Raw genomic sequence first — 72,089 nt, 5'->3', positions numbered from 1 at the left:
TGCTGGAGAGGACAGGAACAGGGAGATAAAGGATCTGAATGTGTGGCTGACGAACTGGAGCAGGAAGCAAGGATTTACATTCTTGGACCACTGGGATCAGTTTTGGAGTAGGGATGAATTGTACAAAAGGGACGGGTTGCACCTTAATAGGCGGGGGACCAGCATTCTGGCAGGCAGGTTTGCCTCTGCAGCACGAATGTGTTTGAACTAAGTAGTGGGGGGAAAAGGGATGAACTGGAAATATAAGGATGGAGTTAAAGAGAAAGTGAAAATAAGAAAAGTTAAAAAGGACAACAGAATCAATAGAGTAGAAGGCTCAAGAAGGGATCATACAGTATGGCCAAGTGAAATAGGAATTGATATGAAAGGAGAGGGGAGTACCGAATTAAAAGTATTATATATGAATGCACGAAGTATAAGGAATAAAGTAGATGAGTTTGAGGCTCAGTTGGAAATTGGCAAGTACGATGTTGTGGGAATAACTGAGACATGGCTTCAAGTGGACAGGGCCTGGCAAATGAATAATCAAGGATATACATCTTATCGAAAGGACAGACTGACTGGAAGAGGGTGTGGGGAGGCTATGTTGGTGAGGAATGATATTCGGTCCCTTGCGAGAGGAGACATAGAATCTGGGGATGTAGTCAGTATGGATAGAGCTGAGAAATTCTAAGGGTAGAAAGACCCTAATGGGAGTTATCTACAGGCCCCCAAACAGCAGTCTGGATGTAGGGTGTAAATTGAATGAAGAGTTAAAATTGGCATGTCGCAAATGTAATGCTACAGTTGTGATGGGGGATTTTAACATGCAGGTAGACTAGGAGAATCAGAATGGTACTGAACCCCAAGAAAGGGAGTTTGTGGAGTGCCTCCGAGATGGATTCTTAGAACTGCTTGTACTGGAGCCTACCAGGGAGAAGGCAATTCTAGATTTAGTGTTGTGCAATGAACCGGATTTGATCAGGGACCTCGAGGTAAAGGAACCATTAGGAGGTAGTGACCATAATATGATATATGTTAACGTACAATTTGAGAGGGAAAATCGGATGTGTCAGTATTACAGTTGAACAAAGGGAACTATGGAGCTTTGAGGCAGGAGCTGGCCAAAGTTCAATGGAACGATACCCTAGCAGGGAAGACAGTGGAACAACAATGGCAGGTATTTCTGTGAATAATGCAGAAGGTGCAGGATCGGTTCATTCCAAAGAGGAAGAAAGATCTTAAGGGTAGTACGGGGCGGCCGTGGCTGACGAGGGAAGTAAAGGGCGGTATAAAACTAAAAGAGAAGAAGTATAACATAGCAAAGATGAGCGAGAAACCGGAGGACTTGGAAGGTTTTAAAGAGGAACAGAAGATAACAAAAAAGGCAATACGTCAAGAAAAAATGACTTACGAAAGTAAACTAGCCAAGAATATAAAGGAGGATAGTAAAAGCTTCTTTAGGTATTTGAATAGCGAAAAAACAGTTAAGACCAAAATTGGACCATTGAAGACAGAAACGGGTGAAATTATTATGGGGAACAAGGAAATGGCAGACGAGTTGAGCAGGTACTTTAGATCTGTCTTCACTAGAGAAGACACAAACAACCTCCCAGATATAATAGTGGCCAAAGGAACCAGGGTAAAGCTTGAACTGAAGGAAGTTTATATTAGGCAAGAAACGATGTTGGATAGACTGTTGAGTCTGAAGGCTGATAAGTCCCCAGGACCTGATGGTCTGCATCCCAGTGTACTTAAAGAGGTGGCTCGAGAAATCGTGGGCGCATTGGTAATCATTTTCCAATGCTCTATAGATTTAGGAACAGTTCCTTCCGATTGGAGGGTGGCTAATGTTCTCCCACTTTTCAAGAAGGGGGGGGGGGAGAGAGAGAAAAGAGGGAGTTATAGACCAGTTAGCCTGACGTCAGTGGTGGGAAAGATGCTGGATTCAATTATAAAAGAGGGAATTACGACACATTTGGATAGCCGTAGAAGGATCAGTGCGAGTCAGCATGGATTTATGAAGGGAAGGTCATACTTGACTAATCTTCTGGAGTTTTTTGAGGATGTAACTATGAAAATGGACAAGAGAGAGCCAGTCGATGTAGTGTACCTGGACTTACAGAAAGCTATTGATAAAGTCCCACATCGGAGATTAGTGGGCAAAGTTAGGGGACATGGTATTGGGGGCAGAGTACTGACATGGATTGAAAATTGGCTGGCTGACAGGAAACGAAGAGTAGTGATTAACAGGTCACTTTCAGAATGGCAGGCTGTGACTAATGGGGTACCACAAGGTTCTGTGCTGGGACCGCAGCTGTTTACAATATACATTAATGATTTAGATGAAGGGATTAAAAGTAACATTAACAAATTTGCTGATGATGCAAAGCTGGGTGGCAGTGTGAAATGTCAGGAGGATGTTATGAGAATGCAGGGTAACAAGGACAGGTTGGGTGAGTGGGCAAATGTATGGCAGATGCAGTTTAATGTGGATAATTGTGAAGTTATCCACTTTGGTGGCAAGAACAGGAAGGCAGATTACTATCTAAATGGAGTCAAGTTAGGAAAAGGGGAAGTACAACGAGATCTAGGTGTTCTTGTGCATCAGTCAATGAAAGCAAGCATGCAGGTACTGCAGGCAGTGAAGAAAGCTAATGGCATGCTGGCTTTTATAACAAGAGGAATTGAGCATAGGAGTAAAGAGGTCCTTCTGCAGCTGTACAGGGCCCTGGTGAGACCCCACCTGGAGTGTTGTGTGCAGTTTTGGTCTCCAAATTTGAGGAAGGACATTCTTGCTATTGAGGGAGTGCAGCGTAGGTTCACAAGGTTAATTCCCGGAATGGCGGGACAGTAATATGTTGAAAGATTGGAGCGACTGGGCTTGTATACACTGGAATTTAGAAGGATGAGAGGGGAGCTGATTGAGACATATAAGATTATTAAGGGATTGGACACACTGGAGTAAAGAACCATGCTCCCGCTGATGGGTGAGTCCAGAACTAGAGGCCACAGTTTCAGAATAAGGGGTAGGCCATTTAGAACAGAGATGCGGAAAATCTTTTTCTCCCAGAGTGTGGTGGATTGGTGGAATGCTCTGCCCCAGAAGGCAGTGGAGGCCAAGTCTCTGGATACATTCAAGAGAGAGTTAGATAGAGCTCTTATAGACAGCGGGGTTAAGGGATATGGGGAGAGGGGAGGAACGGGGTACTGATTGTGTATGATCAACCATGATCACAGTGAATGGCGGTGATGGCTAGAAGGGCCGAATGGCCTACTCCTGCATCTACTGTCTATGTCTATTGTCTATTGTCTCTCAACCTCCGTCGCTTCAAGGAGGAAAGGCCGAGATCACTCAACCTGTTTTCATAAGGCAATGGTCACTATCAGTAGGTGCAGAACAGCGGATGTGTTCAAGCTCACCCGTCAGTCACACTTCCTTCTGCTCCTGCTGGTACTGGTACCGATGCGTGGCCATCGGCTTATTGGAGAAAGTATCACCACTCTGTTTCCATTGTGGAACTCGTACTAATGTGCGGCCCTCGGTTTACTCTAGAAAGTATCATCTCTGCCTTCAAATCGATTCTCCAAAAGAGAATCATTCCGTACCTTTCTGGGTTGAACTCCATCTGTGACTTCTCAGCGCTGCTCTGCGTCCTGACACTGTCCTGTTGTAATCTGCGACAACCTTCTATACTGTCCATAATTCCACCAAACTCCACATCACTGCAAAAACAATAATCGACCCTTCCACCTCCTCATCCAAATCATTCATAAAACACGAAAGCAGTGGGTCTCAAACTGATCAGTGCAAGACACCACTGGTCACCAACATCCAGGGAGAAAACGTTCCACCCACAACTACAGTCTGCCTTCTGTGGGCGTCAGCCCTGAATCCACCAGCCAACTCTCCCTGACTTCTGACGTTATGAACAGTCCTACCATGGTTAACCGTATCAAATGTCTTGCAAAATGGAGTCAAGGAGATACAATGCACGATTTCTCATTTATTAACTTATAGCAGAACAGACCTACGTGTCCAAAATAGACTGCACCGTCATTTAAATAAGCTGCCACATTGTTATAAGGTCGAAGTGTCTGCACTGATAGAGACTCGGACCGAGAAAAGCGGAAACCAGCATCACCTCAGAAACTCTAGCGAGGTGAAATTATGAAAAGTTGTCAAAATAATGTCGATCGAATTACGGAAAATGAGAATAAAGCAATCAGATGCCTGAACCCTCCACTGCGGAAACATGTTTTTATTTCGTTTGTTCCAGTCAATCTGGGCGCTTTCAGTCATGGAAATCAGTGACAGCTGACATGTGTTACAGTAAAATATAGTGTACATATTCCTGCAAACACATTAAAAGATCCACAGCCATATTCCAGAGACCTTTGGTCAAAATGGGAACGTGTCCTCGTCAGATTAGCAAGGGCTGCAGACCGTTTGAAGAACAATGTTTTCCAGCGCACACAATGGCCGACTGGCATAATCTTGGCCTCTGTCAGTGAATGACCTGACCACCTCATACCCATAACGTGGAATACAGTTTGTTTAACGTTAAAGATATTCTCAAAACTACCACAATTCTACCCCTATTTTTCCATCCATTCGGTCTTTGAACAGAAGTAGCAAGTGAAATCTGTGAACAATCCGTAGGTTCCCGGGCTGTTCTGTTATTTGCCACGAAGTTGTCTTTTTTCCTCCTGATTTCCTGTCAGGTATATTGCCTTTTGAGCTTCACTGTGAGTATGTGCAGAACAGCGGAAGTTGTTCAAGCTCACCTGTCAATCACACTTCTTCCTGCTCCTGCAGTGCACCGCTCCGTGCCGATTGTGGTTCTCGTACCGATGAACGGCCCTCGGCTTATTGGAGAATGTCTCACCACTCTGTTTCCATTCTGAAACACGTACTAATGTGCGGCCCTCGGTTGACTGGAGAAAGTATCACCTCTGCCTTCAATTTCATCCTTCCAACGTGAATCAGTCCGTATGTTCCGGGTTGAACTCCATCTGTAACTTCTCAGCGCTGCTCTGCGTCCTGTCACTGTCCTGTTGTAATCTGTGACAACCTTCTATACCGTCCATAATTCCACCAACCTCCACATCATTGCAAATACAATAAACCGCTCTTCCACTTCCTTATTCACATCATTTTTAAAGCACAAAAATCCGGAGGACTCAGAACAGATCTCTGCAGGACACCTGTCGCCAACATCCAGGGAGAAAACGCTCCATCCACAACTATCTTCTGCCTTCTTGGGCGTCAGTCCTGAATCCACAAGCCAACTTTTCCAGGATACCAAGTCTTCTAACGTTCTGAAAGGTCTTACCTGGTTAACCGAAGGATGACCGTCACATCCTCACAGAATTGAAGCAGGCTCGTGAAACATGATCTGCCCCTCACAAAGCCAAACTGATTCTCCCAAATCAGGCAATGCTTCTCCAAATTCTCCTAAATCCTGTTTCTAAGAACGTTCTCCAATAATTTGCCCCTCACTGAAGCAGAGCTTACCGCTTCCGGCAGTCACCCAGAGATTCTCCCGACCACACAAGAAGACTTATCTGTCCTATGTATTTGTTTTCTTAAGTTTCAGTACATCCTCTCTCTTAACCTCGGTATGTTGTCGCACATCGACACGTTTAACGCTCTCCTCACAAATGTCCCTGTGACTGGTGAATACTGAACGGAAGTCTTCATTCAGGACCTACCCTTCTTCCCCTAACCTCAGGGACTTGTTTCATATTCTACCCCCGACCGGTCCTACACTGATTCCAGTCATCTTTTTTTCCGCATACATCTAGGATGGCTTGGTGTTTTCCTAAAGTTACTGCGGACCTTCTGTAGACGTTTCTAGTGATCCTAATTCCATTCTTTAGTTTGCCCCCGGCTACTTTGTAAATCTACAGTTATGTCTGTTCCGTTCCCGATTTATGCTTCGATGTTCCAGCTTAATATCATCATAATTCCACTTACACAGTTAATTACATCGGGAACTGACACAGCGCTGGGGGACGGGAGCGGGTACAGTGATTAATTTGGACCCTGACACGGTGCAGTGGGCAGAGAGTTGGGCAATGGGATGGGTATGGGGAATGACACGAGGTTGTGGGGTCACAGAGGGGCATTGAGATTACTTGGTGACTGACACGGGCCTGTCTCATTAGTGTATGTAACCCTTTCACGAAAGGAGGGTGCTGAACCCCTTATAATTTGCCTACTGACGCAACCGATCCACAGACGGCGCAATAGCCACTGCTCCACACACCGTCCTTACACATCTAGAGAAAGGGAATGCTTATGTAGGAATGCTGGTTTTGGACTACGGTTCAGTATTCAACACCATAATTCCCTCCACGCTCGACAGGAAGCTCAGAGATCTCGTCCTTGACCCTGCCTCTCAGATCGCCAGCAGGTTGTAAGAGTGGGCTCCCTCACCTCCACCCCTCTGACTTTCAACACAGGTTCCACTCAGGGCCATGTACTGAGTTGCTTCCTTTACTCCCTGTGCACCCATGACTGTATCGCCACCCACAGCTCCAATCTGTTAATTAAATTTGCCGACGACACTACATTTATTGGCCTAGTCTCAAAAAATAACGAAGTGGCCTACGGGGAAGAAGTTATCTCTCCGGTGTCAAGTAAACAACCTCTCCTTCAATGTCGCATAAGCGAAGGAGATGGTTGTGGATTTCAGGAGGAATGGAGATGGGCTAACCCCTATTGAGATCAATGGTTCTGCGGTTGAGAGGGTAAACAGCTTTAAATTCCTGGCATTCTCATTCTCGAGGACCTCACGTGGCCTGTACAGGCCAGCTCTGAAGTCAAAAAGGCACAACAGCGCCTCTTTCACCTCAGACGGTTGAGGAAGATTGGTATGGCCCAGAAATCCTAAGAGATTTCTGCAGGGGCACAATTGAGAGCATCATGACTGGCGGCATCACTGCCTGTTATGGGAACTGTACCGTCGTTAATCGCAGTACTCTGCAGAGAGTGGTGCGGAAAGCCCAGCGCACCTGTAGATGTGAACTTCCCATGATTCAGGACGTTTACAAGGACAGGTGTGTAAAAAAAAGCCATAAGGTTCAATGGGGACCCTAGTCACCCCTGCCACAATCTATTCCAGCTGCTACCATCCGGTAAGTGGTACCACAGCATAAAACCCAGGACCAACAGGCTCCGGGACAGCTTCTTCCACCAGGACATCACACTGATTAACTCACGAAGATTTGTTTGTACTCTATACTACTTCGACTGTTCTATTTAGTAAAACATCGAAGAGCTCCCCCTAAAGGCCTAACCCAGTATTTTCGCGTTCTCTCTCCACCCTTCCTTTGACCTCAGGACCATGGTATCCCCGAGCCTAGGAGCACGAACAAACCCACCAGTGCCGGGACTAAGGAGCTTCCACCTACCGGGTCTCCGCTCACCCATGGATCAGAGCCACGGAGGCGAGGTAAGTCCCCAACTTTCCCTCTCCTTTCCACAGCCCCTTCGGTCTGATGACCCTATCGACTCGAAACGCCTCGCAAGCGAGCAGCAGCACATCACTCTCCGGGCAGCGATTGCGGCGGACTGGAAGTGGGAAAATGTCCCGCCCCCTCCTGCATTTAGCAGACTCTGGAGTGGTGGTGCCCTGTTCTACTATGCAGCAACAACTGCACAAATATGACCTTAATGGAAGAGTCGTCAGAAGAAAACTGTTCCTGCGTCCTCACCACAAAATCCAGCGTCGGAAGTTTGCAAAGGAACTTCTAAACAAGCCTGAAGCATTTTGGAAACAAGTTCTGTAGACTGATGAAATTAGAATAGATTTTTTGGTCTCAATGAGCAAAGATATGTTTGGAGAAAAAAGGTTGCAGAATTTCATGAGCACGGGGGGTGGGTCGATCATGCTTTAGGCTTTAGGCAGTGGAACGGGAAACATTTCACTGGTGGAGGGAAGAATGAATTTAATTAAATACCAGCAAATTTGTAAGCAAACATCACCCCGTCTGTAACAAAACTGAAGATGAAAAGAGGATGGCTTCTACAACAGGATAATGATCCCATGCCCACCTCAAAAACCACAATGCATTACTTCAAGAGGCGCAAGCTGAAGGTTTTCCCATGGACCTGACAGTCCCCCGACATAAACATCATCGAACATCTGTGGGTAGGCTTCAAAAGAGCAACGCGGCCCAAGAATCTCACAGAACTAGAAGCCTTTTGCAAGGAAGAATCAGCGGAATTCCATCAAGCAAGAATTGAAAGACTATTAGCTGTCTGCAGAATGCGTCTACAAGCTGTGATACTTGACAAAAGGGTTGTTACTAAATACTGACAATGAAGGGTAACCAAACTTTTGCTTAGGGCCCTTTTCCGGTTTTTTTTTTTGTTATTTTGAAACTGTAAAGGATGAAAATAACATGTAATCTTTCTTAAAATATTAAAGAAATGTGTAATCTTTAACTTTATGCCTTTTCGAAATCAGGTCATCTTTTACTCGCTTAGATATTCACAGTAAAATAAATTTTGACTAGGGGAGGCCGGACTTTTGCACGCCACTGTATATAGAAGAAAAGTGAGAGTGAAGGCAAGTGGGGCGAGAGGAGTAAGACAGGGGAAAGGAGAAGGTGAGGATGGAGGAAAGAGGCTTTGGGAGAGGGGTTGGGCTGAACGATTAGAGAGGGGTGAGAGAATGTTGAGGGTGAGGAAGAAAGGAGGGATGAAGTAGTAGATTGCGCTGTGGAGAAGAAGATGGTCGGGGAGCTGCTCACATTCAGAAACGGTGTTGGGGGAGTTCCATTCCTTCTGTGGCAATATAGGACCGAGTGGGTAACACGAAAACATCGAAAAAACACAATAAAAGACGAACAAAGTCAAGACGATGAAGGCAGAAATTAAGATAAACCAGAAATTATTCAACACATTACAGTATCCTGAAACAGTTTAACTCAAGCTGATTACTCACACAGGCACAATCAAGTGGCAGGCATAATCACCAAAATCATGCTTTAAATTGTAAACTCATGAAAGAGACGATCCATTACTCTAAATCGAATCTTGGGGGAGTCCGACAATTTTATTAGGACCAATCCATTCCTAGAGATAGGCCAATACATCAGACACATCCGGATATAATATTACAGGATTAAACAGCAAAAGCAATTTACTTAATAGTCAACCAATAAAAAACAAGAGACAAATCTGCAGGTATGTGTGTGTCATTCCAAACACACATAATATACAGAAATCAGTACTTGAAAAACAACAAAAATATGCTGACTTGAAAAATAAAATTGGAAGACTATTAAAAGGGTATAAAATGTCCCAATTGTAATATCCACTGGTGGTTTCATCCCAGAGTCACTGCACAACAATAATTACACCTACACAGCAATATTTATGTAAATCTCCAGACAGCTACAATAATAAATATCACTAGAATAGTAGGAAAGTTCCCAGCAATTGAAAAATGAGTTTTACCAGTCTTAGCTGTGAGAAAAAAATAATAAAAATTATTAACAGACATGTGTTTGTACTGGAGTAAATGCAGAGGAGATTCAACATGTATTTTTCTCAGATGGAAATTTGGAGAACTGCCAAACTCGACAGTTATAGTTCGGGTCTGTGTCCAGGTGGATGTTGTCTGCTCATCGCGTGTTGACGGATCCGATGTTGGGTGCAAACAGCAAAATCTCATTACGGTGCTGCCCACTCACTGCGATCTCGGACCAGTCCCGATCTGACCGTCGGGGTGCTCACTGTGAATTCCGTCCGCTCTCCTTGTGACGGCCATATTTCCAGCAGCTGCTCCGTTTCCTCTCCGTCTGCGAGAAGCACCGGCTTTGTCCGTCACTTGAGCGGTGAGTATTTACACTGTAGGGCGGGATTTATTATTGAACGTGGTTCGGCGATGACGACAGCGAGATTATGGTCAAAAATCAAAATAAGATGCAGGATCAATTAAATCATTGGTCGGAGGTGAAGGTCGCAGGGTGCGGGCGCCGAGGGGTCTGTTCTCATGATGTGTCTCCGTCGGGCTGCAAACCAGTTTTATTCTCCCCGCTGCCACGTTCTCCAATGACCGCCGGTTTTTCACTGTCAAGGTGGAAAAATACATCCTCCCACCACTGAGAAGAATTTAGACATTTTATTTATTAATTAGTTGACATGACCGGATATCTCGCTGCACTGCGGAGCTGCTCTCTGAATTTAGACTGAGTTACCCCATAAATAAACGTGTTTCTGCAGTAATTTAATACCATCAGCATGTATCCGCAGTATCTAGAGATAGAGCAATACATAATACACATCCAGATATAATATCATAGTATAAAGCAGCAAAATGAATTTACTTAATAGTCAACCAATCACAAACAAGAGATAAATCTGCAGGTATGTGCGTGTCATTCCAAATGCACATGATATACAGAAATCTGTACCTGAAAAACAACAGAAATATGCTGACTTGAAAAATAAAATTAAAAGACAATGGTACATGAACAGGGTATAGGGTATTGCCCCAAATGTAATATCAACGGATGGTTTCAGCCCAAAGTCACTGCACAACAACAATTTTACCTACACAGGTATATTTCTGTGAATCTCCAGAAAGCTACCATAATAAACATCACTAGAATAGTAGGAAAGTTCCCAGCAATTGAGAAACGAGTTTTAGCTGACAAAAAAAATATTAATAGACATGCGTTTGTATTGGAGTGAATGCAGAGGAGATTGAACATGTAGTTTGCTCGGATGGAAGTTTATCAGAAATCGGGAGCTGAGATGACATTCCTTTCTTGAGGCAGGGTAGACATTGCGGTTTTCCATTGAAATTTGAACAATTATAAAAAATAATGGGACAGTTCAGTAGTGTTGAACAACAGACCACAATACTAAACACCACTCGAATTGTCGGAACGGCTTTGTTGCCATTGAGAAGTCATTAGAAGTCATTACAGAGTCATTAAAAGTCTTTGTTACCCACCCAAACCCCCAAACAGCTGGGGAATTGGGGAGGAAAGGTGCCTTTCTCACAAAGTAATGCAAGCCACCTTCAGAAATAGACTTTCTGCAGATGATAACTGGACCTTGTGGAGTCATTCCCCTGCGCGAGTGAACGTATCACTGAGCTGATACAAACTCACTGGACACTGCCGAACTCGACAGTTACAATTCGGGTCTGTGTCCAGGTGGATGTTGTCTGCTCATCGCGTGTTGGCGGATCCGATGTTGGGTGCAAACAGCTAAATCTCATTGCGGTGCTGCCCACTCACTGCGAGCTCGGACCAGTCCCGATCTGACCGTCGGGGTGCTCACTGTGAATTCCGTCCGCTCTCCTCGTGACGGCCATATTTCCAGCAGCTGCTCCGTTTCCTCTCCGTCTACGAGAAGCACCGGCTTTGTCCGTCACTTGAACGGTGAGTATTTACGCCGTAGGGCGGGATTTATTATTGAACGTGGTTCAGCGATAAAAACAACGGGGTTATGGTCAAAAATAAAAATAAGAAGCAGGATGAATTTAATCATTGGTCGGTGGCGAAGGTCGCCGAAGGGTCTGTTCTCATGATGCGTCTCCCTCGGGCTGCAAACCAGTTTTATTCTCCCCGCTGTCACGTTCTCCAATGACCGCCAGTTGTTTCACTGTCAGGGTTGGAAAAAGCCTGTTACCACCACTGCGAAGAACTTAGGCATTTTGTTTTTTAGTTAGTTGAATAATTGACTTGAGCGGGTATTTCGCTGCGCTGGCGAACTGCTCTCTGAATTTGGACTGAGTTACCCCGTAAATAAACGTGTTTGTGCAGCTACTTAATACCATCAGCATGTATCCGGTGTGTTCAACTATGTATTCCGTATCACTGTAATTATTTTGATCCAATCCAGCAATGGTATTGTAAAGGAATTCGGCAACAGTTACCGACCACAGGATGATGAAGCTTCCGGAGATGGTGAGAAGTAAGATCACAGACCTCCTCCTGCTCTCCATCTCCGGGTCACTGCGGTTCTCCGCCTTGCTCTGACCCCTCAGTCCCTTACGGAGGCGACTCGTCACTAAAATGTGTCTGACGGTCAGAGCATTGAACAACAGTATTAACACGAACGGGAGTAATGGCACAAAAACGGTAGAACACATTTTATATCCCACCCACCCGGGATCCGTATAGTAACTCGGCTTACGAATACAGTCCCAGGGTGTATTGTCGATCACTTTCGCAGGACCATATCTGAAGAAATAGGGCACATTTTTGAAACAGAACAGAACGCCAGTTGTTGTCAGAACCACGCCCGCTGTTTTCCCGGTGCAATATTTTGCTTTCCACTTCTGACAGCAGATGGCGACAAACCGATCAAAGGTGAATGTGACAGTGAACCAGACAGAACAGTCCATGGCTGCAAATCCTAGTGCAGAGATCACACTGCACACGGGGGTGATGTCCAGAAAAGTCCCGGGGAAGTAGTAATAACTGATCCGCCACAATATGACCTCAACGATGATGGTTAGTAGATCTGCCGTTGCCATAGACACCAGGTAGCGAGTGGTGCAGGTGGAGAGGCCGCACTTTCTCCGGGACAGGATCACAATCGCCACTAAATTCACTGGGGGAACAGCAAAAAGAATGAGTGAATTACTGTCTCACCACTCTGTGGGCGACAGGGCAGAGTTAAGCTGGAAATTGATACCAAACTTTACAGATAACTGGTTTCTGGATGATTAAAAGAGGTAAAGTCAGAATCGCAGATGCCTTAAACCAGTGCATGCTGGGTGAATCTGTACTGTACTCGGTATCTGAAGAGGAACAAAATTTGTGAAGGAGACATTGCGAATTTGTGGCCGGGGGCGCTTTAGCTAAATGAATACATATCTCCAACTGCAAGGTTTTCGACAAATGTTTACAGCCTGGACACCTCGGCAACTTTCTAAGTGATGTAATTGCCACGTGATCATCACCTGTATTTGGCCATTCTCCCCATAGAGCAAAGCCGCGCTCCCTTCGCTTAAGTCCATTAGTAAGTTCAAGGTACCTGATGAGAAAGCTCCAAAACTTCCTTTTAAAGGTGCCTGATCCGCTGAACTTTTCAGATATTTTGCACGTTAGTGCTCAGAGCATCAAAACGGATACATCAAAGCATCTGCCTCTTTTGTGGTTGTTCCAGCCTGCGTCAACATTATTCTGAATGCTCCGACACATTGCTCCAGAGAGGAGTATTGCCTGTACCTCTTCTGACCTTCAATGCACAGCACTGAACTTCCTCTTAACCCCCTCCTCATTTCACAACACAGGGCGCGGAAAGAAACCCTGGTGCATGAGAACGCACACATCCGCTTATTTCAATTTTCGGAACTCGGGATGGTTCGGAGTCTAACTAGCAAGAGATTTCTATCAGGGTTTCACTTCCCACTTTCCATCCAAACTTGCTGCAATTTCGTAAAGCATAGTGCAATACCTTTAAACCTCAATTTAAAGTCGATTGCGTTATTGATGTAGAATAACACCAAGTAGACCGTAAATGTGCCGAGCGCGCTGGATTATCGGAGCTGACTTTGGCAGCGTCTCTGCATTGATAAATCAAAACACTCTGCCATGAATTCACACGATGAATCTATCTCTCTGAGCTTACACTCTCCATCTGTTTCAACTGCCGGTTTACTTTCAGCCGATTAAACTGCAAGGGAACTCTGAACGAACACGGAGATTTATCACAATGTCTACACCACACTCACTGATACACCGGCATCACAACGCTGTAGGGAACTGAACGAGTCCAAAGCCCGTGCACACAGAACTACAAATGTTAGTTCGCCCATGATCTTACCAGGAATGCCAATAACGGCAATGGTCATGAAATATATCTTTCTCACACGGTAAAATGTTTCAAGCATTCTGTGTGAGATTCAGTCTGTCTTCCAGCTGCCAGCGATCTTGCTGAAGAAACTCTGAGCTGGTGAATCTCCACGGTCATTCATTTATACTCGCTCCAGAACACCGAGTATTCAATATCACACAAGGCTGACGTGTCTTCCAACAGCTGGGGTAAAAACAAACATGATGTAATTCAAGTAAAATCCCACTTGTGATGAGGTATGGATTGCTTGACAAAAAATTGCAAAATCTCAAAGATGAAGAAATGACGATTGGAGAAGTCAGTGAATGTTGTTGTGATACAATCTAAGGCTCGCCTTTCGGTTTCAGGTCACCCAAGTTTACGAAGTTGCTGAGCACATGAAAACCGTGAATCAAATTCATTGCATATAAACGCAAAATGCTGGGAGAACTGGTCAGTTCACGCATTATCCATGGAAACGAATAAACAGTCGACCTTATTGGCCAAGGCCCTTCTTTATATTAATTAACGCTTCGTCAGGAACCTCAGCTTCATCGAGAAAAAGCGGAATTTCCCAGTAGCCAACCATTGCCACTAATATCCTCAGTCCTGTTTGGCAAAATCTGTCCAAGGCCTCCCCTTCGGCACCATTAGGTCAGTCTCAATCTGAAGGATTAACATTTTACCTTTCGTCTCGGTAACCTCTAATCTTATGGCAAGGACACGGAGATCTTTATGTTGCGGTATATACCGCTCCCCTTTCCCTTTTCTGCTTGTTCACTGTTACTTCTGACTCTTCTCCTCGTTTGCCTGTCAACACCACTGCCCCCTTTCCCATCGTTCAGTGATCCAATCCGCTCACTCCCCTCTCCTAACAGGTTCCTTCCTTTCCAGCACTTTGTCTTTTTCAGTTATCACCCGCCCCGAATCTACATCTTGCTTTACCCATCACCTTACAGCTTGTCCTGTTACCCCTCCTCGCAACCTCCTTATTCTGATATCTTGCCCCTTTCATTCCACCCCGAACCTGGGTCGCGACCCGAAACGTCGACTCTTTATTCGTTTCGGTAGATTCTGCCCGAGATGCTGATTTCCTACAACATTCTGTATGTTATTGTGTTATTGCATTGAACTGCTGCTGCTAAGCTAATAAATTTCACTTCACATGCCGGTGATAATAAACCTGATTCTGATTCTGATTCTATTGTTTTCAATTGTGGGCGCAGTGTCACTGTATCTGGGGACTGAGGAGAAAGTGGAACCTCCCCATTGTCACTGAGAGGACGGGGTCTCCGACAGAGGGCAGTGTGGGGGGAGGGTCACTGTTCCCGGAGATTGCAGGATGATGTCATTCACCCGACACATTGACCTGGGGAATGAGAATTCCGTCACCGATGGGAGATGGATATACAGCGTCACGTTCCCAGACGTTCGATCGAAGGAGAGTGACAACGTTTACTGTACGGACACCGTAGGTGTACGGTCCGTCGATATTCAGCCAGCGGCGCAACCTTAGGGAAGAGAGGGTAGAAGTCGGGAACAGCGGGTCTGACTGTGAGCAGGTTTGTGCTTCGTTAGGGGGTTGCTCTGTTAATGAACCGGAGTACTGAAATGAACGGATATTTCACCGCGCTTTTCACCTGCTCTCGGAATCTGGACAGAGTGGCGGCGTAAATGAATGTGTTCGTGCAGCAGCTGAAATTCCTTAGCAAATATCCGGCATTGGCGGAAATAATTTCCGAGTCATTCCCCTGTGTTCCTATGCCGGTGATGTGATAGTAGATAAATTCTGCAACATTCGTCAGCCACAAGAGGATGAAGCTGCCGCAGAGGGTGAAGAGCAAATCCACAGACCTCTCCCGGCTCTCCATCTCCGGGTCACTGCTGTTTCCCCCCTTGCTCTGACCCCTCAGCCCCCTACGGACCAGACTGGCCACTAAAATGCGCCTGACTGTCAGAGCGCTGAGCAACAGAGTTACGCCGAATGGGAGGAACGGAGTCAACACGATGTCATACCAGTCATACACCACCGACGCCGGTTCAGTGAAGTAACTTGGCTTCGGATAACAGAACCATGGTACATTGTTAATGATCTCTCTGTAAGTGAAGTAGAGTGGGCCGTTTTTCAGACAGAACAGGCCGCTAGATGGCGCTAGAACCACGGCCGCCGTTCTCCCCGTGCAGTACTTTGTTTTCAGTTTCTGACAGCAAATGGCAACAAACCGATCGAAGGTGAAAGTGACGGTGAACCAGACGGAACAGTTCACGGCAATGCGGGACAGGACACGGAGAACAGTGCACACAGAGGTGACGTTCAGGAAACAAACGGGAAAATAATGATAATTGAGTTGATACAAAACGACCTCAGTGACAATGACCAGTAGATCCGCCGCCGCCATGGCCACCAGGTACCGCGTGGTGCAGAAGGAGAGGCCGCACTTTCCCCGGTACAGGATGATAATCGCCACTAAATTCACTGGAGAATGAGAACGGAATGACATAAACATTGCGATTCGCAATTAGGCACCCCCAACTTAATCGTCCTGCACTACCCATCACGGGTAAGGTTGAGTTACTGTTAACCTCAGATTCACTGCTATCGGATTCCAATGATTCACCAATCACGAGCGATAAAGAATTTCATCTGATATCCGTCGTGAACAGTGTATTCATTCTTCTGAAATTTTGCCTCCTAGGTCTCGACTGCACGGTACAGGATACATATTCCCTGCACCCAGACTGTCAATCATAGAATCATAGAAATCAGCGCATTACAGGCCCTTCGGCCCGCAATGTTGTGCCGACCATGTAAACCCAGATAGAGATTATCTGCAATATTTACAAATCGTTCATCTTGCTGAGTGTGAATGAATGCACAGGTCATTGTTTGAATGAAGCAGCTTCCTGACGGAGCGTCCAGTCCACGTGATCCAATCCCCGTCACAGTACAGCCACGTCAGAAGCCAAGATGGTGTACATTCCTCTATTGCGAGTAGGTATTTCTTAAGGAAGGAACTCAGGTTGCACGCGATACAACAATTTTTGCCTCATAATGTCGAGACGAAGTTGGAGTAGGAAAACATGACTTTGACAGGGGGATAAAAGTTACTTGCTGAGAATATCAACTGCCCATCTCTGAATCGGACTAGTTGCACTATTTACAAGTCAAGAGTGTTCCAGGTGACCTGAGAATCAGCTCACGAAACATTTCCAATATATTATGCAAATCGCTACTTTGGTAGCACTTCGTGTTTAATTGTCCCCATACATTACAATTACCCACGTTATTTTTTTGTAATTGCCATGGATTTCCGCACACATCGAGATTCACTAAATGGCACTAAATCATCCTGGCATCCTCATAATTCTGCAAATAACCCAATTTCATCCCGCCCGGAACGTCAGGGGAAAAAAAAACGTTCATGTCATTCTCCACATCGCCCAATTTCACATCGCCGGGAATGCCAGGAGGAAAAATATATTCTGCCCTCATAATTCCCCACATCGCCTAAGTTCACATCGCCGGGGACGCCAGAAAAGAATAAAACGCCCGGTCCCGACCTAATCAGTATAATCGATACAGTCTATATCATGACAGACGGGTTTCATTCTGAGCGCTACCGCACATGTGATTGCCTGCTACCCGAAAACAGAATAATTTATTGCCAATATCTGTATTTTTCGTCTGATAACGATTATTCAAACTCGCACATCACTGTCTTTTCCAGGGGGGAGTTTATCCGCGATAATACTTATAATTTCATACTTTATAGGGAATTAGAGAATCGTTCCTGTTATTGCTGATGGACTAGACAGTTCAGAGAGATGGGGCAGAAAAGCAATAAAAGGGTGGGGAGAGGGCTGAGGAGAGGTGGATAGGGTGCCGAGAGGGGTAGGGAGAGGAAGTTAAGGTGGGGGTAGTGGTGGGGAGAGGAGGATAGGGTGGGGAGAGGGGTGGAGAGAGGAGGATAGGGTGCCGAGAGGGGTAGGGAGAGGAAGTTAAGGTGGGGGTAGTGGTGGGGAGAGGAGGATAGGGTGGGGAGAGGGGTGGAGAGAGGAGGATAGGGTAGGGAGAGAGGTGGAGAGAGGAGGATAGGGTGGCGAGAGGGGTAAGGAGAGGAGGATAGGGTGGGGAGAGCGGTGACGAGAGGAGGATAGGGTGGGGAAGGTGGAGAGAAGAAGGAAAGGGTGGGTAGACGGGTGGAGAGAGGAGGATAGGGTGGGGAGAGGGGTGGAGAGAGGAGGATAGGGTGGGGAGAGGGGTGGAGTGGAGGATAGGGTGCGGAGAGGGGTGGAGAGAGGAGGATAGGGTGGGGAGAGTTGTGGAGAGAAGGGATAGGTTGCGGAGAGGGGTGGATAGAGGAGGATAGGGTGGGGAGAGTTGTGAAGAGAAGGGATAGGTTGCGGAGAGGGGTGGAGAGAGGAGGATAGGGTAGGGATGGTGGAGGATGGGGGGAGAGGGGTGGAGAGTGGATAGGGTTGGGGAGAGTGATGGGGAGAGGAGGATAGGGTGGGAAGTGTGGTGGAGAGAGGAGGATAGGGTGGGGAGAGAGGTGGGGATAGGAGGATTGGGTGGGGAGGGGGTAGAGAGAGGAGGATAGGTGGGGAGGGGTGGAGAGAGGAGGATAGGATGGGGAGAGGGGTGGAGAGGAGGATAGGGTGGGGAGAGGAGTGGAGAGAGGAGGATAGGGTGGGGAAGGTGGAGAGAGGACGATAGGGTGGGGAGAGGAGTAGAGAGAGGATAGGGTGGGGAGAGTTGTGGAGAGAAGGGATAGGTTGCGGAGAGGGGTGGAGAGAGGAGGATAGGGTAGGGATGGTGGAGGATGGGGGGGAGAGGGGTGGAGAGTGGATAGGGTTGGGGAGAGTGATGGGGAGAGGCGGATAGGGTGGGAAGTGTGGTGGGGATAGGAGGATTGGGTGGGGAGGGGGTAGAGAGAGGAGGATAGGTGGGGAGGGGTGGAGAGAGGAGGATAGGGTGGGGAGAGGAGTGGAGAGAGGATAGGTGGGGAGAGGAGTATAGTGTGGTGAAAGGTGGGGGGAGAGATGGAGAGAGGGGACTGAGGGGGAGAGAGGGGACTGAGGGGGAGAGAGGCTGAGGGAGTAGGTAGTGGGTCTCATCTCCTCTGCTCACCTTCCCTTTCTACCCTCCCCTCCTGAATCTGACCCCTCCCTCTGCCCCACCCTGCAGAAAATGGTGGTGATTCACGCCAACCAGCCCGCACCGCCAGACCTCGCCTCCGCCTTCTCCGGCAAGCCGGCGCCCACTCCTGCCTTTGACGGGCCCCAGTGACGACGTCCCCCTACTCCACCGGACAGCCTGAAGGATTCGGGCCGAGCGATCTGAGGCTCAGCCCGAAAGAAAAGTCAAAGCATGATATTCGAGACTGAGAACGGGAGGGGAGGGTAACGGTGCTAACCTCTTCCCGTAGTCACATTCCTCCCCCGTGGGAACCCCCCAGTTCTTACTCCCTTGTTACGAGCCGCCCTCTCCAACCCTCGGCTCCCGTCAATCCTGAAACACTCCGCTCTCTGTCCCCTGCTCTCCCCTCTATCACCGCCCATCACACACTGGCTGGTGGCCATGTTGTGATGGTTACCATTGACAACCGCTCTCCCACCATTGTAGAATGGGGCACACCCTTTTCCTCAACTTCCACTCACTTCCCTTCCTGTTTATCCAATCTCAACTCCTCATCCCTCCTCTCCTTTCCCTCGGTGCCCACTCTCACATCTCTCCATTTAACCTTCTGCCGACAGCCATATTGTGACAGGGTCTTACCCTCCCTCCCACTTCCTCCACCACGAAGTGTCACTTCCTCACACTCGCCATCTTGTCACCCTACTTCCCATCCCCTCCCCCCCCCCCCGCTCTCCTCTCCCCGCCACCTCGATGCTCTACATCGTTTGTTGGTTGGGGTTGCCATTTTGCGATGTCAATCTTCGCCTCTCCTCATCGCCCTCTTTCTCTCTCTCTGTTACCCAGTGAGTCACTCCCCTACTCACCCCGTCACTCCTGACACCCTCCCCTCTCCTGCCCTTGACCTTTCTCCTGCCATCCACCACATTTTGGTGAACATTTTCTGATGGGAAATTTCGCTCCCCCACCCAATCCCTTCTCCCCCGTCCGTTGAGTAGCTCGCTCCCCTCTCCCCCGTTGAGACAATGAACTCCCCGACCCATCAGCCCTGACCACGTCCCCGACCCCCGCTCCCACTTTCTCCCGCCCACGCCCCACTTTTAAGTAGCTCGTCTTATTTGCGAAGGAAATGTCACCACCCATTCAACCCCCACTATTGAAAAAATCACTCCCCCACACCCCCATCCTGTCCAATCAGACCACTCCCTCCCGTCCCATCACTTTCCCTCCCTCCCCGTCCTATCACTCCCGCTCCCTCCCCGTACCGTCACTCCGTTTCCCTTCCTGTCGTTTCACTCCTTCTCACCCCGTCTTTATCTTCTCTACGTCGGCCACCAGTTTGTGACAGGAACTTCCGCCCCTCCGATTTTCCGTCCTGTATTGAGTCAGTGACTTCGCCACGCTCACCGTCTCATCAGTCCACTCCTCGTCCCATCACTGCTCTTCCTCCCAAACCCCTCACCCCTCTTCCCCAAAACCCACATGTATATGTGTATATCTGAGATATATACATTAGTTTATTCGATGACAAAATTATCAGAATTAAAACATATATACAGTACCCAAGACGATATAAAACACAAATTAAACTACTGTTATTACAATCAATAACACACTCGATCCCGGGATTGTATCCATGGGCACCGCATGTTCCTTCGCCATAGATTCTGAGTGTGACAGTGGCCATTGTAAGTCAGTGTCTCACTCCATCCCTGGCGGCCATATTAACCAAGGATTCGCCCATTTTAAATCAGCGCGTCCCTCCCTCTCTTGTGCTCATTTCTAGCAAAGCCGCCACTCCCTCCCCAGCGGCCATTTCCAGTGAAGCGTCGGCCATTTGAAGTCAACGTGTCCTTCACTCCTTCTCTACCGCTCACTTTAACCGAGGCGTCGCTCCCTCCTTCGTCCCGTTTCAACCCGGCCGAGCGGGGTCTCCTTCAGTCACCACATCTCTTCCTCCTTGGTCCCGTTTCAACCCGGCCGAGCGGGGTCTCCTTCAGTCACCATATCTCTCCCTCCTTGGTCCCGTTTCAACCCGGCCGAGCGGGGTCTCCTTCCGTCACCACATCTCTCCCTCCTTGGTCCCGTTTCAACCCGGCCGAACGGGGTCTCCTTCAGTCACCACATCTCTCCCTCCTTTGGTCCCGTTTCAACCCGGCCGAATGGGGTCTCCTTAAGTCACCACATCGCTCCCTCCTTGGTCCCGTTTCAACCCGGCCGAGCGGGGTCTCCTTCAGTCACCACATCTCTCCCTCCTTGGTCCCGTTTCAACCCGGCCGAGCGGGGTCTCCTTCAGTCACCACATCTCTCCCTCCTTGGTCCCGTTTCGACCCGGACGAGCGGGGTCTCCTTCAGTCACCACATCTCACTCTCCTTGGTCCCATTTCAACCCGGCCGAACGGGGTCTCCTTCAGTCACCACATCTCTCCCTCCTTGGTCCCGTTTCAACCCGGCCGAGCGGGGTCTCCTTCAGTCACCACATCTCTCCCTCCTTGGTCCCGTTTCAACCCGGCCGAATGGGGTCTCCTTCAGTCACCACATCTCTTCCTCCTTGGTCCCGTTTCAACCCGTTTCAAACGAACCGTTGGCGACCATCCGGCCGGTTGTCCTGATGGAGGGGTGTGCTAAGCTGTGAATGCAGTCGAAAACGCGTCGCCGCCAAGGTGCCGGGACGACGGGACGCGGCTGGCCGGTGGCGACGTCACAGAGTAGGGTCCTGTCACCTGGGCCTACGGGGAGGTCCTGGAGCTGCAAACCGGAGACTGCGGTCCTGTAACACGGGATCTCCTCTTCTGCCTGCTGTACCTCTGCCAGCGTCTCAAAGTCTACCCCTTGGGAAAGGGCGTGAATGTTAGGGCGAGAGAGCCACGACCTTGTCCTTACCCGAGACGTGCAGGACATCCGTCGTGTATTCAGAGATATAGGACAGATGGCGCTGCTGGCGGGACGACCAGGGATCGGACACCTTCGTGAACATAAAGGTAAGCGGCTTGTGGTCCGTGAACGCGGTGAAGGGCCTACCTTCTAAGAAGTACCTGAAATGCCGGATTGCCAGGTATAGCGCCAACAGTTCCCGGTCGAAAGCACTGTATTTGAGCTCGGGTGGTCGCAGGTGTTTGCTGAAAAACGCCAGGGGTTGCCAGCGACCCTCGATGAGCTGCTCCAGTACCCCACCGACTGCTGTGTTAGATGCGTCCACTGTGAGGGCGGTAGGGACGTCCATTCTGGGGTGCACTAGCATCGCGGCGTTCGCCAAGGCTTCTTTCGTTTGAATGAAAGCGGCGGCGGACTCCTCGTCCCAGGTAATGTCCTTGCCCGGACCGGACAGCAAGGCGAACAGGGGGCGCATGATCCGGGCAGCTGAAGGGAGGAAGCGGTGGTAGAAATTGACCATACCTACGAATTCCTGAAGGCCTTTGATCGTGGTGGGTCGGGGGAAATGGCGGACCGCATCTACCTTAGATGCGGGCAGAGGGGTTGCCCCGTCTGTGGTAATCCTATGGCCCAGGAAGTCAATGGTGTCGAGCCGGAACCGGCATTTGGCCAGGTTGATCGTTAGACCGTAGTCACTCAGCCGGGCATAGAGTTGTCGGAGGTGGGACGGATGCTCCTGACGACTGCTGCTGGCTATGAGGATGTCGTCCAAATAGATGAATGCGAAGTCCAGGTCGCGTCCCACCGCGTCCATTAACCGCTGGAACGTCTGTGCGGCATTCTTCAGGCCGAACGGCATGCGGAGGAACTCAAAAAGGCCGAACGGGGTGATGAGAGCCGTTTTGGGGACGTCGTCCGGATGCATCGGGATTTGATGGTATCCGCGGATGAGGTCTACCTTGGAGAAGATCTGCGCGCCGTGCAGGTTGGCTGCAAAGTCCTGAATGTGCGGCACAGGGTAGCGGTCCGGTGTTGTAGCCTCGTTCAGCCTGCGGTAGTCACCGCACGGTCTCCAGCCCCCTGTCGCTTTGGGCACCATGTGTAGGGAGGAGGCCCATGGGCTGTCGGGCCGCCGTATGATCCCCAATTCCTCCATCCTCTTGAACTCCTCCTTCGCCAGTCGGAACTTGTCCGGGGGAAGCCTTCGAGCACGGGCGTGGAGGGGTGGTCCCTGGGTCGGGATGTGGTGCTGTACGCCGTGTCGGGGCATGGCTGCCGTGAACTGCGGTGCCAGAACCGATGGGAAATCCGCCAGGACCCTGGTGAAGTCGTTGTCGGACAGCGTGATGGAGTCGAGGTGAGGGGCTGGCAACTGGGCTGCACCCAGGGAGAACGTCTGAAAGGTCTTGGCGTAGACCAGTCTCTGCCTCGGCAGGTCGATAAGCAGGCTGTGAGACCGTAAAAAATCCGCACCCAGAAGCGGTTGGGCTACGGTGGCCAGTGTGAAGTCCCACGTGAACCGGCTGGAGCCGAACTGTAGCTGCCCCGTACGGGTGCCGTAGGCCCTCACTGTGTTGCCGTTCGCGGCCCTCAGGGGGGGGACCCGGTGCCCTGTGGCGGGTGTTGTAACTCGTCGGAGGTAAGACGCTGATCTCGGCACCGGTGTCGACCAAAAAACGGCGTCCCGACCTCTTGTCCCACACATACAGGAGGCTATCCCGACGGAATATGAGGCAGGGCTTGTGTCCTCCGGCCAGAGATAACAAACATTCCGCCAAACCATCCAGGTGCAATAAACGGGCAGCCCGCTCGCGCCGTGAGAATCCGAAAGTGCTCATGAGCAGGGCTTTGAATTCCGTGTATTTGCCGTCCGCTGGGGGAGACTGTATAAACTCCTCAACCTGGTCGAGGGTGCTCACCACGTAGTAGTAAAGTGTGTCCTCTGAGGTTATCTGCCGAACGGGGAATTGGGCTTCTGCTTGCTGGAACCAGAGGTGAGGTCGCAGCGTCCAGAAGTTTGTCAGTTTCAACGAAACCGCATGAACAGATGCGGCGTCGTTCCTCTCCGGTCCAAATATCGTTTGGGCCGTCGGGGTCACCAATTGTAGCGGTGTGCTACACGCAGCGCTGAAATAACGACACGGAGTCGGTAAACTGCAGTTAAAAAAAGATTTTATTCGAACTTCGCGGCCTCACTTTAAAGCCTCCCTGATCCCGCCCTCCCCGGGCGCGGATGCTGTAGGGGGCACGTACTCACTGTCCTGTCCCGCGCGCGGCCTTTTCCCCTTGCTGGTGAAGCAGACTTGGCGGCCTTTTGGGACGGGCCTTTATGCCGGCGCGCTGGCTATTTATGAGCCGGTTCGAGTGCGCTAGGAAGCGGGTCGCCACAGCACATTGTGAATGATCTCACTGTAAGTGGAGTGGGCCGTTTTTCAGACGGAACTGACCGCTAGATGGCGCTAGAACCACGGCCGCCGTTCTCCCCGTGCAGTACTTTGTTTTCAGTTTCTGACAGCAAATGGCAACAAACCGATCGAAGGTGAAAGTGACGGTGAACCAGACGGAACAGTTCACGGCAATGCGGGACAGGACACAGAGAACAGTGCACACAGAGGGGACGTTCAGGAAACAAACGGGAAAATAATGATAATTGAGTTGATACAAAACGACCCCAGTGATAATGATCCACCGCTGCCATGGCCACCAGGTACAGCGTGGTGCAGAAGGAGAGGCCGCTCTTTCCCCGGGACAGGATGACTATCGCCACTAAATTCAGTGGAGAAAGAGAACGGAATGACATAAAAATATGATTCGCAATCAGGCACCCCCAACTTAATCGCCTTCCACTATCTATCAAGGGTAAGGTTGAGTTACTGTAAACGTCAGATTCACTGCTATCGGATTCCAATGATTCACCACTCACGAGGGTTAAAGAATTTCATCTGATATCCGTCGTTTACAGTGTATTCATTCTTCTGAAATGTTGCCTCATAGGCCTCGACCGCACGGTGCAGGATACATATTCCCTGCACCCAGACTGTCAGTCATAGAATCATAGAAATCTACAGCGCATTACAGGCCCTTCGGCCCACAATGTTGTGCCGTCCATGTAAACTCAAATAGAGTTTATCTGCAATATTTGCAAATCATTCATCTTGCTCAGTGTGAATGAATGCACAGGTCATTGTTTGAATGAAGCAGCTTCGTGACGGAGCGTCCAGTCCACGTGATCCAATCCCCGTCACAGTACAGCCACGTTAGAAGCCAAGATGGTGAGCATTCCTCTATTGCGAGTAGGTGTTTCTTAAGCAAGGAGCACAGGCTGCACGCGGTACAATAATTTTCGCCTCATAATGTCGAGACGAAGTTGGAGTAGGAAAACATGACTCTGACAGGGGGGTAAATGTTATTTGCTGAGAATATCAACTGACCATCTCTGAATCTCTGGTTGCCCTATTTACAAGTGAACAGTGGACAGTGTTCCAGGTGACCTGAGAATTGGCGCACGAGAAATTTCCAATATGTTGTGCAAATCGCTATTTTGGTAGCACTTCGCTTTTAATTTTCCCCATACAGTACATTTACCCACGTTATTTTCTTTTAATTGCCATGGATTTTCGCACACATCGAAATTCACTAAATTGCACTGGATCATCCCGGCGTCCTCATAATTCTCCACATCTTCCAATTTCACATCGCCGGGAATGCCAGAAAAAAAAATATTCTGCCTTCATAATTCCCCACATCGCCTGAGTTCACATCGCCAGGAACGCCAATAAAAATACAACCCGTCCTCATAATTCTCACATCACCCAATTTCACCTCGCCGGGAACAATAAAACCCGTCCTCATAATTCCCCACATCGCCCAATTTCACCTCGCCGGGAACAATAAAACCCGTCCTCATAATTCTCCACATCATCCAATTTCACCTCGCCGGGAACAATAAAACCCGTCCTCATAATTCCCCACATCGCCCAATTTCACCTCGCCGGGAACAATAAAACCCGTCCTCATAATTCTCCACATCATCCAATTTCACCTCGCCGGGAACAATAAAACCCGTCCTCATAATTCTCACATCGCCCAATTTCACCTCGCCGGGAACAATAAAACCCGTCCTCATAATTCTCCACATCGCCCAATTTCACCTCGCCGGGAACAATAAAACCCGTCCTCATAATTCTCCACATCGCCCAATTTCACCTCGCCGGGAGCAATAAAACCCGTCCTCATAATTCTCCACATCATCCAATTTCACCTCGCCGGGAACAATAAAATCCGTCCTCATAATTCTCACCTCGCCCAATTTCACCTCGCCGGAAACAATAAAACCCGTCCTCATAATTCCCCACATCGCCCAATTTCACCTCGCCGGGAACAATAAAACCCGTCCTCATAATTCCCCACATCGCCCAATTTCACCTCGCCGGGAACAATAAAACCCGTCCTCATAATTCCCCACATCGCCCAATTTCACCTCGCCGGGAACAATAAAACCCGTCCTCATAATTCCCCACATCGCCCAATTTCACCTCGCCGGGAACAATAAAACCCGTCCTCATAATTCCCCACATCGCCCAATTTCACCTCGCCGGGAACAATAAAACCCGTCCTCATAATTCTCACATCGCCCAATTTCACCTCGCCGGGAACAATAAAACCCGTCCTCATAATTCCCCACATCGCCCAATTTCACCTCGCCGGGAACAATAAAACCCGTCCTCATAATTCTCACATCGCCCAATTTCACCTCGCCGGGAACAATAAAACCCGTCCTCATAATTCTCACATCGCCCAATTTCACCTCGCCGGGAACAATAAAACCCGTCCTCATAATTCCCCACATCGCCCAATTTCACCTCGCCGGGAACAATAAAACCCGTCCTCATAATTCCCCACATCGCCCAATTTCACCTCGCCGGGAACAATTAAATCCGTCCTCATAATTCCCCACATCGCCCAATTTCACCTCGCCGGGAACAATAAAACCCGTCCTCATAATTCCCCACATCACCCAATTTCACCTCGCCGGGAACAATAAAACCCGTCCTCATAATTCTCACATCGCCCAATTTCACCTCGCCGGGAACAATAAAACCCGTCCTCATAATTCCCCACATCGCCCAATTTCACCTCGCCGGGAACAATAAAACCCGTCCTCATAATTCTCACATCGCCCAATTTCACCTCGCCGGGAACAATAAAACCCGTCCTCATAATTCTCACATCGCCCAATTTCACCTCGCCGGGAACAATAAAACCCGTCCTCATAATTCCCCACATCGCCCAATTTCACCTCGCCGGGAACAATAAAACCCGTCCTCATAATTCTCACATCACCCAATTTCACATCGCCGGGAACAATAAAACCCGTCTTCATAATTCTCACATCACCCAATTTCACCTCGCCGGGAACAATAAAACCCGTCCTCATAATTCTCACATCACCCAATTTCACCTCGCCGGGAACAATAAAACCCGTCCTCATAATTCTCACATCGCCCAATTTCACCTCGCCGGGAACAATAAAACCCGTCCTCATAATTCCCCACATCGCCCAATTTCACCTCGCCGGGAACAATAAAACCCGTCCTCATAATTCTCACATCGCCCAATTTCACCTCGCCGGGAACAATAAAACCCGTCCTCATAATTCTCACATCGCCCAATTTCACCTCGCCGGGAACAATAAAACCCGTCCTCATAATTCCCCACATCGCCCAATTTCACATCGCCGGGAACAATAAAACCCGTCCTCATAATTCCCCACATCGCCCAATTTCACCTCGCTGGGAACAATAAAACCCGTCCTCATAATTCTCACATCGCCCAATTTCACCTCGCCGGGAACAATAAAACCCGTCCTCATAATTCCCCACATCGCCCAATTTCACCTCGCCGGGAACAATAAAACCCGTCCTCATAACTCTCCACATCGCCCAACTTCACCTCGCCGGGAACAATAAAACCCGTCCTCCTAACTCTCCACATCGCCCAACTTCACCTCGCCGGGAACAATAAAACCCGTCCTCATAACTCTCCACATCGCCCAATTTCACCTCGCCGGGAACAATAAAACCCGTCCTCATAATTCTCACATCGCCCAATTTCACCTCGCCGGGAACAATAAAACCCGTCCTCATAATTCCCCACATCGCCCAATTTCACCTCGCCGGGAACAATAAAACCCGTCCTCATAATTCCCCACATCGCCCAATTTCACCTCGCCGGGAACAATAAAACCCGTCCTCATAATTCTCACATCGCCCAATTTCACCTCGCCGGGAACAATAAAACCCGTCCTCATAATTCCCCACATCGCTCAATTTCACATCGCCGGGAACAATAAAACCCGTCCTCATAATTCCCCACATCGCCCAATTTCACCTCGCTGGGAACAATAAAACCCGTCCTCATAATTCTCACATCGCCCAATTTCACCTCGCCGGGAACAATAAAACCCGTCCTCATAATTCCCCACATCGCCCAATTTCACCTCGCCGGGAACAATAAAACCCGTCCTCATAACTCTCCACATCGCCCAACTTCACCTCGCCGGGAACAATAAAACCCGTCCTCCTAACTCTCCACATCGCCCAACTTCACCTCGCCGGGAACAATAAAACCCGTCCTCATAACTCTCCACATCGCCCAATTTCACCTCGCCGGGAACAATAAAACCCGTCCTCATAGTTCTCACATCGCCCAATTTCACCTCGCCGGGAACAATAAAACCCGTCCTCATAATTCCCCACATCGCCCAATTTCACCTCGCCGGGAACAATAAAACCCGTCCTCATAATTCCCCACATCATCCAACTTCACCTCGCCGGGAACAATAAAACCCGTCCTCATAATTCTCACATCGCCCAATTTCACCTCGCCGGGAACGCCAGAAAAGAATAAAACGCCCGGTCCCGACCTAATCGACATAATCGATACAGTCTATATCGTGACAGACGGGTTTCATTCTGTCCGGTACCACACATGTGATTGCCTGCTACCCTAAAACAGAATAATTTATTGCCAACATCTGTATTTTTCGCCTGACAACGATTGTTCAAATACAAACTCGCACATCACTGTCTTTTCCAGGGGGGAATTTATCCGAGATAATACTTATAGTTTCATACTTTATCGGGGATCAGAGAATCGTTCCTGTTATTGCTGATGGACTAGACAGTTCAGAGAGATGGAGCAGAAAAGGAATAAATGGTAGGGAGAGTTGTGGAGAGAGGAGGATAGGGTGGGGAGAGTGGTGGAGAGAGGAGGATAGGGTGGGGAGAGAGGTGGAGAGAGGAGGATAGGGTGGGGAGAGGGATGGAGAGAGGGGGATAGGGTGGGGAGAGATGTGGGGGAAGAGATGGGGAGAGAAGGGGGGACGGAGTGAGAGAGGGGACTGAGGGAGAGAGAGGCTGAGGGAGTGTGTAGTTGCTCTCGTCTCCTCTCCTCACCTTCTCTTTCTCCCCTCCCCTCCTCAATCTGACCCCTCCTTCTCTCTCTCCCCCCTCCCCGCAGAAAATGGTGGTGATCCACGCCAACCAGCCCGCACCGCCAGACCTCGCCTCCGTCTTCTCCGGCAAGCCGGTGTCCACTCAAAATCAAGGCGGGCTTTTGGAGACAGAGGGGTGCTAGCCACATTTCTCCCTGTGGGAACCCCCCAGTTCCAGCTCCTTTCTTACGAGTCGCCCTCTCCCACCCTCGGCATATTCCTGAAACACTCAGCCCGCTGTCCCCTCGCTCTCCCCTCTATCATCAACCATCTCCCCCGGCTGGTGATGGTTCCCTTTGACAACTGCTCTCCCCGCATCATAGAATGGGGAACACCCTTTTTCTCACCTTTCACTCACATCCCTCCCTGTTTGTTCAATCTCAACTCCTCATTCCTCCTCTTCTTTCCCTCCCTCCTCGCTCTCCCAACTCTCCATTTAACCTTCTGCTGACAGCCATTTTGTGACAGTGTGAGACCCTTCCTCCCACTTCTCCCACAACGAAGTGTGTCACTCCCTCACACTCACCATCTTGTCACCCTCCTTCCCATCCCATCAGTCGCAGACCCCTTCCCTCCCTCCCCTCGCTCTCCTCTCCCCACCACCTCGATTCTCTGTACCTTATGTTGGATGGCTGCCATTTTGCGATGCCAATCTTCGCCTCTCCTCATCGCACTCTCTCTCAGTGAGTTACCCAGTGAGTCACTCCCCTACTCACCCCGTCACTCCTGACAAACCTTCCCTCTCTGACCCCTTGCCCTTTCTCCCGTCATCCACCACATCCTGGGTGGTGAACATTTTTTAATGAGAAATTTCGCTCCCCCACCCAATCCCTTCCCTCCGTCGTTGAGTGAGTCACTCCCCTCTTCCCTCCGTGAGACAATCAACTTTCCATCCCATCAGCCCTGACTGGTCCTGGCTCCTCCTCCACTTTTCCTCCGATAACGCCCCCTTTCTTGCAGCTCGTCTTATTTGCGAAGGAAAAGTCACCACCCATCCTTCCTCCACTATTGAAAAGTCACCCCCCCCCCACACTCCCCATCCTTTTGGTCCCCACTCCCACCCGTCTCCTCCGTTCCCATCCCATTACTTCCCCTCCCTCCCGGTCCCATCACTTCCCCTCCCTTCCTGTCGTTTCACTCCTCTATACCCCGTCTTTGTCTTCTCCATGTCGGCCACCAGTTTGTGACAGGAACTTTCGCCCCTCCCCTTTCCATCCCCTATTGAGTCAGTGACTTCGCAACGCTCATCGTCTCATCAGTCCACTCCTCGTCCCATCACTCCTTTTCCTCCCAAATCCCTCACCCTCCTCCCCAAAACCCACTTGTACATGTGTATGTGTGAATATCTGAGATATATACATTAGTTTATTCAATGGCAAAATTATTAGAATTAAATCATCTATACAATACGCAAGACTATATAAAACACAAATTAAAATACTGTTATTACAATTAATAACACACTCGATCCCGGGATTGTATCCATGGGAACCGCATGTTCCTTCGCCATAGATTCTGTGTGTGACAGTGGCCATTGTAAGTCAGTGCCTCACCCCCTCCCTTCCCGCCGCTCACATTAAACAAGGTATCACTAACCCTAAACTGCCCCGTCAAACATTTTAAGGGAAGCAGCGGACGTTTTATGTCAGAGCGTCACTCTCTCCAAATAGGTCATTGTAATCGACCCATTACGCCCTCTCTCTTCACAATGTGCCACTGTCTCCGTTTCGGCCATTTTACCTGGTGCGTCTCACGCTCCCTGTTGGACATTTTAAGTCTGTCCATCACTCTCTCCTTGTCAGCCATTGTGACAAAGGAATCAGGGGCTATTTCAGATTGGGCCGCCTCTTCCTCTGAGTTATAAGTGCGTTACTCCCGTCCTGGGGTCCATTTTCTCTCAGTAAATCCTCCCGTCCCTGGAGACCATTTTCAGTGTGCGCGTCACTCCCTCCACGGTGACAATGTTATGTCGGTGCGTCACTCTCTCCCTGGTGACAATTTTATATTCTGGCTTTAATCCAGAATCCTATTTTTAATCTTCACAGAACTCCCTCCCTGGTGTTAATTTTCAATCAGTTCACAATCCCCACCCTGTCGGTCATCCTAAGTCTGCCGGTCACTCCCAATCCCTTGTCAGTGTGTCGCTCCCTCCCTGCCGACCATGAGAAACAAGGTGAACGTCCATCGCCCCCTCCATGGCGCCCATTGTCACTCAGCCCTTCACTTTCTCCCCGGAGACCATTTTGAGTCCTGAGTGACGTCAGTGTTACAAAGCCGTCAACGTCCACACGACCCTCGACTTTCAGTATAAATAATAAACCCGTCGGCGTTCTCGGCAAATTCCGTAAACACCGCCCTGAGTTCTGTCAAACAGGGAATTTAGGCGTCGCGGACAATTTCCAAGATCCCAGTCCCGTTGGAAATGAACAGGAGGAGTTCCAATGGGAGACAGCCAGTGGGAGTGAATGGGAAGTGGTGCGTCCCGTTAAGAATGCCGATGGTGGGGATGAATGGGAAAGGGTGGCGTTTGATTTGGAAAGGGACTGCTTCCCGTTTTCACAAATTTTTCCTCATATTCGATTTCATCCTGGGCTACTTCTCGAACCTAGATATCAATAGTGTTTATTAATCGATAAGGTTCTAACATCCACCTGAATTCGGCTACCCGTTTATGCCCCCTCCGCCCTCCATGCACCCTGTATCCCTCCCCGCCTTTCCACTACTTCTCTCCGTCGCTTTCACCATCATCTCGTGTGTGTGTGTGTGTGTGTGTGTGTGTGTGGTGTGTGCGTGGACCTCAAGAGTGTGTGATGGGACAGTGTGGAGGGAGATTTACAAAGTGTCTGACCCCGGGAGTGTGTGATGGGGCGGTGCGGAGGGAGCCGGGACATCACTGGACTCAAGTTTGATACAATTGTCCATTATAACTGGTTGCGGGGGACAGGAGGAGGTCAAGTAGCCAGGAAGGGGCTTTGGTGGAGATGAGATCCTGGAAACCCAGGCTACTTGTGCACCTACTGTCTATTGTTTATTGGTCTCACGTGTGATATTATCGTCAATTTTATCTGTCTGCGGGATCAGTTAGCCAGAAAGGGGCTTTGGTGGAGATGAGATCCTGGGCATCCGACCTCCCTCAGCCTGGAGCTGAGACGCTACTGTGTCAGTGTGAGGAGCTCCGACCCACTGTTGCAGTGCACAGGGTGCGGTGGGCAGCAGAAACCTCAAATAAAACTCGAGTCCGGTACCAGGACAGGAAGTTACAGCGGTTTATTGATTTCATCATGTCAAATATAAATTAAACAATGTGTGAGCAGCTGACGTGCGGGAATAAATAAGCTGCTCCCGACTCACTCACAGTCACACACAATTAACTGACCGGAGACAACGAGTGACAGTCTGAATAATCAGTCCCATTTCTCACCATCACTCTGCATCGGGGAACCGATGATTATAAAATCAGACTTCAGGGCCGTGTCCGGGATCGCTGCAGATCCAGGGTCACTGCCGAGGGATTTGGCAATTTGACATCATTATATCGGCCAGACTGCCGAATGCCCTTCCTCAGCAAAGGGACCAAAATGATTCTCTCCCGGGATAATCCCACCCCGGGACACCGTGTCCCAGACTGAGCCCCGGCCCCCGGGCTCTTCCTGTCTGTGTAATTCCCCGGGGTGTCACGTGGGGGAGTCTCGAACACTCACATCCGGCGGAAGCTGCCCCGCCGGACAACAGGCGGAAATACGTCACTGCGGGACCGCTCCGAGCGACGCAAAGCGCGAGAACTGAGCCGGTTCCGTTATAACCGTTGGGAATCACCCCCGGCGCGCGGCCATTAAAGGTAAGGGCGGGAGTTAAAGGGGAGGGCGGGGAATCGGCCAAGATGTCCCCATCCCGCGGGCGGGGATGTTCACACATTCAGATGTTCACAGATCCACTCTCAGTCCGGGTCTGACTTCCTGCAGAGATCTCAGTTCCTTCATCCCGGTCCGACTGAAATGATTCCCCCCCAGCCTGAAACAGATGGGAGAATAACGATGAAATAAACAGATTACACAGCAGTGTCAGTAACAGGGGTCTGGGGTTAATGTTTCAACAACACTCACAGACAAATATCACCAGAAAACCCGCGGATCCGCTGATATTTTATCACATTGAACTTTAACACAAACACTCACCGGATCAGCTCCAGACTCGGGAGGGTCAGTATGAGGCGGCGGAGAGCGAGGACAGATCGGTCTGTGAGTGAGCTTACTCCCAGGTCCAGCTCCATCAGTGATGGGTTTGTACTGAGAGCGGAGACAAGATCCGTGGTACCAGAATCTGTGAGACCGACATTCTTCAGCCTGGAGATGAGAGAGAGTGAGGGTGAAGGACACAGAGAGACAGGAGACGGTAAAAATCCACAGTGTTTATCAGTAACACAATTACTGATCACATTAATGTTCAGTATCAGACACCCAGTGACTGTGAACACAATCTCCCACAGTCTGGTACTTACTCCAGTTTCTGTATTTTACACTCCGGGTTCCTCAGAGCCGCAGACACCAGTTTCACTCCTGAATCTCCCAGGTCATTCCACCCAAGTCTAAACACAAACAGACAGATTGGTGAACAAAGTGATTCAAACCGGGGGTCTGGAGGAATTTCTCTCACTCGGATATTTCTGGAAACATTAAACCCTTCAGTAAATCGCTGATCAGAGTTCCCATCACTGTCAATGTCCCTCACTGCCCAGCTCCAGGGTATTCGCCGAATGTCAGTAATTTCGTCTGTCGGTGTGACCCTGTAAACTCCACATATTCTTTCCCATTCCCCGATGGAGAGAAAAGTGTTCCTGACCGAAATGCAGAAATGTCAATGGGACACAGTGAAATAGACCCACCCGAGCTAAAGGGATGGGGAAGAGAGATACCACAGGAGGAAGGGGGAACGGGAAGAGAGATCCGATAGGAAGAGGAGGGACGGGGAAGAGAGATCATACAGCAGGATGGGGGATGAGTAGGAGCGATCTCATGGGAGGAAGCGGGATGTGGAAAGGAGAGCCTACAGGAGGATTTCGGATGGACGAGTGATCCCAAAGAGGTATATGGATGGGGAAAATATATCCCACCGGAGGTGGGGGATGAGAAAGACAGATGCCACAGGAAGAGGGGAATGGGAACAGAGGCCCAAATGCAGGAACGGGGATGGTGAAGAGAGAGCCCACAGGAGGAGGTCGGATGGACAAGCGAACCAAAAGCTGGAATATGGATGTAGAAGGGAGATCCCACAAGAAGAGTGAGGGATGGGAAGAGAGGACCCACAGGAGGATGGGAGATGGGGAAAAGAGATCCCAGAGGAGGAAATGTGATGGGGAAGAGAAATCCCACAGGAAGAAAGGGTGTGTCGAAGATAAATCCCACATGAGGAAGAGCGATCTCATAGGAGAAGGGGGATGGGGAAGACCACCGGAGGAAGGGAGATGGGGAGGAGAGATATCACAGGAGGAAGGGGGATGGGGATGAGAAATCCCGCAGGAGGAAGGAGCATGGGAAGAGAGATCATGCAGGAGGATGGGGATGTGAGTAGGAGAGATACCACAGGAGGAATGGAGATGGGAAAGAGAGATCCCACAGTAAGAGGGAGCATGGGAACAGAGGACACACAGAAGGAAGGGGGATGAAGAAGACAGATCACAAAGGATGAAAGGGGATGAGGAAGAGAGACCCCACAGGAGGAAAGGGGATGGGGAAGAGAGAGCCCACAGGATGAAGTGGGATTGTGAAGAGAGATCACATAGGAGGAAGGGGGATGAAGAAGACAGATCACAAAGGATGAAGGGGGATGAGGAAGAGAGACCCCACAGGATGAAGTGGGATTGTGAAGAGAGATCACATAGGAGGAAGGAGCATGTGGAAGAGAGATCCCACAGGAGGAAGGGGGATGGGGAAGAGAGATCCCACAGGAGGAAGGGGGATGGGGAAGAGAGATCCCACAGTATGAAGGGGGATCGGGAAGAGAGATCACACAGGAAGAAGGGGGTGTGTGGAAAAGACATCCCACAGGAGAATGAGGAAAGGGTAATAGAGAGCCCACAGGGGGAATGGGGATGTGGATGAGATCCCTAAGAATTGAAGAGGGATGGGGATGAGATGTCCTACAGGAGGATTCCAAGGGTAAACGATAATCCTACAAGACGAGAGGATGCATAATTTTTTGTATGTGTGTGTTGGGTCTGAACAGAGCCCCAGAAGGGAATGTGTGAGCTAAGTCACACTCGGGGAAGGGAAGGGGTGGATAATCTCACAATGGTATTTCTCTCCCTCTCACTGGGACAGTCTGTTGACGGTCTCTTGTCCCTCATCGGGAGGGGGGTTGAATCTCTGACCCACCTGCTGCAGGCAGAGTCGGTCTGGGGGTCAGTAACAGTGAGAAGGAACATTGTCAATGGACGTGTCACAGGCAGCTAGAAACATGGCCATTCTTGTGATTTACTACCTTTAAACCAATGGCCGTTGTTCACTGATCTGATGAAGTCTCCAACATCCCTTCACAAGGAACCACAGAACTCTCCCGTCCATGAGGAATTAATGACCGATCCCCTGGGCATTTGTCACCATTCTTCACAATATGATTTACGACAGTTTTACCCAAATCCCTTTACATTGAAACAATACAGTGGAACAGTTTCACAGTTCAGAGTGAGAGATAAGTCAAGTTACCTCAACTCCTGGCACTTGTGCAGCCCGGGACCCAGCCGCTGGATTCCTTCACACTGAATGCGGCATCTCTCCAGGTCGAGGTGTTTTATTGTATCACAGAGTCCGATGACATGAGACAGGACCGCGCAGTCAATCGGGGTCAGTGTCATTCCACTGAATACAATTTTTTCCACAGATCCCAGTGTATCCTGAGCCAGTCCACGATTCTGAGACTCAAACAGGTAGTGCAATGTGTTCAGGAGGCTCCTTTTACCAGCTTTACTCCGGCGTTTAACCTCCTCCTTCACCCAGTCAATCACCCGGCAGGTTGTTTGATGAGGAAATGGACCCAGAAACTCCTCCAGGCCCCGAGCTGTCATTGGGGAGGAGAGACCAGCAACAAAACGTAGAAATACCTCAAATCGCCCATCTGTCGTGTTGTGGGCTTCAGTGAGGAATATCAGTATATCCCCGGTATGTGGATTCAGCAATTGTGCGACTGCAGCTACAAACTCTTGGATGGTGAGGTGTGGGAATGTGTACACCAAGCTCCGGGCAGAATCCTCTCTCTCCAAAAGCTCCATCAGGAACCCGGACAGGAACTGGGAAGGCTGCAGATTGTTCTTGATCAAATCTCCATCTGTAAACACAATCTTCTTCTCGGATACTCCTCTGTAGGCCATCTGACCAACCCTGAGTAACACATCACGGGGGTTCTCAATCTCACGGCCGTGGTTTTTCAGGATGTTGTAAATATAGTAGGAATATAGTTGGGTGATGGTCTTGGGAACTCGCTGCGGGTCCCTGTCTCTTTGTGTGAAGAAGGGGCCCAGTGCCAGAGCGAGGATCCAGCAGTAGGAGGGGTTGTAGCTCATGGTGTACAGGATCTCGTTCTCCTCCACGTGTTTGAAAACAGCTGCTGCCACCGTCTGATCTTCAAAATGTCTAATGAAATATTTCTTCCGTTCCTCACCAGAAAATCCCAGGATTTCAGCCCGGACACTGATCTCTGCCTTTTCCAATAAATGTAACGCAGTGGGACGGGTGGTCACCAGCACTGAGCACCCTGGGAGCAGCTTGCCCTGGATTAAACTGTACACAATGTCAGACACTTCACACCACGACTCGGGATTTGTGCACGTGGAACTAGGTTCTGTATCTCTCCGACTGTCTGTAAAATCAATTTTGTGTTTGAATTCATCTAAACCATCGAATATAAACAGTAATTCCTCTGGGTTCTTCCAGACCTCTCTCAGGAAATTCCCAAAGTAAGGATACTGATCCAGAATCAGCTCCCTCAGGTTTATTCTGCAGTTAATACTGTTTAAATCGCGGAAATTGAAACTGAAGACAAACTGGAACTGTTGGTATATTTTCCCCATGGCCCAGTCATAAACAATCTTTTGTACCATTGTTGTTTTCCCGATACCCGGGACTCCGGCCACTGCTGTCGACCTCCCAGATTTGGATTTACTTTGGGAAAAGCAGCGCTGGAACAACTGATCAGGCCGGATTTTTTCCAGCTTTTTGCGGAGATATTTCTCTCTCAATTCTTCGTGGTCTCTGCCTCTTGCCAACAGCTCATGTTCCACCAGTCTCCAATCTCGAACAGTAAAAATGACCGTGAGCTCAATGTATCGATCAACCAGCTGGAAAACCTTCACCTTCTCCCTCATCAGGATCGTGTTCACTCTCAGTGTTTCAGTTTGTTCCCGCAGAGTCTCCTTGTGTTTCTGTTGAACATCTTCCATAGGAACGGAGAACATAATCAAAATGTTAAATAGCTCAACTGAAAAATAATATTATAACTTCATTTCAACATTCACTGTTAGAGATTACATGAATTAATTCAATGCTTCCATGGATATTAGGACAGAAAGTAAAATTCTGTTCACAGACACTGGAATTGACAGCGTTGGTAGTCCCAGAAAATGGACAATCCTCAGATTCTGGTACTCGTTATTTGTGAAGGTCAACATTCCCCTGATATCCTATTCCAATTCTGACTGCACTCCCGTTACAACAAAATGTCACTATATTTAAAGCATTGTTTGCATCATTCACAGACAATGTTAATGTTGATCTGGTGTGGAAATATGGAGAGCGGACACTGCGCATTTTGGCAAAGCTGCACACTGAGGAGTCACAGGTGTCCACTGCTCTTGCATCACAACACGAGCAGAAGATGCGGGAAATACTCAAGTCGAGCAGCGTCTGGGGGAGAATCACAGTGATGTTGTGGATCGATAACCCATCAGAATGACAAGAAAGAAAATGGGTGGTTTCCAATTGCACTGATGGAGGATTGGCGGAAAGATGAATTTTCTGTTAATGGAAGAAACCACAAGCGTCTGTCTCAGTGATGTACATCGTGTTTGTGGGAGAGGGTGGTGAAGTCTTGGCAACGGCAACTCATCAGTCTTGCTATAGGGGTGTGGGGCGCTGTCTCATGAGGCCTCCATCTGTCAGAGTCGACCGTGGATGTCCTGCTCCTGCAAGCCGGGACACTAGGATATGGAGAGGAAGCTTTTGCTAAGGTAGCAAGCTCCCTCTCTCCATGCATCTGATGAACACAAACGAACGGCAGAGACTTGCAGTATATGCCAGTCTGTGTTGAACACCATTTAAGACTGCCTTAGGGGCTCCAGGTCAAGAAAATTCCCATTGGGTTTACTCCCAAACTCTTCCCCATGAGGGGTTACAGTTGCAAGGCAGTGGATTTCTGAGATCAGAGTTTTCCTACTCCTGGGTGAGCTGCCAATCACAGCCGACGAGCCCCATTTGCCCAAAGCGACTGGTTGTAAGGCACTAGAAACCCGCCTTTGGCCCTTCTCCTGTTGGAAGAAACCCTTCCACCGGGCTTATTGTCTAAACCACACATGAAGGCCGGGAGCTGCACTTGGTTGTCAGAGGCCATTTTAATCGCACGCCACTGGGACTTATCCCCAATCCCACCCCTGGGTATAACAATCTTAAACAACCAAGGAGCATCGTATTATTGACAACAATGAATCAATAAATAGGTTTATTATTGTCACATGTACCACAGTAAAATGGAAAACTTTTCTGCATGCGATCCAAATAGATCATTACATCACATCGGTGCAATGAGGTCGTACAAGGGAAAACGGAACAGGATAGCTCAGGGAAACAGTGTTTCAGTTGCCGAGAAAATGCAGTGCAGGCAGACAATAAGGAGGAAGGTCAAAGGATCATTGGGAGGTCAGGGTTTAGTTTTTGGAACTACGCTCCGAAAGTGTAGAATTCAACACCTTAAAGTACAACACGGTGCAGATGTCTACTGTGCCTATTCTCTTGATATTATTATTTATTGTAATGCCTGCCTGAATTTTTTTGTGTACGGTATGCAGTCCTGGGTAGATCTGTAGTTTAGTGTAGTTCTTTTTTCTGTGTTGTTTTTACGTAGTTCAGTCTAGTTTTTGTACTGTGTCATGTAGCACTATAGTCCTGAAAAACATTGTCTCATTTTTACTGTGTACTGTGCCAGCACTTATGGTCGAAATGACAACAAAAAGTGACTTGACTTGACTTGTATATTACGACTGACAACATTTTGTCTTTTATTTTCTAGTTTGCACTTTATCCCGTTGTGATGCAGTTTGAAGAGCATCGTCTGGATGTAAGGTGCTTTATAAATATGTCAGTATTATTACTATTTTCTTAGCCTAAATTGGTAAAGCTTGAGGTACAGGCATAGCCAAGCACACTAATGTCTCAATTGATAGGAAATTTCAAATTATTCTCGTGGTGTATAGTATTTTGGGTTTTCAAAGATTTACACAAGTATTGCCGTAGGGGCGTAATTAGTTAATACTATTGTGTAAAGCCTTTCGGATGATACCAGTTATCGATATTGTTATTTGAATACCTTGTTCGTATTTCATAGTCTTTCAATCTCCCCTTTTATTTCAGGATATTCCTGGTGTTTTCCATTAATTAATTTCTGTAAGTTGTGTTTGGAATGGCTATATATTTTTATTCAAAAAGTTTTTTTTGCTTGTTTATCCTGTAAAATTATATCCAAACGGTAATCATGGATTATGCTATCTGAAATAATGATCGGTCACAGTATGATATGAAGGACTCTAAATCTATAAGTGGAGCAGGCTTGTGCTTATAGTAAATTATCGTATTTTTCATCAGTTATAGTTTAAGAAAGATTTTTGTGAATGTTGTCCACCACTTGATTGTGCCTGTGTAAGTAATGAGTTTCAGTTAAACTACTGCAGGATCCTGTAAAGTGTTGGATTGTTTCTGGTTTCTCTTGTAATTTTCAGCATTTATCGTCTTGGACCTATTGGTCGTTTATTCTGTATTATTGATAGCTACATGTCTCAACAACCGTGTCCTGTATTGCTACAATCATCCCTTCTGTTTCTAGGAAGATCTCCAACTCTGAGCAGGGGCTCGACGCTTCCTTGTCGACATCTAATCGGCTCAGATAGTGTGGATGTCTTCCTTGGGGAGTCAGACTGTTCCATTGGTTAACGTTTTCTACTTTTATGATAGTTTCTTCATTTTTATGGGTTACGCTTTCATTTCCATTCAGTAATGTGTACCCCATATCGGATTTGCATATGCTTGTATGGAGCGCTGAATCCTCATAGAGGGATGTGATGTGGAGCAACTGAGCAATTTCAAATTCCTGGCTGTTAATATCTCCGAGTATCTGACCTGGACCCAATATATCGATGCAGCTACAGAGAAGGCACAACAGTGCCTATGTTTCATCAGGAGTTTCCAACATCACTCGAATATTTCTACAGGTGTAACTTGGAGAGCATTGTAACTGGCTGCATCACCGTCTGGTTCATGGGGACTACTGTACACGATCGGAGTAAGGTGCACACTCAACGGTTCAGGAGCAACATCTCCTCTGCCACCCAGTTTCTGAATGGACATTGAACCCATCGATACTGCTTCACTAATCTCTTTTTTAACTTCTATTTTTGCACAACTTAATTAATTTAATATTTCATATAATCACACAGACATACACAGCTGTACATGCTCAATTTCCAGGCCCTGAAGCCGCTTTGCTGCTCAGCCAGCTCCACTGGACAGGCCACGTGCCTCGCAGGGACAACTCCAGGTTAACGAAAGCAGCACTCCACAGATAACTCTATCAGGGTAAGAGAGATCATGGTGCCCCGCGCAAGAGGTACAATGACCAAATTAAGCAGCAGCTCTCTCAGGCAAATATGGAGGACAACGAGGGGCAGCCGTTCATCCAAGAAAAGCCAAGAATTTTGAGGAACCCAGAGGACTGCGGAAAAGAACAGGAGATGCAAAAAGGATCCAACTACCCAGAAACCTGTATCCCAGCTGTATCCGTGTTCCAACTGCTCCCAGGTCTGCAGATGCAGAATTGACCCCGTTATCACCAACAATCGTGCCGATATCCAGTGTCTCTCTCCCTCTCCCTCTTCCCCTCTCTCTCTCCCTCTCCTCCCCTCTCTCTCCCCGTCGCTCTCTCTATCTCTATTTTTATCTCTATCTCTATCTCTATCCTGTGTAAACCTTTCTGGCTGCGAGAAACATCCCGCAGCTGTCTGTTCATATCACAGAGGGGGGATGTTTTCCACCAGAAACCGGTCTGGACTGCCTAAACCAGAAAATCTGGATCAACAGTTACGTGGAACAGCACTTACCCCGTGACCGACAGCTTACAATGCTGGTAATCTGATCTGTGCGAAGTCATCCTGACAACGAAACGACAATATGGAGACAGGATTCAAGCACAGCTCTCCACCAACAACACGCACAGCTTATGGCAAAGTCTGCACACCATCGCACAGTGGTGCTGCCAACATCGCTGCCTCCCTCCCAGAGGAGCCAAATCTTTTCTTACGCTCGGTTCGATATCGCCAACACTGAGCCCCCGAGGAGAGCCGACAAAGCGATCTGCACATTGGTCATCTCTGAGGCTGAAGTTCGCAGGTGTTTCCAACGAGTGGACAGTCGCAACCCTGCGGGACCGGACGGCGTCTCAGGGCGGGTACTCGGAATGTGCGCGGCACAGCTGGCTGATGTATTTACGGATATTTTAAATCTCATCCTCTCCCACTGTAGAGTGCCATCCTGCTTCAAATCATCCACCATTATCCCTGTACTTAAAACAACTAAGGCAACATGTCTGAACGTCTGGCGTCCTGTCACACTCACCTTAATAAGAAGCAAATGCTTTGAGAGGCTGGTCATGGACTACATCTGCAGCTTGCTACCACACACACTGGACCCCCCACAATTCACCTACCGCCACAACCGATCAACAGATGACACAATGTCACTGCTCTGTACACCGTCCTTAAGAAGAGGGATGCTTCTGTGAGAATGCTGTTCTTGGACGACAGTTCAGCATTCAACGCAATAATTCCCTCCAGGCTTAACAAGAAGCTCAGAGACCTCGGCTTGACCCTGCCTTGTGCAGCTGGATCCTGGATTTCCTGCTGGATCTCTGCTAAGTGGTAAAAGTGGGCTCCATCACCTCTGCCCCTCTGTCCCTCAACATAGGTACCCCTCAGGGTTGTGTCCTAAGCCCCCTCCTTTACTCTCTGTATACCCATGATTTGTGTCGCCACTCACAGCTGCAATCTGCTAATTAAATTTGCTGACAATACTATATGTATTGGCCAAATCTCAAATAATAACGAGGTAGCCTGCATAGAAGAACTCACCACCCTGACACAGTGGTGTCAAGAAAACAACTTCTCCCTCAATGTCGCAAAAACAAAGGAGCTGGTTGCAATGTCGTAAAAGCTAGAGGAATGGAGATGGGCTAACCCTGTGGACATTAATGGATCTGGGGTTGAGAGGGTGAACAGCTTTAAGTTCCTTGGTATAAACATCATTGAGGACCTCACGTGGTCTGTACACACCAACTGTGTGGTGAAAAAAAGGTACAACAGCACATCTTTCACCTCAGATGGTTGAGGAAGTTTGGTATGGCCTCCCAAGTGCTAACAATTTTCTACAGTGACACAATGGAGGGCATCCTGACTGTCTGCATCACTGCCTGGAATGGGAACTGTACTTCCCTCAGTCGCAGGATTCTGCAGAGAATGGTGTGGACAGCCCAGTACATCTGTAGATGTGAACTTCCTACTATTCAGTTAATTTCAGAGACAGGGGGTTAAAAAGTGCCCGAAGGATCATTCTGGACACAAGTCTCACCAAGCACAAACTGTTCCAGCTGCTATCATCCGGGAAAAGGTACCGCAGTTTTAAAGCCAGGACCAACAGGCTCCGCGACAGCTTCTTCCATCAGGCCATCAGACTGATTATGTCATGCTGATACAATTCTATTTCTACAAGTGTATACATAAATACAGGCTCACTGCACACGCTTTACCGTAATCGTGCTGCTGGCGCAGAAAAACAATTTTCACGAAATGTATCCATGATATTAACCCTGACCCTGAAAATTTTTATCTGGGTGTTGTCTCATTATTTTTTTAGATCTGTTATTCATCATCCTCATTCTGTCCTCGTTCATATCAATCTAAGCGCGTTCCAGTGCACATGGTGTTTTCCAGAAATTGCTAATTAAGTTCTTATTTTTCTTTGCATATTTCCAGATCCGTTTCAGAACAGGATATTATACCAAACCAATACGTCAATATGGGCACAGAGAGTGTTTACTACCTTCGTTATATTTTTATTGTTCAGCTCTGTTTGGCAGATTGTCTTGATCCTTGATGTAAATTCAAAGTTTGTTCAGCCTTGCAGTAAATTCAGATTTTCTTCAGCCTTGAAGTAAATTTTGTTGGAAGGTTTTTCTTTATCACACGATTATCTATTTTCTTTGCTTATTGATATCCTAAATATACGTTTCATATTCTGTTGCTTTGCATCCTGATGCACTGTTTGATATTCCACTGGCTATATTGCACCTTTCTATATGTTTCATGTTCTGTACTTTCCTAGTCTAAAGTTCATGCCTATATATTTGGAAATTAGTTCCATTATTTGAATTATTTGTTTCAGCTTTCCTGATGCAAGAGCAAATAATTTCAAATCATCAATGTATAGCTGTGTCAAGGTATAATTCGTATTTTTTATATTATCTACTTGTATATTGGTAGAGTGTTTGTCAAGGTCCCACATGGAAGGCCCATACAGAAAATTAAGATGCCTGAGAACTGTGGGGAATTGTCCTGGCTGCCGGGGACACAAACTGGGAGAAATTTCTGGGCTGGCGGGTGGTGAATCGGTGAAATTATTGCCATAGACGTCTGAGGAACACACTTCATTGAGTATATTTAAAATGCAAGTCGATATGTTCCTGATTAGGGAGAGTGTCAACGTTTACCGGGATAATGGGGTGGAGAAGAATTGAAGAGCAAATTCACTGAGCCGAATGGCTTAATTCTGCTCCTGGATCTTATGGTTTGAGGGAGCATCTGGAGTTTTGTATTCACTTCTGATTGTCCAGCTCTTGGAAGGATTGGAGAGGGTGTAGAACAGGTTCATCAGGATGTTGCCTGGATTCGGTGGCATGTGCTACAAGTAGAGGTTTGATAAGCTTGCTTTGTTTACAACTGGTGGTGGAATAGAGATCTGACAGAGGTGTACAAGTTTGAGAGAGAAGAGTTTGGGTCGACAGCCTGTATTTTGTTTGTTATTTTTTTACATATGACTGGTGTCTAATACCAGAGGGCATTTGGTTAAGGTGAGATGGGGTAAATTTACAGCAATTGTGGGTAGTTTTTTAACAGAGTTGTGGGTGCCTGGAATTTACTGTCTGGGTCAACATGGCTTTGTGAAGGGAAGGTCGTGCCTCACGAGGCTAATTGACTTTTTTTAAAGTGGTAGCAAAAACCAATTGATGGAGGTACGGTAGTAGATGTGGTCCACATGGACTTTAGCAAGGCATTTGACAAGGTCCCTCACGAGAGACTCATCCAGAAAGTCATGAGGCACGGGATAAGTGGAACCTTAGCTGTTTGGATAAATAATTGGCTTACAGGAAGAAAGCAGAGGGTAGTAGTGGAAGGAAAGTATTCTGCCTGGAAGTCGGTGACTAGTGGAGTGCCGCAGGGATCTGTCCTGGGACTCCTGCTATTTGTGATTTTTTATAAATGACCTGGATCTAGAGGTGGAAGGATGGGTGAGTAAATTTGTGGATGTCATAAAGATTGGAGGAGTTGTGGATGGAGCAGTAGGTTTTTGAAGGTTACAAGAGTATATAGGCAGGGTGCAGATTTGGGCAGAAAAGTGGCAGATGGGGTTCAATCCGGATAAGTGTGAGGTGATGCACTTTGGAATGACAAACCAGAAGGCTGAGTACAGGGTTAATGGTCGGTTACTTAAGAGTGTGGATGAACAGAGGGACCTTGCGGTTCAAATCCATACATCCCTTAAGGTCGCGGCACAGGTTGATAGGATAGTTGAGAACTCCTATGGGATGCTAGGTTTCATTAATAGGGGGATTGAGTTCAAGAGTAGAGAGGCCAAGTTGCAAATCTACAAATCTCTGGTGAGACCGCACTTAAAATATTGTGTTCAATTCTGGTCACCTCATTATAGGAAGGATGTGGAAGCTATGGAGAGGGTGCAGAGGAGATTTACCAGGATGTTGCTTGGTTTGGAGAATAAGTCATGTGAAGCAAGGTTAGCAGAGCGGGCACTTGATAGAGGTCTACAAAATTATGAGAGGTATATATAGGGTGGATTGCTGGAACCTGTTTCCCAGGGCACCAATAGCAAACACTAGAGGGCATATGTACAAAATTAAGGGAGGGAAGTTTAGGGGAGACATCAGGGGTAAGTTTTTTACAGAGGGTTGTGGGTGCCTGGAACGACTTGCCAGGGATGGTGGTGTTGGCTAAAACATTAAGGGTATTTAAGAATCTCTTGGACAGGCACATGGATGAAAGAAAAATAGAGGGTAACGGGGTAGTGTGGGTTTAGTACTCTTTTTAAAGGAATATACGGGTCGGCACAACATTCAGGTCCGAAGGGCCTGTACTGTACTGTAGTATTCTAGTGTCTAGAGTCCAGTTTCTAGGGTCATGTCGGAGGCTACTATGTTATAGATGCCCCTAGTTATACATGAATGTGCAGGAAATGCAAGGAAATGGTCAATAGTATAAGAAAGGATATCAACGTATTTTTTTTCTTTCCCAGATATATAAAGAGTGAAAAAAAGGGAGAGGGTCGATATCGGACTACTAGAAACTGCTGTTGTAGTTGCAGTCATGGGTGAAAAGGAAATGCCAGACAAAGTCTGTGCAAGTCACTAGCGGAATTCCAAAATGTAAAGAGCATCAGCGAACAGAATTGTGTGTAGTGCTATTACAAAGGAAAAGGAGCTTGGAAGAAGAAAAGTCTGAAGATAGAAAAGTCACCTGGACTGGGTCATACAGTGTATCAGGAGCCTGCCTAGGGTGTGTTGGGACTCCCAGAGCGTTAGGACCTGGAGTGAAGGCTTCAGCAGAACCAATAGCTGGATTAATAGAAAATAAATTGTAGAATATTCAGGCTGCAAAGAGAGATTCTTTGAATTGTTACTTGAATCCAGAGATCAGCGAATGATTAATGGCGAATTTTGATTCCCAAGTTTTGCCAAGTCACAGACTAACACTTGAGATGTGGTTTGAACTGAGCATTTCATCACTCACCTATCAGTTGAGTGGGTAACTCAGATAACCCTTGTGCGATGTTCATGTATTCCTGCGGATCAGGACCTGTTTAAATATAAAAAAAAATCCATGGAAACAGAGCTAAAATAATCAAAATAACTAAAATGCTTATCTCAACTTGCCTTTGTGTTCAGTGCGTGGTTTTAACATACCGAGTTCCTGTATTTCCCTTAGTATTCTGTCCAACTTCGGTAACTCAGTCCTCCATGTCACAAAGGATTCCCACATCGCCCTCCGGGCCCGGGAGCCTTTGCCCATCACCAAACTGAGGAAGAGTCTGGAACTCTCTGTCCGGTTTCCCTTCTCTGTCAGTTCAGTGACTTTCTACAAAAGGAAAACAATGAATTTATTATGGAGCAGACAGACAGACATGGAGAATGTGCAGGAAAATATCTGTTCATGGCCCCAGTAGCTTCAGAACAGATGCAGTCACTGGGCTGTTGCCTCATCCTCCCTGGGTTCAGTCATTAACAGAGAAACAGTAACTGAAGGAAATTCTCAATCAATAGTGTGAAAGAATAAGGATTCACTGACACCCTGCAGTAGATGCAATGTGATTAATTTCCTCGATCTGTCAATGTGCAACATTACATCAACAAGATGTGACAACAAGAACGGAAGAGAGAGGGGAGAGAGAGAGAGCAAAAACAAATGGATGGCGGGCATCACTGAATCGTGGCTGACAAAAGTTTATAGATGGGTGCTTAAATCCAAGGATAAATATTGAATCGAAAGGATACGCAGGTAGGTGGAAGTGTTGGGTCGAAGCTGCTGTCATTAAAAATGAAAAGTCCTGAGAAAGAGGTGATATCGGATTAGACGATGTGGATGTTAAGAAACTGCGTAGGCAAAATGACCCTGATGGAAACTATATACAGGCATGTTAACAGTAGCCAGGATGTGGGAGACAAATTACAACGGGGAGAGAAGAGGCATGGAAAATCAGGTCGGTGTCGAATCCCAAGTGAGGGAATTTATAGAATGCCTATGAGATGGCTTTTGAGAGAAGCCTATGGTTGAGCCCACTATAGGCAGGGCGGATCTGGATTCTGTGTTGTGTATTGCACCAGATTTGATTAGGGAGCTTCAGCTAAATAAACCCTTAAGAGGCAGTGACCATAAAATAGCTGAACTCAGCCAGCAGGTTGAAAGGGAGAAAGTAAAGTTAGAGGTATCAGTGCTACAGTAGAATAAAGGAATTACCTCGGTATGAGAGAGGAGCTGGGCAATAATAAATTCGAAAATGACACTAACAGGGACAATGGCAGAGCAGGAATGGCTGAAGTTTCTCGGAGGACAAACAATCACAATGATGAAGAATTATTCTAAAGGGAGGATGATCAACCGTGGCTGACGAGGTAGTCAAAGCAGCACAAAAGCAAAGGAGAGGGCACAGAATATTACAAAATATAGTAGAAAGCTGGAGGACTGGGATGTTTTTACAAATCAACAGAAGGCAATTCAAAAACCGTAAATAGAGAAAATATGAAATATGAAGGCAGGCGAGAGAATAATGTAAAATAGCTTACCAGAACGTCCGTCTGATATATGAAGATTGAAAGAGAGGAGAGTGGATATTGGGCGGCTTGAAAATGACAGTGGAGAGGTACTGTCAGGGGACAAGGAAATGCTGCAAGGTATTAGTCGGCATCTTGCGTCAGTCTTCACTGTAAAAACACTAGAACGTGCCAGATATTTGAGAATGTCCGGTAGCAGAAGTGAGTGTGTTTGCAATTATTGAGGAGAAGGCGCTCGGAAAGCTGAAAGTTCTAAAGATAGATGAGTCCAGATCAACTCACCGGATACTTTCTGAAGGAGGAGGCTGAAGAGATTGTGGATACATTAGTAATGATCGCTCAAGTATCACTAGATTTTGGAATGGTTCCGGAGGACTGATCATTTTAAATTATAGGCCAGTTAGTCTGATCAGCGTTTGGGAAGATGTCAGCAGTCGATTATTGAGGAAAAGGTTTTGGGGTATTCGGACGCACATGATAAGAAAAAGACCAACATCCATGAAGGGAATCTTGCCTGATAGAACTGTTGGAATTTTTTGAGAGAACAGCATGCTGGGTCGACAACGGAGAGTCAGTGCAAGTTGTTTACTTGGACTTTCCAATGACCTTTGACCAGGTGTCCCACATAGACCGATGAAAAAATGGACACATCAGTGGCAATTGGAATGTAGTTTAGTGAGGTACGTGGCCATATACTTTAGCAGAAATAATGAAGACGTAGACTATTTTTGAATCTGGGAGAAAATTCAGAAATCGGAGTTGTAAAGAGTCTCTGGAGACCTGGTGCAGGATTCCGTGCAGTTTGAGTCTGTGTTAGGAAAGGCAAATACAATGCTAGCATTCATTTCGAGAGGATCAGAATATAAGAACAAGCACTGGCCAGACCGCACTCGCATATTTTGATCTCCTGTTCAGAGAAAATATGTGATGGCGTTATGAAAAATCCAGAGAGGAATCTAAACTAACAGAACCTGTGATATTAAACCAGATTTTGATGGGAATGGTTCCTGGATGCACCTGTGTGGTTCCTGGATGCACCTGGATGCCAGAGTGTGGAAGGATGAGGGGGAATCTAATTGTAACCTGTGGAATATCGAAAGGCATTGAGAGGACGTGGAGATGATGTTTCTAAGTGGGGGAGTCTAGAACCAGACGAAACAGCCTCAGATTAGAGGGACGTCCATTTAGAGCAGAGATGAGCAGATTATTTAACCGAGGAGTAGTGAATCTGTAGAATTCATTGGCAGTGACAGCTGCGGAGACCAGGTCATTGGGTATATTTAAAAGAGGTTGGTATCTTCTTGACTAGTCTTGTCAGCAAAGCTCACTGGGAGACGGCAGGAGAATGGGGTTCAGAGGGATAGTAAATCACCCATGATGTAATGGCGGAGCAGAATCGATGGGCGTAATGGCCAATTGTGCTCTGATGCCTTATGGTCTTGTGATGTGTAAAGACAAAAAGAAAATTAAGAAATGTCAGTGCGGCTATATTATAATGGAGATGGTTACTGTCTGGCACTCATACCGTAAAATGGTAATGACTTCCTGAATGCAGGCATGGGTTTCCTGATTAACTGCGGAATTATGAATTAAACATTGAATAGTCTTCAAGCAACATACACCTATGATGGCATTAAGGTTAACTGAATATGGATGGACTTAGGACATTGCTCTGAGAAATAAGAGAGGCAGGGTTTAAGGGTAAGCACAACATTGTGGGCCGAAGGGTCTGTACTGTGCTGTACTATTCTATGTTCTATGTTCTGTGTCCCGGATTTGAATGATTGATCTCCTAGAACAGATATCAGTAGGGAATAATGGACAACAATTATGAAATAAATCAGCATAATTCCCTGATGGCCCACTGCACTGTAAAATAATCCCTCAGTTTCACTGCTACTCACTGCTTGAGGAGTTACAGTTGTGAAAGAAATTTAACCAGTAAAGCAGACGTCTCCAGATGATGAATTTATAGATCAGCATCATATTTACAGATTACATCTTGCCTTTGGATAATGCCTGTGTGATTCATTACAGACAGCGCCAATGAATCCCAACGAGAACAGAGTTACTCACGGGTGTAACACACTTGATTTTCTAATACCACTCATGGCTGAATAGGTCAGATCTAGGACAAGACAATCACTGTTTGTGAGCTCCAAGGACAGTGACCTGAAATGGTGTGACCCTGTCTCTCATTAGTCAGATATTCAGCAAGATAGCGCTTTTTTTTTGTTTGCCCCTTCCCTTTCAGGAAATCCTATTGATCTTCTTCCCTTTCAGGACAACCTGTTGATTTTTTGGGATCATGAGATATCAGCTAGGCACCAGATTTATTTTATGTTTTGTGCTTTCTTCTGCCCTTTTAGATGAAACTATTGATGTTTGTGGTCTTAAGATACCAGCTTTGTGCGTGATCTTTCACATCTAATCAATCTCAGAGTTTTTCGAGGAAGTTACCAGGAAAGTTGATGAAGGCAATGTTGTGGATATTGTCTACATGGACTTCAGCACGGTATTTCACAAGGTCCCGTATAGGAGGTTGGTCTAGAAGATTCAGTTGCTTAGCATTCAAGATAAAATAGTAAACTGGATTAGACACTAACTTTTTGGAAAGAATCCGGAGTGTCACTATAGACTGTTGCATTTCTGATTGGCTCCTCTATCTCGTGCAGTGTCAGGGGGATCGGTGCTGTGCCTGTTGTTGTTTGTCGTCTATATCAATGATCTGGATGAAATTACGGTTAACAGCATCAGCAAATTTGCTGATGACTACAACATTGGAAAGGAGCAGTTGACAAAGAGATAGATTACAAGAGCTTGCAGTGATGTCTGGACCAACCGGAGAATGGGTTTAAAAGGGGCCGATGCAATTTAATGCAGACAGGTGCAAGATGTTGCACTTTGGATGGACCAATCAGGGTAGATCTTACACAGCGACCGGTAGAACAAAGTGATTTGGGAATACAGGTACATAAGCCATTGAAAGTGGCAGCAAATGTTGATAGGCTCTGAAAGAAAGTTTCTTAGCGCATTATCCTTGTTAATTGAAAATATCGTGTACGATATGATGTTGTATAAGACGTTGGAGAGGCCTAATTTGCATATTATGTGCAGTTCTGCACACCGACCTGCAGGACAGATGGAAATAAGTTTGAAAGAGTACAGAAAAAAAACATTACAAGGATGTTACCTGGACTGGAAGACCTAAGTTATAAGAAAAGAGTGAACTGATTAGGACTTTATTCATTGGGACATGAAAGATTGAGCGGAGATTTGATAGAAGTATAGACAATTACATTGGGATATAGATAGGATAAATGCAAGCAGGCATTTTGTACTGAGGTAAAGAGGTACTACAACAAGAAGTTATCACCAAAGGGTGAAAGGTGAAAAGTTCAAAAGGTACAAAAGTGAAACCGGTTTACTCAGAGGGTGGTGAGAGTGCGAAACTAGCTAGCAGGGCAAGTAGTGCAAGTGGTTAAGAGAATTCTGAACAGATGCTTGCGTAATGAGCGTATAGAGCGCCATGGCCCGGTGCAGTTCAATGGGAATAAGTAGATTCTGTAGTCTGGCATGGAATAGATGGGCCAAAAGGCCTGTTTCTGCACTGTACTTTGCTGTGACTATGACAAGTCAGCCACACATTGTTTGGGAACTCACGGAACCAAGACAAGCTGTGGTTAGCTGGTTTCCCTCCCTCAGGTACCGCAGTGAAGCCAGTTGGCCCAATTGACAGTTTAATACTCATCCTGGATTAATGAGATGACGTGAAGCTACCCGACGGTTCAGCCAAGATTTGAAATTAGTTTCAGACTGATTGCCTTTTGGAAGTCCAGATATGCAGCCACTGCTCTTACTTCACACTGATAAATACAGCAGGTGATACAAGAAAAGGTGATGCTAAACCTGCAGTTCCCAGTGCTCCCCACCTTAACAACTGAAACCAGATCTGCGAGAGACAAGTGAGAGATCAAAGTCTCCATTCCCAAGTCGATCTCCTAAAACGTGCAGGAGATTAATGTTGATCACTATTCCCTCTGATACCAGCAGATCTGTGACAACACACGGACTGCACTCACCTCATTTTCTTGTCTACTGAAATGTCCCTCCTTTGTCAACATCCAACCCAGTCTCTCAAACTTTTCTTCAATTGCTTGTTTGAGTCTGTCCCTGTAGAACTTTGTCAGTTGGTACAGTCGATATTCCTCCCCCTGTGCCAGGAGGTCGGAGATTGTAAACTGTGGCTCTGTGAATATAAAAAGGAAAATGTTGGCTTGAACTCAGATATCCCTCGTCTCCACCGCTCTCACCCAACTCAACAAAAAAACTGTGTCTTGAACCTGCCTACAGATACAAAATTGGATTAATTCTCCATCTCCAACACCATCACAGTCCCCCTACGGCTGTGTGCACAGACCACTGCTGTTCACTCTGCTGACCCATGACTGTGCTGCAACACACAGCAAGAACGACGAGTCAGCTTACAGAGAGGAGGTGTAGCAGCTAACGGACCGGTGCAGAGCCAGCAGCCTGTCTCTGAATGTGAACAAAACAAATTTCTTGGTGTTCATCTAGCGGAGAATCTCAAGTGGTCCCTCAACATCAGCTCCATAGCAAAGAAAGCCCAGCAGCGTCTCCACTTTCTGCGAAGGCTGAGAAAAGTCCATCTCCCACCCCCCATCCTCATCACATTCTAAGGTCGTTGTATTGAGAGCATCCTGAGCAGCTGCATCATAGCCTGGTTGGGGAATTGCATCATCTCAGATCGCAAGACCCTGCAGCGTATACTGAGGTCAGCTGAGAATGGCGGGGTCTCTCTTCCCGCCATTACGGACATGTACACCACACGCTGCATCCGTAAAGCCAACAGCATTATAAAGGATCCATGCACCCCTCATACAATCTCTTCTCCCTGTTGCCATCTGGGAAAATGCACCGAAGCATTCGGGATCTCACGACCAGACTATGTAACAGTTTCTTCCCCCAAGCTATCAGACTCCTCAATACCCAGCACCTGGCCTGACACCTTGCCCTATTGTCCTGTTTATTATTTATTGTAATGCCTGCACTGTTTCGTGCACTTTATGCAGTCCTAGATTAGTGTGTAGTTTAGTGTAGTTGTTGTGTGTGTTTTTTTTTTCCTCTGTGTTGTGACCAGATTTGGAGTGGAAATGTGCTGGTTAATGTGAACCGTACATCCTGTCAGGTGACCATCCCGATAAGCCGGTGACCGGACACATTTACTCCCAGTAAAATAGCACGATAAGCACGGTAATACCAATCACAGCAGTTGAACGCACGGATGACCAGGGGATCATAGTGCACCGGTGTCCGGTGATACTGGGAAATATCACTGTGATTATCTTCCACAAGCTAAAATCTCCCTCGGTCACTAACTGTGCAGTAGTCTGTGTCACACAAAGACCAGCAACGGGATTACACATGGTCCAGTCTGCTGGATCACACATTCTCCAGTTGCTTTGTCACATGAGGGGCTGGAGACTGGACAAGGGGACTGGAGTTGCTTTCTCCAGTCCCCTTGGTCACCGACTGACCATTACCTTGAGACGCACGTCGTCCGGTCCCCTGGGTCGCAGGCTGACCATTCCTTTACGATCTATGCTGACCTACCCCTGGTTGCCATCTTCTCCCCTACCTGCTGATCATCATGTAACAACTCTGCATGTCATTGGCAAAGTCTTGGTTATAGAGCTTTGTGTGTTGTTGCACTTGCTAATCTATAGGATGGAGGTGATGAAGCTGGAAAGTGTGTAGTGAAGAATGAACACTACGGTACTGGGCTAGGGTGTTGTTTTTTTGTGTTATATGGTTGGGCTGGGACAGCTTGCCCTGGAGCTCAGGAGCTTGAAGGGAAACCTTACACACACACATAGAGTAATCAGGGGTGCAGATAGGGTAGATGGTCACAGTCTTTTTCCCCGGGTAAGGGAGTCTGAGACTCGAGGGCAGAGATTTAAAAGGGACCAAAGGGGCATTTTTCCACGTGGTGGCTGATGGGTATAAATTACATGCATCCAGAGGAGGCATCAAACACAAATAAAATTACAAAATTGAGAGCATGTGGGCAGGAAAAAGAGGAGAAGAAGTTTACTAGGGAAATTTAGGAAAACTGCAGGAAAATGGGACATTTAGATCAGCATGGATTATATGGGCCAAAGGACCCGTTTCCAGGCTGGAGCATCTTTTTTATTCCAGCTGGAATCTCAGATTTGAGCACAATCTCAATGTCTACAGGTGACACAGACATTTGGTCATTGGTTATGCCGGGTTTCCCAGCCAAGATCCCGGGAATTTAAATTCAGATAGAAGATCATATCAAGAGGGAAAAATTTAGAAACTCAGGTTCACCATTTCTCCACAGCCCAGACATTCACAGGGATGTTAAAACTCCGAAGCAGATCACAAGTGTATCTACAATGAGCTGCCTCCTGATCCTCAGCCATTCTCAGCACCGGCAATGATCTCCGCTCCGCTACAGAAAACAGATTTCAGTGACACCCCCCTCCTTTGTGTAGCAGGCAAGAAAAACCAGGGGGAGTTGGTAGCTTTCCTTCCAAAACCAGAAATGCCGTGTTATCATAGAATCTCGGAAATCCCGGAAATGCTCCTATCATCTGCTTCTGAATTTTATTAACGAAAGTTGAAGATGTCTTACACCTCAGGGTCTGACTGGAGGTGAAATGGACCCTGACCCTGAACATTTACATAAACCACAAGATCGCTGTCACATTCCTGTCTGTGTTTCACTCGCGACCACCTGATTCAGGAGCCCCTGCTCCTTTCACTCAGCTGAAGCTTTGTATGATGAGCGGAGTGATTCGACCATTACTGGTGTCAGGTCCCTGCGCTGGAACTGTTGGGTTGATCAATTACTCAAGACCGCTTTACCAGTGGGATAAATGACACTGCTGGATGAAACTTTTCTATGCACTGTTAAAACCTGTGTCAGTTTTTTTCATCTGAACTATTGCGTACAAACGCGACAAAAGTTTAATTCAAAGATCCCTGTGATCATACCTTTGTCCATTCTGATTCTGACTGGCGATTGTTGATTGTCGTCGTCTTGTTTACACTTTGGTCGCTCTGCAGGACAGCTCCACCTGCTGGTGAGGCTCTAAATTTCACAACAAGCAGACAGTGAGTTAGAGAGTACGACTACTTTGCAAATATGACAGTATTTCCATCCCCTGTAGCATTTGGCATGGGGACCAAACATTCCCTGTTAGTAACCACTTCCACACCATATCTGTCCACTGATACCTGGGGCATCTACTGACAGAGTCACAGAGCAATAAAATCCAAATTCAGAGCGTTCAGCCCAACGAGACAATGCCAACCACAGTGCTCACTGAGATGGTCACAATTTCCTGTGATGGGGCCATCTCCCTTCTGGCCTCTTCACTCCATCTACACACCCCAACTGCTTTTTGAATTATGCAACTGCACCTGCCTCATCAACTTCCTCTGGCTGTTTCCTCCACATGATCCCCAACATCTGCATGAATCCGCTGCTGATCAGATTGGGTTTGCAATCTCTTTACCAGCCCCTGTCCATTTAGATCCCCTAGATGCTACGATAATCTTCTCTGTGAACAGCAACTACTAATGTTGTGCATTCTGCGAAATTACCTGCCAAGTAATCCTTGTGCAACCGCATCCAAATCATTGCTATAAAATAACGAATATCAAAGGTCCCAATTTGTAGCCTCACGGCACACCGTTAATTACTCGCCTCCATTGCGAGGAGAAACCTTCAACCAGCACTCTTTGCTTGCTACCTTGAAGCTAATGTTGAATACATCCAATTTGCTCTCTCCGGACAGCATGGGACCTGATCACCGAGACCAAGCTGCCTTGTGACACCTTGTCAAAGGCTTTGCTGAAGTCCCATGCACAGCATCCATGGGAAAATAACTTTGAATTTCCATCTCTGCTAATGTCACGTTCACAGGTTCTGACAATGTAATTAGCAGAAAAGTACTTGATGAGGTCGAGGTATGTCAATGTAAATTATGGGTTGCCATGTGCTAGTGAGGACTGAATAAAATGCAGAGGTGGGATATTTTGCTTTATAAATGGTCTGTTCTCAGCAGAGGCCTACGCGACGATATATTCGAGGGTAAGTATATCACTGCAGATTGCAATAGCCAATGGGATCAAGGGCATGTTGCTGCAGTTCATGGTAATTCCACATTTCTACAATCACTACAACACGACACACTTGGGGCTTCTTATAAAGGGAGGAAATTGTCAACGCATTTTGAGATGATTATAACGTAACAAGGAAACATCAGAACTAACCAAAAGCTTCTTCAGATGATGCAGGACCTTCAAATGAGCAAAGACTGAGAGAATGTGAGTGACTGTAAAGAGCTGGGCTTCTGAAAGCACATTACCAGACCTGGAGTGATTGCAACTGGGACTGACAGAGGCATTACTCCTATTTCGTACCTTCCTTTGTAAAGATATGTAATGTTTACAGGACCAGTGTTCGAGTGAATGAGACTCACCAAACTTACTCCTGACTGAATCAATGAAAACTCTGAGTCAGAGGGTTCTCTTCAGTTGGTACTCTCGGTCCTCGGGCTGGTTCACTTGTCGCTGTTCCCTCGTTCTCAGTCGTGGCTTCTTTCCAGCTGTGGGCTTTTCTTCCAATAAATCTCTCACCGCAGGTCTAACTTTAACCAGGGAGATAATGAAGCACATTAACAATACAAAGGAGAAAAAATATTTCTGCTCAATTTTTTCAAAAGCGAATCTCACTGAAATTTAAACGCTGAAGACAAATAAAAGAATCTCATGGAACAAATCTGTAATTGTCCCTCATACGTCACAAATCCTGATACGGGATACAAAGGACTCATCATTCAGTCATGATGATATCTAAGCAGAATGAAGTGATTCAGTCCATCGAGTCTCCTCCATCATTCAATCATGGTTGATTTTTTTTTCGCCCCAATGCCATATTCTTGCGTCCTCTTATAAAGTGCTAGAAACTCCGTTCGTGGGAGCGTTTTGGTTATGCAGACGCGCAGTTTAGAGGGAACAGTGACGGGTCTCTCTCTCCAGATTATCCCCACCTTATAACAGTGTTTTGTCCACTGCCTTGTCAGCGACAGGCTGTTGTTACAAACATGCAAATCATCAATAATCAGGCCCAGATCTCATCCGTGTTCATATTCGAGATGGGTGAGGGTTTGCCTAAATGGGAAATGCACTAAATGGCCTCTTTGTTCGGTACAACTCTATACCAGCTCATTAATACGAATCTGTTAATCATCTGCCTGCAGCTCAAAGCACAAACACATGCAGATATGATCAACGGGTTCAGTTGTTATTCAGGCCAAACATCTGAAGAGGAAATAAATGTGATGTAAGTGACGTTGACCGTGGAGTGATGGCTGGTGCCAGACCGGGTGGTCTGAGTGTTACGGAAACTGATCAGCAGCTTTGATTTTCACGTATAAATCTGTCGGTTTACTGAGAATGGTCCGGAATCAAACCAAAGGAAAATCCAGTGAACAGCGTTTCTTAAGGCCGCGTTAATGAGAGAGCTCAGTGAGATTGGCCAGACTGATTAAATCCGACAGGAAAGCGGCAGGAACTCAAAGAACCATGCACTCTAACAGCGGAGTGCAAGAGAGAGTCACTGAGCACCTAACATAGAATGTGGACGGAGTACAGCCGCAGTGAACCCCGAGCATTCACTCCGTGTCACATCATTAGGTACAGGGGTACATAAAAACGTGCCCCTGAGTGTAGACTTCCATACTTTTATCAACTGCCAGTGAGATTTATTACAGGAATTATTATCCTAAATATCACTGCCAGATATATAAAGTATTTGTTTAAAAATACACAAACAGAATAAAACACACATATTCGTCAATCCACGCAACCCTAAGGACAATATTGAACTGATAGAAACAATAGCACTACTAGGGTGACCAGTGGGCGTAATAAAGCACCATAACATTTCCCCTATGACCCTGTCCTTACCTGGTGCTGGACTCCTGATTCTGTTTCCAGCGAATCCGAACATCTGAATTTTATGGCCCTAACAGTAAGTGAACACACCCTGAGCAATGTTCAGTTGATAACACGCTCATAAACCTGAACTTCAGTCTATTCAGGATGTAACGCCACACCCTGTTCCACAACGCTTGTGTTAAACCACATAATAGCTTAATTTGCATGAACAAGTCACTCTTACAAGCGGTCTGAACCAGAATTGATACTGCAGTGCAAGCGGTGCAGTAATTTCCTCTCTCCAGAATACTTGATCTGCTCTGGAGAGGAATCGCAACCCGCATCCTGGTCCGGTTGGGTTGGCATCGTCACTTCAATTTATTGTACCAGTTAGGGCCAGTTTATTGTCAGATTATAAACTCCAGCGACAGCTCAGGGCAAAGATCGCTGTGGGTTTATTGCACAGAGACAGCAGAAGGAAGGGCGCTCTCAATACTGATTGAATATTACGTATTTGGAATAATGTTCTCTTTTGAACAGGAGGCATTCCTTTTCTCCAGATTTTACTGTGACCCCTCTGCCTGGAGTAGACTTCAAGGTCACCCCGTTTATAACGAGCCATCTTTAACAGTAGTCCGCAGTTGGACCATTGCAGTAATCGGCCGACTGGAGAGCAACTGTCCCGAGATAACCATCTCCCAGAGATAACCACCGGTCAAAGTCAACAGCGAGATAAGGACGCCCTTCTCCTTCAGCTTATTGCTCATTGACGGGAAACAAGTTGCCACATCAGAGAAGCAATCATATGAAATTATGATCATATCCCGATGGCAAATTTGCCTGGCAACCCATTTACTTCACACATGCATCCAACATCATCGCATTTATTTTACAAGAACTTGTATCGTTCCTCGTCAGAGAACGATGGGTAAAAACATTAATTTCACTGCGTTTCTTCTCTGTCAGAGTGTGCTGCTGGTATGTTGAATTAGTAACAGGACATTCGCCCCCTCAGTCCTGTTCCGTCATTCTCTATGATCACAGCAGGACTGTGATCTCAGTGACCCGTCCCTGCCACCGCCTAGACCAATTCACTCCCTTGCCTGTCACAAATCTCTCCGCTGCGGAATTAAACTCACTGAAAATAATCCCTGCTTCTCGTTTCCTTTGAGGAAGAGAATTCCAAACACACACAAGTTCCACCACATAGAGTGTGGAATTAGTAACAGGACATTCACCCCCTCAGTCCTGTTCCGCCATTCTCTATGATCACAGCTGGACTGAGATCTCAGTGACACGTCCCTGCGACCGCCTGCAACACTTCACTCCCTTGCCTGTCCAGAATCTGTGTCCTGCGGAATTTAAAACATTGAAAAAACAAAACCCTGCTTCTCATTTCCTTTGAAAACAGTTCCACCTCATAACAATACCTTAACCAACTTCACCTGTTACAGCTTCCCCTGGAACAGCAACTGATAGTATTGATGCGGTAGAAAAACTAGAAATACTTGCCGTGACAAGTGGGCTTATTGAAACACCACAACACAGCCCCGTACAGTCCCTGTTTTTACCTGGTGCTGGACTCCTGAGTCTGGTTTCAGCGAATCCGAGTATCTGAATTTTATGTCCCTACCAGTAAGGGAACACACCCTGAGCAATGTTCAGTTGATAACACGCTCATAAACCTGAGCTTCAGTCTATTCAGCATGTAACGCCACATCTTGTTCCACAACGCTTGTCGTGAAAAACGCAAAAACTCGTTTCTAACATGTGGTTCGAGCCAAGAGTACGACTTCACTGCCCGATGCAATGATTACCTTTCTCTCGAAAATTTGATCTGCTCCAGGGAGGGAGCACAACCCGTATCCTGGTTCGGTTCTGTTGGTGTCTTCCCTTTGATTTATTGTTCGCCTTGGGACCAGTTTATTGTCGGGTTATAAACTCCAGGTACAGCTCAGGACAAAGATCGCTGTGGGTTTATTGCACAGAGAGAGCAGAAGGAAGGGCGATTGTAAAATATTATGCATTTGGAGTCACTTATATATATATTTTTTCCTTTTGAACACTGGGCATTCCCTAAGTCTGCCCCGGCTGCCTGAAGCTGACTTGATGGTCAGCCTGTTCAGAAAGAACCATTTTTAACAGAAGTCCGCAGTTGGTCCATTACAGTAATGGGCCGATTGTGGAGCAACTGTGCCGAGATAACCATCTCCCAGAGATAACAACCGGTCAAAGTCGACAGCGAGATATGAACGCCCTTCCCCTTCAGATTATTGCTCGCTTACTGGAAACAAGTTACCATGGCAAATTAGAATCATATGAAATCATGACCCTATCCCGCCGTCCAATTTGGCAGGAATTGCACTTATTTTACAAAAACATCTACCGTTCCTCGTCTGAGATCGAAGGAAAAACATCAAATGTTAAATAAACCGGGTCTCTTATTTGTCAGAGTGTGCTACTGGACTATTGAAGTAGTAACAGGACATTCGCCCCGTCAGTCCTGTTCCGCCATTCTCTATGATCACAGCTGGACCGTGATCTCAGTGACACATCCCTGCGACCGGCTGCAGCACTTCACTCCGTTGCCTGTCGAGGATCTGTGCGCTGCCGAATTAACCACATTGAAAGAAAACTCTTCTTCTCTTTCCCTTTGAGGAAAAGAGACACTAGTTCCACCTCAGTGGAAAAAAAAAAAACTGTTTCCCCTTACAGCAGCAAACATGTTCCCCACATTCCTGTTCGGAATCCAGGTGATGTTCGATGTCTCCAGCATAAACTTAATTCATTTATGTAACCACCAGCGGATAAAATCTCCTCACCTTCATCTAAATGACCTCGCATACAATCAACTCCCCGTCTTTATCGAGTTCCAGCGAACACAGAGTAGAGGTCAGCATTGAAGCCGACGGGGAACAGCAGCAGATGCTCCCGGACATGCACTCAGTGGTCACATTATTAGGTACAGGAGATACACAGTAAAGCGCCCACTGAGTGTAGAATTTGCTATTTTTGTCTACGGCCAGTAAGAATTATCACATTATTTCTTAATATAAATATCACGGTCAGATCTACCTCGTCTTCCCTGAAAAAACACATACAGAATAATCGAGCGCGCAGATCCGTAAAGCCGCGCGATTTCAATGGTAATATTGATATGGTATAAATATTAGAAATACTGCCGTTAGAAGTAGGCTTATTAAAACACCATAACATTGCCGAATACAGTCCATGTTCCTACCTGATGCAGGACTCCGGGGTCTGGTTTCAGTGAATCCGAGTATCTGAATTTTATGTCCCTAACAGTAAGTGAACACACCCTGAGCAATGTTCAGTTGATAACACGCTCATAAACCAGAATTTCAGTCTATTCAGCATGTAACGCCACAGCTTGTTCCACAACGCTTGGGTTAAACCACACAAAGACTCACCTTGCTTCAATGAGTCTTTCTAACTTGTGGTCCGAACTAGAATCAATACTTCAGTCCGCGACATTTTACCACCTCCAGAGAGGATTCATAACCCACATCCTGGTTCCGTTCGGTTGGTGCCGTCGCTTTGAGTTATTGTTCACCTTGGGACCAGTTTATTGTCAGATTATAAACTCCAGCGACAGCTCAGGGCAAAGATCGCTGTGGGTTTATTGCACAGAGACGGCAGAAGCAAGGGCGCTCTCAACTCTGATGAAATATTATGCATTTGGAATAATGTTCTCTTTTGATCAGCGGACATTCCCTTTCTCCAGATTTAACTGTGCCCCCGTAGCCTGGACCTGCACTGATTTAAGTTGGCCCATTTAAAAGCCATCTTTAACAGTTGCTCGCAGTTGTTACCTTTGGGTAATGGGCAATTGGGGAGAGGTTGTGTCGAGATTACCATCTGCCAGAGATAATAACCGGTCAAAGTCGACAGCAAGATAAGGATGCCCTTCTCCTTCAGTTTATTGTTCACTCACTGGAAACAAATTGCAGGATCACAGCGCCATCATATGAAATTTACACCATTTCCTGCTGGTGAATTTGCCTGATATCGCATTTACTTTACACATACAGCAACCGTTTTTCATCAGTGAGTGATGGAAACACTCGAAACATTAAATTCACGGTGTCTCTTATTTGTCGGAGGTGGTTGCTGGCATATTGAATTAGTAGCAGGATATTCGGCTATTTTTATTTGAAGAAAGAACAAGCAGGATAGAGAGAGGTGAATACGTTGATGTTGGGTACTTGGATTTTCGAAAGGCCTGTGGCAAGGTGCCACACTTGAGGCTGTTTAACAAGCTAGGAGCCCATGGTATTACAGGAAAGATTCCAGCATTGATAAATCAGTGCCTGATTGGAAGGAGGTCTTATGGAAATGCAGCTTCCCTGGAGGGGAAGGAAAGAGGTGGTAGAGCCAGTGGGAAGACATGGTTTCTCAGGGCTGGAGGGGGAGGAAAGAGGTGGAAGAGCCAGTGGGAAGACATGGTTTGTCAGGGCTGGAGGTGAAGGGAAGAGGTGGAAGAGCCAGTGGGAAGACATGGTTTGTCAGGGCTGGAGGGGGAGGAAAGAGGTGGAAGAGCCAGTAGGAAGACATGGTTTGTCAGGGCTGGAGGGGGAGAAAAGAGGTGGAAGAGCCAGTGGGAAGACATGGTTTCTCAGGGCTGGAGGGGAAGGAAAGAGGTGGAAGAGCCACTGGGAAGACATGGTTTGTCAGGGCTGGAGGTGGAGGAAAGAGGTGGAAGAGCCAGTGGGAAGACATGGTTTGTCAGGGCAGGAGGTGGAGGAAAGAGGTGGAAGAGCCAGTGGGAAGACATGGTTTGTCAGGGCTGGAGATGGAGGAAAGAGGTGGAAGAGCCAGTGGGAAGACACGGTTTGTCAGGGCTGGAGGGGGAGGAAAGAGGTGGAAGAGCCAGTGGGAAGACATGGTTTGTCAGGGCTGGAGGTGGAGGAAAGAGGTGGAAGAGCCAGTGGGAAGACATGGTTTGTCAGGGCTGGAGGTGGAGGAAAGAGGTGGAAGAGCCAGTGGGAAGACATGGTTTGTCAGGGCTGGAGGGGGAGGAAAGAGGCGGAAGAGCCAGTGGGAAGACATGGTTTGTCAGGGCTGGAGGTGAAGGAAAGAGGTGGAAGAGCCAGTGGGAAGACATGGTTTGTCAGGGCTCGAGGTGGAGGAAAGAGGTGGAAGAGCCAGTGGGAAGACATGGTTTGTCAGGGCTGGAGGGGGAGGAAAGAGGTGGAAGAGCCAGTAGGAAGACATGGTTTGTCAGGGCTGGAGGGGGAGGAAAGAGGTGGAAGAGCCAGTGGGAAGACATGGTTTCTCAGGGCTGGAGGGGAAGGAAAGAGGTGGAAGAGCCACTGGGAAGACATGGTTTGTCAGGGCTGGAGGTGGAGGAAAGAGGTGGAAGAGCCAGTGGGAAGACATGGTTTGTCAGGGCTGGAGGGGGAGGAAAGAGGTGGAAGAGCCAGTGGGAAGACATGGTTTGTCAGGGCTGGAGGGGGAGGAAAGAGGTGGAAGAGTCAGTGGGAAGACATGGTTTGTCAGGGCTGGAGGTGGAGGAAAGAGGTGGAAGAGCCAGTGGGAAGACATGGTTTGTCAGGGCTGGAGGTGGAGGAAAGAGGTGGAAGAGCCAGTGGGAAGACACGGTTTGTCAGGGCAGGAGGGGGAGGAAAGTGGTGGAAGAGCCAGTGGGAAGACACGGTTTGTCAGGGCTGGAGGAGGAGGAAATTGGTGGAAGAGCCAGTGGGAAGACACAGTTTGTCAGGGCAGGAGGGGGAGGAAAGAGGTGGAAGAGCCAGTGGAAAGACATGGTTTGTCAGGGCTGGAGGTGGAGGAAAGAGGTGGAAGAGACAGTGGGAAGACACGGTTTGTCAGGGCTGGAGGGGGAGGAAAGAGGTGGATGAGCCAGTGGGAAGACATGGTTTGTCAGGGCTGGAGGTGGAGGAAAGAGGTGGAAGATCCAGTGGGAAGACACGGTTTGTCAGGGCAGGAGGGGGAGGAAAGAGGTGGAAGAGCCAGTGGGAAGACACGGTTTGTCAGGGCTGGAGGGGGAGGAAAGAGGTGGAAGAGCCAGTGGGAAGACATGGTTTGTCAGCTCTGAGAACGTGTTGAATGGACCATAACCTTCAGACTGAATCAGAAAAGCATTCTGAGGGAATTGGAAATGTCAGAAGCAGGGGAGATGTGATCACATGTGTTGGGGGCAGGAGTTGTGTCTCCATCAGACTCTCAGTGAGATGGTTCAAGTTACAATGTGCAGGGAAATGTGCAGATAAAAGCATAATGTTTGGGGCCGGTTTAAATCACTGATTCTGACACAATGAGAGGGTTAGTTTTGCTGTAAGGAAGCAGCATTAATGGAAGAAGACTAAGGAAGTTCATCAATTGCCAGTTGTTTAGCTGAAGTGTCCAATCTGTATGTTACCTTGACAGAAACAGATATTCGCAGTGGTAACAAAGGGGTTCAGTCTGGTTTATTTCAAATTGGAGAGGGATGTGGAGTTTTTAAATCAATGTCTTGTGGTGCCACCATCCTTAATTTAGCGTGTCCGAAGTGGTGGATCACACAGCACGGGAACAGGCCTTTGGCAGGCCTTACCTGTTCTGACCATCCACTCACTGTCTACATTGGTCCCATTTATCAGCACTTGGTTCATATTCGACTGTATCTCGGCAGTTTCAATGTTCATCAGGATTATTCCCTGGATCACGTCTTGAATGACGGATCAATGTGAGGTACCAGCCAGTTCTCCCGGAGTTTGCTTGTGGCTAGGCTGGTCACAAGTGTATTGGTCAAGGCCCCAGCAATCTCTTCACTTGCCTCTCTCTGTAACGTGTGGTATATCCCATCAGGGCCTGGAGACTTATACGCCTTAATGCACTCTAAGAGACCCAACACTGTCTCCTGCCTTACTTCAAAATGCCTGTGTATACTTGTACTCTCCGCACTGGTCTCCCTATCCTCCTTGTCTTTCTCCTTGGTAACTACTGATGTAAGTTACTCATTAAGGACCTCACACACATTCTCGAGGGCTCTGTTTGATTCGACCTTCCTGAGCTTTACATACTTTTCCTTTTCCTGCTTGACTAAATTAATCACTTCTCACGATATTTAAGGTTCTCTGACGCTGCCAAACTCGTCATTTTGTCATACTGGAATATACACGTCCTATACACGTGCAGATGGACTTTAAACACCCTCCACATCTCAGATGTGGACGCCAGTTTTACGAAGGTTGAACAGCTCTGATGGGCAGAAGGGTACAGATTTGCCCATGTCCCCCCCCCCCCCCCTTTGGAGAATCACAAACCGTTACTGTTGCTATGCTGCTAATGAGAGAGAGAGAGATGTAAGAGAAAACATGCTGGAATTGGAACATCTGCTACAGATAAGAGAGAGATAAAGCAGGGGAGTGAGACTTGTTGATCCACCATATTATGACTTATGAAAGACTTATGACTTCTGAGAGGGTTGTTCACCTTGTACCATTCTGTTCATTAAAATTCCTCAGTGGACAGCTGGAGTGGGCTGGTTTGATGGACACAGCCATTCAAAATTGATGAACAACTGAAACCCCGTGAGTAGGGATAATAGTGAGGTCTGGGGAAACACCCTTTCAGACACACCAGGAGGCACACTATTGAGCACTGCTTGAGTGTTGGAACCCACGTGAAGGTGTGGGGCATTGGAGACCGAACAAAGGGATCGGTCAGTTTAACTCACGGTGTTATAGCAGGGCCGGTGGGGTCTTGTGTGTGTGTCCTCTCATGCCAGAGTGACGAGTTCACCACAGATGAACAGTCTAGCTGAAGGACAGAGGGGTCATACCTGAATGGCCACAACACATCGACGGATCAAGAACGTAAAGGAAGGTTTGCCTGCCTGTAGCTGTTACATCTTGCTCTCTCTCTCTCTCTCTCTCTCTCTCTCTCTCTCTCTCTCTCTCTCTCTCTCTCTCTCTCTCTCTCTCTCTCTCTCTCTCTCTCTCTCTCTCTCTCTCTCTCTCTCTCTCTAATAATTACAACACAACGACCAACATCTACCTCAGCACGTATGAATTGAACTGAACTTTATATTAACATATGACAATTCATTATCCACTAGATATTGATAGAGCTTGTTTATTATTGATTATTATGATACCCACACTTTTTGGTTCAGTATTGCTAACGTGTATTATATATATATTTCGATTATTGATATTGATTTGTGTACTTTACTAATAAACACTGTTTGAAAATAGTACCACCAGACTCCAACGGATACTTCTTTCTCTGCTGGTTAGACACCCAGTTACGGGGTACGAGACAAATTGGGGGCTCGTCCGGGATTTGATTAAAAAAATTAAGGGTCCAGTGAATTGGGCTATAAGTCCATTATCTGATCTGGTTGCGTGGGTAACCAGACTGGAACCAGAGGAAATGGCAATAGACAAATTTATAAAGAACCCGACTTTGGGGGCATTGGAGAATGCCAGGAAGTTGGAATTTGTGAGTGTTGCGAGACGATTAAATCTCTCGGCGGTGAAATCGTCGATGAGAAAGTGGGAGATACAGAGGTACATAGCCCAGCGTTATATATCTAAGGCTGTGTTCGCGCTTGATACATTGAACCTGTTCCCGGAGAAGAAACCAGTTGATGGGGCAGCTCAGTTAGAGATGGAAAAAATAAGATTGGAGATGAAGAGGAAAATGGAGAATGTGATCCTGTTAAAGGAGTTGGAGGCGAAAAGGAAGGAAGAAAGAGCTGAGTTGGTTGAGATGGTGAAGCAGAGGCAGCATGAACTTCAGATGAGGCAGCTGGAAGCAGAGGAGGAAGAAAGGAAAGCTGAAAGGAGGAAAGAGGAAGCTGAAAGGAGGATGGAGGAGGAAGAGAAACAACGGCAGTTCGAGAGGGAGAGATGGCAACATGTGGGTAGCGGGGCAGACCGAGCGGAGAAGTTTAACGTTAGTAGGGAGTTTAGGTTAGTAACTCCGTTCGAGGAGACGGACGTTGATAGTTACTTCTTGCATTTTGAAAAGGTGGCCGTGAATCAGAAGTGGCCCAGAGATCAGTGGGTGGCGTTGTTACAAAGTGTATTAAAAGGAAAGGCTCAACGGGAATATGCGGCATTGTCCATGGAAGCGTCTGAGGATTATGAGGAAGTAAAACAGGCTATCCTTCGGGCCTACAAATCAGAGATTTAAAGAAACAGTGGAATCAGACGTATACAGAGTTTGCCTATGAGAAGGGTGTGCTCTTGGATCGCTGGTGCGCTGCAGAAAGGGTGGAGGAGGACTTCCCTCGTTTAAGAGAGTTAATTCTGATTGAAGAATTTAAAGGTTGTGTTTCAGATAATAACCGGACGTATCTGAACGAGAAGTCGAATAAGTCGATAACGGAATTTGCCAGGTTAGCAGATGAATATGCCCTAACCCACAAGACAAAGTTTCCCCCAAATAAGAGTTACCAGAAAGGCAGTAGTGACGGCAGAGAAAGTCCACCGGCTAAGGTCGAGAATAAGCCGGGAGCTAGTGGTAAAGGTAAGGAGGAGGACAAGCAGGCTGGCAGGAAGGTTCCTGGCTTGACCTGTTATAATTGTGGAAAGGTTGGTCATATCACATCTAAGTGCTTTGCTCCGAAGAAGGAGACAGGAAAAGGGGAAACAGCGATCCCTACAGGTTGCATTGAGTCGATCAGCAGATCGATGAGGGAGGTCAAGGTGGATAGAGTACGATAGGGCCGTCAGAAATTTATTTCGGAAGGGGCGGTGTCTGTGAAAGAAGGAGAAACCCCAGTTCCAGTGAGAATCTGGAGGGATACTGGGGCTGACCAGTCATTGATCCGAAGTAAGGTGCTACATTTCGGTCCTGAAACAGGAGAGGTGGTATTAAGAGCCATAGGAAAAGGGACAGAAGATGTACCTTTGCACAGGATCATTTTAAAATTTGACCTGGTATCTGGACCTGTTGAAGTAGGGGTGCGGTAAGAATTACCGAGAGACGGCGTGGACGTCTTTCTTGGTAACGATTTAGCAGGTGGTGACGTGTGTTCAGCAGTGAAGCTGACAAGTAAGCCTGTGAGTGCTGAGGACCCGCCCCTAGATTCTCAGATCTATCCCGCATGCGCAATCACTCGCAGCATGCAGAGAAAAGCGGCTGAGAAAGAAGATAGTTTAAATGAGTCCACTGTTGATTTGGCTGAGACGTTTTTACCGACCCTGTACCAAGAGGGGTTAGGGGATGGTAAAGCGGAGAATAGGGAGGTGAAAGAAGGTAAAGGAGAGGAGGTAGATTTACCCTTAGCCAAGAGGGAATTTATAGAGGCACAGAGTAAGGATGAGAAACAGATGAGGCAGTTGGAAGGTCCAGGGTTGGACACGGATGATCTGTCTGGCTGGACAGAACTGTTTGAAGAAGTTGAAAAATTTAAATGTTTTCCCGATAATGATGTAAGGGCAGTCCTAGATGAAAAGGATACCATTACCTTGAAGGAGTCTGCTGGGTTAGCAGACGAGATTGTTTTAACCCGCAAGTTTGAGTTTACTCCGAAGGGGAGTTGCCCAGAGAGTAACTGGGAGGATCAGGGGAACTTAGAATTTGAAAAGGGGACAGGTATTGGAAGCCTAGAAGAGGCAGATGTCCCGTTTGCTTGTGTTCAGGTTGTTGAAGTACCTGTGGAGTCACAGGATACTGGATCTAGTGTTGAAGCTCAGAAAAAGTCTGAGGTATCTGATTTAGTTGAAAAGGAATGCAGTCCTTTTGGGTCAGATGGACTTGGTTTAGTGAAGAAAGGGTTAATCTTGGTACCAGTGGAAAGTAAGAATTCTCAGTTGTTTGTATTAAAAGGTGTGTTAAAAGTTAGTGAGGAGATGAAAACTGGTGATGTGAATATTATTGAATGAGAAGGGAATGGTGTTTTTCTAAATTGAATAAAGAAAATTTAAAGTCTGGATTGGTTTTAGAAGCAGTAACCAGGCTGAAGGAAAAATGGCTTGTTAACAAGGTGCCTGTGAAGCAATTACAGTTTGTTTTGGAATATAAAGGTAAACAACTGCCTGATGTTATTCAAGGAGGTGATTTGGAGAGACAGAACCAAAGGTGTTGCTTTGACAAAGATGGATGTTAAACTGAAAACTAATAGAATAAAGGGTCCTGAAGATAGAATTAATGACTTGTTCAAAAATAAAGAATTGTGTGGAAGTTCAGAGAAAGGGCTAAGTTTGGAAAACATTGGTGATAAGATAACTCCTATGAAAGGAGTATGTGAAGGCCTATTCCATACTGGTGAGCAAGCTAACCATGTGAGAGTAAAGTGGAAAAGGGGCAAAGGTTGACCAGGTGCCACGTTGAATGGCAGGATCTGGTTTTGATGGAATTTGACAAAGCATGTGAATAATCAAGAAAACACCATGGAGGATTGACTGTTGGGTTTGAAAGTAAAATGGAGATTGGTATTTGCACAAACTTCTGTAATGTACCACAGTATAGTTACACAAGCATTGGTTCACATTTTGTAGTGTGCACTTGGGCTAGGATCACAGCCCTTTGGTATTTTGTTTTTGCTGACGAAAAGAAAGGAGGTGGGCGGTTGTTGGATTGGAGTCTGATGCTACAGGAATTTGATGTTAAGATACAACATATTAAAGTTGATGCTAAGTTGAATGTATAATTGTATTACCTATGTAGTTAAGAACACTTCTGTATTTTTGTTAAACTCTGCAATCCTGCAAGACGCTGTATTAGTTAATGTTCACCTTAGTGAAAATTCTCAGAAGGATGGGGCTGTCACGAAGGATGAACAGCTCTGATGGGCAGAAGGGTGCAGCTTTGCCCATGACCCCCCCCCCCCACCCTTTGGAGAATCACAAACCGTTACTGTTGCTATGCTGTTAATGAGAGAGAAAACATGCTGGAATTAGAACATCTGCTGCAGATAAGAGAGAGATAAAGCAGGGGAGCGAGACTTGTTGATCCACCACATCTGAAAGAATTATGGCTTCTGAGAGGGTTGTTTATCTTGTACCGTTCTGTTCATTAAAATTCCTCAGTGGACAGCTGGAGTGGGCTGGATTGATGGACACAGCCATTCAAAATTGATTGACACCTGAGACCCCGTGAGTAGGGATAAAAGTGATGTCTGGGGAGACAGCCTTCAGACACATTAGGAGGCACACTATTGAGCACTGCTTGAGTGCTGGATCCCACGGGAAGGTGTGGGGCATCGGAGAACGAACAAAGGGATCGGTCAGTTTAACTCACAGTGTTATAGCAAGGCGGTGCCGGCTTGTGTGCGTGTCCACTCATGCCAGGCTGACGAGACCACCACAGAAGAACGGTCTAGCTGAAGGACAGAGGGGTCATACCTGGATGGCCACAACACATCGACGGAACAAGAAAGTAGAGGAAACTGGAGAGGTGGTATTAAGAGGCATCAGAAAATGGACAGGAGCTGTACCTTTGCACAGGATCACTTTAAAATGTGACCTGGTATCTGGACCTGTTGAAGTAAGGGTGCGGTCAGAATTACCGAGAGACGGCGTGGACGTCTTTCTTGGTAATGGTTTAGCAGGTGGTGACGTGTGTTCAGCAGTGAATCTGACAAGCAAGCCTGTAAGTGTTGAGGACCCGCCCCTGGATTCTAAGATCTATCCCGCATGCGCAATCACTCGCAGCATGTCGAGAAAGGCGGCTGAGAAAGAAGACAGTTTAAATAAGTCCACTGTTGATTTGGCTGAGACGTTTTTACCGACCCTGTACCTAGAGGGGTTAGGGGATGGTAAAGCGGAGAATAGGGAGGTGAAAGAAGGTAAAAGAGAGGAGGTAGATTTACCCTTAGCCAAAAGGGAATTTATAGAGGCACAGAGTAAGGATGAGAAACAGGTGAGGCAGTTAGAAGGTCCACGGTTGGACACGGATGATCTGTCTGGCTTGACAGAACTGTTTGAAGAAGTTGAAAAATTTAAATGTGTTCCCGATAATGATGTCAGGGCAGTCCTAGATGAAAAGGATGCCATTACCTTGAAGAAGTCTGCTGGGTTAGCAGATGAAGTTGTTTTAACCCGCAGGGTTGAGTTTACTGCGGATGGGAGTTGCCCAGAGAATAACTGGGAGGATCAGGGGAACTTAGAATTTGAAAAGGGGAATGGTATTGGAAGCCCAGAAGAGGCAGATGTCCCGTTTGCTTGTGTTCAGGTTGTTGAAGTACCTGTGGAGTCACAGGATACTGAATCTAGTGTTGAAGCTCAGAAAAGGTCTGAGGTATCTGATTTAGTTGAAAAGGAATGCAGTCCTTTTGGGTCAGATGGACTTGGTTTAGTGAAGAAAGGGTTAACCTTGGTACCAGTGGAAAGTAAGAATTCTCAGTTGTTTGTATTAAAAGGTGTGTTAAAAGTTAGTGAGGAGATGAAAACTGGTGATGTGAATATTATTGAATGAGAAGGGAATGGTGTTTTTCTAAATTGAATAAAGAAAATTTAAAGTCTGGATTGGTTTTAGAAGCAGTAACCAGGCTGAAGGAAAAATGGCTTGTTAACAAGGTGCCTGTGAATCAATTACAGTTTGTTTTGGAATATAAAGGTAAACAACTGCCTGATGTTATTCAAGGAGGTGATTTGGAGAGACAGAACCAAAGGTGTTGCTTTGACAAAGATGGATGTTAAACTGAAAACTAATAGAATAAAGGGTCCTGAAGATAGAATTAATGACTTGTTCAAAAATAAAGAATTGTGTGGAAGTTCAGAGAAAGGGCTAAGTTTGGAAAACATTGGTGATAAGATAACTCCTATGAAAGGAGTATGTGAAGGCCTATTCCATACTGGTGAGCAAGCTAACCATGTGAGAGTAAAGTGGAAAAGGGGCAAAGGTTGACCAGGTGCCACGTTGAATGGCAGGATCTGGTTTTGATGGAATTTGACAAAGCATGTGAATAATCAAGAAAACACCATGGAGGATTGACTGTTGGGTTTGAAAGTAAAATGGAG

General features: G+C 47.0%; 1 protein-coding gene across 3 annotated transcripts; it reads right to left on the bottom strand.

Moving 5' to 3' along the window:
- Nucleotides 1-32,630: 32,630 nt before the first annotated feature.
- LOC140722464 (NACHT, LRR and PYD domains-containing protein 3-like) lies at nucleotides 32,631-61,462 on the bottom strand. 3 transcript variants are annotated; one of them, XM_073037202.1, is made up of 10 exons: nucleotides 61,394-61,462; nucleotides 56,694-56,861; nucleotides 55,201-55,297; nucleotides 52,242-52,408; nucleotides 46,795-46,966; nucleotides 46,622-46,687; nucleotides 36,000-37,722; nucleotides 33,797-33,883; nucleotides 33,474-33,641; nucleotides 32,631-33,309 (listed from the first exon to the last, which is right to left on the bottom strand). In XM_073037202.1, exons 3-10 carry the CDS (start codon nucleotides 55,208-55,210, stop codon nucleotides 33,222-33,224), a joined length of 2,481 nt encoding a protein of 826 aa, XP_072893303.1. In that variant the 5' UTR covers nucleotides 55,211-55,297; nucleotides 56,694-56,861; nucleotides 61,394-61,462; the 3' UTR covers nucleotides 32,631-33,221. The 3 variants fall into 3 exon arrangements, with proteins under 3 accessions (XP_072893303.1, XP_072893304.1, XP_072893305.1); XM_073037203.1 differs by lacking the exon at nucleotides 61,394-61,462 and adding an exon at nucleotides 59,970-60,039; XM_073037204.1 differs by lacking the exon at nucleotides 61,394-61,462 and adding an exon at nucleotides 58,183-58,199.
- Nucleotides 61,463-72,089: the final 10,627 nt, after the last annotated feature.

The sequence above is a fragment of the Hemitrygon akajei genome, unplaced genomic scaffold, assembly GCF_048418815.1.
Source record: "Hemitrygon akajei unplaced genomic scaffold, sHemAka1.3 Scf000077, whole genome shotgun sequence".
Lineage (NCBI taxonomy): Eukaryota > Metazoa > Chordata > Chondrichthyes > Myliobatiformes > Dasyatidae > Hemitrygon > Hemitrygon akajei.
The sequence above is the reverse complement of the archived record's forward strand: the minus strand, read 5'-3'. Positions and strand labels throughout refer to the sequence as shown.

What these genes read in the sequence shown, in the direction of transcription:
- LOC140722464 (XM_073037202.1), bottom strand. An exon ending in CACAAGTGCCAGGAGTTGAG is followed by an intron (nt 33,884 to 35,999) that starts GTAACTTGACTT and finishes GTTTGTGTTTAG; the next exon opens with ACTTGGGTGGAATGACCTGG. An exon ending in TGTAAAATACAGAAACTGGA is followed by an intron (nt 33,642 to 33,796) that starts GTAAGTACCAGA and finishes TCTCATCTCCAG; the next exon opens with GCTGAAGAATGTCGGTCTCA.